The 72089-nt window shown below is 44.2% G+C and overlaps 1 protein-coding gene across 1 annotated transcript; it reads left to right on the forward strand.

Moving 5' to 3' along the window:
- Nucleotides 1–25483: 25483 nt before the first annotated feature.
- Nucleotides 25484–36267, forward strand: LOC115464409 (vomeronasal type-2 receptor 26-like). Its single transcript, XM_030194791.1, has 4 exons — nt 25484–25525; nt 26535–26661; nt 35204–35206; nt 35369–36267. The coding sequence occupies exons 1-4, from the start codon at nt 25484–25486 to the stop codon at nt 36265–36267; spliced, it is 1071 nt and encodes a 356-aa protein (XP_030050651.1).
- Nucleotides 36268–72089: the final 35822 nt, after the last annotated feature.

Below are 72089 nucleotides of genomic sequence, written 5' to 3' on the forward strand. Positions count from 1 at the left end.
AACTGTGATCCTGAAAACCAAATTGCTTCACATTTGTAAGAGTTTAAGGAAAGTTTGTTATTACTAAACCTGTAACATAACTCATTTAAACCAGAGGTAACAGTGCATTGAAAAGATTGGTCACAGGTATTATGAACTATCAAGAGCTGGATGTCATCAGCGTAAACATAAGGTGACAAACCTAGTTTCTGAACTACAGTAGCAAATGGTGATAAAAAGATACTAAAGAGACAGGTGGTAAGTATTGAACCCTGTGAAACTCTACAGGAGGAGGGAAAGAAACTGAAAAAAAATTCTCTTCAAAGAATATGAACAAAAAAATAGGAATGAAAGTAGTTAAGTACTGGTCTTCTCAATCCTGAGTCACGTAAAATGAGTATGAGCAGAACAAGGGTTGGGCTCTCACTTAACAAGTGTAATTTGTAATTTACAGAATACTGTACATTTCAAGCCTATCTCCCACAATTAGGTGTGAACATTTATACTAGTTCTATCGTTGGCTTAAACGCTCACTCTTTAGAGCATATGTGCCTATATATCCATTTGATTATTATTCTATAATGGAAAGTAGGTGCCTACCAGGAACCTTTAAATTGTAGGTGCCCTTTTATAGAACAACCCTTGTGGTGACCAGCAGATCAATTTTTTTAAAGGATTTATGTACTTGTTGGCAGTCAAAGATCACAGAAATCCAATTTCTGAATATTTTCAAAACTTTATACTGGACTGAATATTTCACTGGTTGGACCCCTAATATCAATATAACCTAGGGGTAAAGGGAGGGTGAAATCAAAGCAGGACTATAATTAATGCATATAACCCCCTAATTCTATAAAAGTCATCAAATATTCTGCGTGTGCCCAATTTGCATGAACAATTTAATTGAATAACAACCCCATTAGTGACAATAATTGACATTTTAACCAGCAATTATTGGCAATAACTATACTTTACTGGTATTTGCACACAAATTTAGGTGAAGGATCTGCACAGAAAATTTACAAGCAATCTGAAAAAAGGGGTGCGGAAAAGTAAGGGGAATGGGTATAATGGGGGCATTCATAAAATTAATTTGCACCTAATGAAAGCATGTAGATTTGCACCATGTTTCAGTTGATACAAATGGCCGCACCTAAAGTTAGACGCAACTCAAGGGCATAAGCTTTATTCTATAAACCAAGCCTAATTTTAAGTGTGACTTATAGAATAGCGCTTTTTGTGGCACTGATTTTTTTTAGGCGCCATATATAGAACCTAGCCCATAGTTTTGATATTCAGCCACTACACAGATAACCTAGACATTTAAGTTTAGGCTCAAAGTGATATGGGTAAAAGCTGACGTTCGATACAGCAGTGCTTAATGCATTTATTTTTCAAACGATTCTACTGGCCCGTAAAAGCCCACACTGACCATCGGTTTTGAAAATACAACTGCAGCTTTCTATCCAATCTATACCTTGGAATATCACCACTGAGACTTAGGACTTTGCAGATGGTCCAAAATGCAGCAGCATAATTGATAGCTGAAGTGGGTAAGTTTGTTCATATCTCACCATTTCTTAAGAACTTGCACTGGTTACCTGTTGTCCAGCAGATACAGTATAAGGTTCTGACACTAATTCATCACATTTTGTATGCAGTTGCTCCTGCCTACTTTCTGGAAGTTCTAAAGGTATACCATCCTGCCAGATCTTTGAGATTGGATAAAACAATGCAGTTGTCACTGGAACCAATTATGCAATCATACTGTGCAGAAACAAGGTCCTTATTGTTTACAGTGGCTGGTACATAGCAATGGAATGCACTCAAAGGTTACTTACGTTTAAATAATGAGGTGTTTCGATTTAAAAGCAGATTAAAACATAGCTTTATTGTGGCAGCATTTTATTGAATAGTGATTACTATACTGTTTATCTGATTTAATCTAATGGGTAAATAATCGGATTGTTTTGTATTTTGTTTTTATTATGTATGTAATTTTGGAAACCTCCTATATTTTAAGGTGGTATATAAATTTAAAAATAAATAAATAGCGCTACAGAAATGATAAATAATAATAGTAGTGATACTTTTACTGTACCTATGTTTGTCTTACTAGCAAGGGCCCCTTTTACCAAGCTGCGGCTAAAGGGGGTCGGCGCTTGCTTAGGTGCACGTGCGCCAAGGCCCCCTTTTACCGTAGCTGGTAAAAGGGAAGTCTCACTTTCCTACAGGAAAGCACTTGCCGTGCGGCCATTTCGGGGGGGGGGGGGGGGGAGCCCATACTGCCACCCATTGAGGTGGCGGTAAGGGCTCCCACGTTAACCTGGAGGTAACTGGGCAACGCGTGACACTGCCTGATTACCGCCAGGTATATTCTGGCTCAACAAAAATACATTGCGTTCAAGTGAAAATAATTCTACTTGAGACAGCCGAGCATCTGAAGTCTTTGACTCCAGTGTACAATTTAAGTAAAACACATAAAGTATAATGATGTATGAAAGTCCACTGTTTTGAAACAAGAGAGGAATCTATAGAGTTGAGCTTATTCTCTTGCAAGTACCATTTTAAGTAGAGTTAATCAATTATGAGAGCCTGGCAATATTTAGGTCCCCATAGGTTACATAGTAATGAGATACAAAATATGCAAATGCATATAAAACAAATTAATACTATGTTAATTCTGAAATGTGACTTGAATTATCAGCAGAAAATTATGGACAAATAACCCCAACCAAAAGCTAGGGCTATTTCACCATGCTGGCAGCATCTGGCCTCAATGCTGTAGCCTGATGCTCCCAAGCTGCATCTGACAAGGCCATCAAATGTTCACTCACCCCCTCCTGATCCAAGTCCCCAACTCCCTCATCAAACCGCAACTCTCCTAAATCATACCCCCAACCCCCCCCCAATCCAAGCCCCAACCCTCCCAATCAGATCCCAAATCCCAATCAATCCCACCTTCTCAATTCAAGCCCCCCACGCACAATGCTCCCAGCACAGTAAAATAACCCTATCTTTTGACTAGGGTTATTTACCATGATTCTCTGGTGATCATAATCATCTGTTTTATGCTTATGTTTATCATATACAGCTTGTCTGTGGTACAGCCAAAGATGTTTAACATATTTATAAATGATCTGGAAATTGGAACAACAAGTGAGGTGATTAAATTTGTAGATGACAAAACTATTCAAGGTTGTTAAGAAATATGAGGACTGTGAAACATCGCAGGAAGACCTTAGAAAACTGGAAGACTAAGCAGCCAAATTGCAAATGAAATTTAATGTAATCAAATGCAAAGTGATACACATTAGGAAGAATAATCCCTCTATATTGGTCCATGGTGCAACCTCACCTTGAGTGTTGCATTCAGTTCTGGCAACCGTATCGCAAAAAAAGTTATAGTGGAATTAGAAAAGGTTCAAAGAAAAGCGATCAAAATGATGAAGGGGATGGACTTCCTCTCATATGAGGAAAGGCTAAACAGGTTAGGACTCTTCAGTTTGGAAAAGAGATGGCTGAGAGGGGATATGATTGAGGTCTACAAAATCATGAGTGGTGTAGACTAAAAGTGAATCAATTTTTTACTCTTTCAAAAAGTAAAAATGCTATGGGACACTCAATGACGTTACATGGAAATACTTTTAAAAGTAATAAGAGGAAATATTTTTTCACTCAAAGAATGGCTGAGCTCTGGAACTTGTTGCCGGAGGATGTGGTAACAGTAGTTAGTGTACCTGGGTTTAACAAACGTTTGGACAAGTTAAACGTGGAAAAGTCCATAGTCTGCTATTGAGACAGACATGGGGAAGCCACTGCTTGCCCTAGGATTCATAGCATGGAATCTAGCTACTATTTGAGTTTCTGCCAGATACCTGTGACCAGGATTGGTCACTATGGAAAAAGGATACTGGACTAGATGGACTGCTGGTCTGACCCAGTATATCTACTCATGTTCTTATGGTCCTATGTACATACAGGTACAATAGGTATCTCCTTTTTCCCCTGTACTGGCTGACTCCTTCTCCAAAATTGTGTTCCTAGTGGCATCCTCTGCTAAAATATTGTTCCAGTTGATTGAATGGTTAAAGTCTCTTCAATAAAGATCAGATTGGTTCAGAGTGTTAGGCAGTGCTCACAAATATGATACAATGGCATCTCTTTACATTCATTATTATTGGTTACCGATTCATGTTAGGATATTAAGTTGTTGATGCTAGCCCATAAAACTTTCTTACTTGGCCTGCATTCTTAGAAGGTCCTTGCGATCTGAAAATGATAACCACATAACACTCCCACTAGTGACCCTCCCACTAGTGCCCAAAGCACGTTGGGATACTACCCATAGGGGTGTGTTCTTTTGGTGTGTTCCTAGATTGTGGAACAAAGTCCCAAGTTTAATCTGAATGGAGTATTCCTTTGTTAAATTTAAGAAATTGTTAAAGACTTAGGGGCAGATGTACAGAACCCTGGCGCAGTAGGGAGCATTGCTGGAAAAACACTGGCTCAACAGCAAATCGGAATTTCCAACCAATGCTTAACATTAGTAGCATGCACATTATATGCACACTGTTAGTTTTCAGTGTTGGTCAGTAAAAGAGTCCGAGCATTTCTGGCACATGCCCACAAGAAGTGTGTGGTAGGTACATGTCTTGTGTGTATATCCAGTGATGATCGGACCCCTCCCAATCCCCCCCGCACCATAATTTCCCGATGGACCTGTGGACCCCTCCTGCAAACAAAACATCCCAGAAGGTCCAGTGGACACCCCCATACACACCTAAGAACATCGTTGGTGGTCTGGTAGACACCCCAACCCCCATCAATACTAATGGGCCACAACCTCTAGGGGCCACTAAAAGCCTTGATGGTCAAGTGGAATTCTCCTTCACCCCCAACACCCCTCAAGGTACCCTAACAATGAAGGCTGAAGGACCACCTACTCCCTCCTGCCTCTAGCCCACATGCTTCAAAATGGCGGTGCCCAGCCCCAGCCCAGTACATTCTCTTGGATTTTATTAAGTTTCCTATGTAACCCAACTTACATTTTTTTTCCATCCTCTCATTTCAACCCTAATATTTATAATATGTAAACAATTTAGATACTTTCTGGCCAATATGCAGCGCTATTTAATTGGCCCAAATGACTCCTGACTAGATAAATAGCGTTAACCGGTTATCTCCGCTGAATACTAGTGCTTAGCACAAAGCAGCTAACTGGCAATATTGCACGATATAACTGACTAGCCATGAATATTCAGCAGGTGGCCAGCTATGTTTGGCGGCCAAAGTGGGCCACCATAATCTTAACTGGCCAGTGCTGAATATTGACTTGGCCAGTTAAGTTTAAGATGGCAATAAAAACCCTGAATATTAAATACTTCACCGGAAATAGCCCGGCATTAGTTATCTAGAGCCGATTGTGGCACTTGGATGACCTGTCTTCCATGGGCTGAATATTGGCTATTTTGTTTTTATTTGTTTTATATTAAATAAAAATGAAATATGAATTGCGATAGTCCATTTGCTTGCATGGTATTCCAGAACATGACAGCCCCTGTTATCTCGGACTTTGTCATGTGAATCCTCCCTCTCCCAAATATATCTTTGGAGTCACATTAGTGACTCAGCATCAAAGCATATACCAATTTTAGTACATATTACAACAGTTAACACACCAAAGGACACTGCATGCCTCCCAGATTGGCAACATAAGTAACCCACTTTCTCTAGCAGCATGCAGTATACAACCTTCAGAGGTCCCATAACCAACCATCCATTAGGTGTGCACAGGTTGTGAAGCCTACACAATTGGAAAGGTTGGGAAAGCAGGTAGATGGCCCTATAGATAATGAGGGAAATGACAGGGAATGGCATGTACAGGGAGACCTCCGGTCATATTGCAGTTGTGCCCACATGCATATCTTTGGTTGACACTGTATCTAGAGCTCTCCTCATTCCCAAAAGTGATTACAAGTATCCACCCCTCACTGTGGTAGAATCTCAGCAAATGTCAAGGCAACCTTACCCCTCTCTATGGGCCCTGTTTACTAAGACGCGCTAGAGATGCATTAGCGTTTCTAATGCGTTCTAACCATGTTAATGCCCATAATATTCCTATAGGCATTTAGATAGTAAGCGCACACTAATTTTTAGCATACGATAAAAACACTAGTGCACCTTAGTAAACAGGGCCTTTTATTTCCTAATCATGCACCTACGCACATACCAATGACATCAATGCTGTCAGACCACACACCAATTTAATGCAGGGTAAGGGACGTGAAACTCTAATGATAAGTGATAGATAACCCACTTTATTCAAGAAATGAGCCAAAAAATAGAGATCTCCTGTGAACAGATCTAAACTGCCTTAACACATATCTGGTCAATAGGAAAACCATGCTGGAAAGTTATGATTTCTACCTGTGTCTAAAACTCTCTTTCTACTTGTCAAGTTTATTGTTTTATCCATTACGCTTTCTTTGGTTTAAAAGTATGACCATGACAACCACGTTATATTTTTAAAATATGAAGGAGTATGTAGAGGAAGAAAAATGTAAAAACAGGAAAGTACTATTGATGGTAGACATGTGTACACTATCACTGATTACAATTAGTTTCTTCTCACCAAGACTCCCTATATAATTAATAATTGCTGGTTAATGGATGTGCAGTTTCTATAGGATTATATTAAGAAAGAAAAAAAACAACAACATGTATTTAACGTCAAACACATATCTGGAGAAGACATCCCTTGAGTATGAACCTTTGAGGAGCAGGACTCTATAAAGATTTAACAGTGCCCTCACCAGTTGCAGAATCATAACTAATAATACAGAGATCTGTGCAACATCAGAATGAGAACGTGTACTGTCTTTTCTCAATCTCCTTTGTTTCTTTGACCAGATTTACTGGTCTACAGTTTGAAAATTTTTGGTCATGACTTTTTCTGAACATTATTTTAATATCCAACACCTCTGAAACTTCCTCCCTCAAAACACAATTGCAGAGCAGGGCAAGCAGGAGTTTGTTTCATAGGAAAAGCTGTTTCTCATCCTGAAAGATGGCAGCTACTCTGGTCCAGATACTGATACATTGCTGCATCCAATGGAAGATCATTGAGGGCCAGTGTTCACCAATGAAATATGGAAACGTTAAACCAGGATACCACAAGGAAGGAGACATCATGATTGGAGGAATTATTACTATGAGAAATGTAATAAGCCCAGAACCACTGTCATATACAACATTTCCCATAAGGCATCATAAGTATGTGTAAGTAGCAGAGTGGCTTAGTTCCTATTGGAGACACACTTATGAATCATTTATGGACTTGAGTGTCTTAGAATTTGAAAGTGTAATGAATTAATTGCTCTTTCTTTTTTTCTTTTTTTCTCCTCTGTAAAAATGTTCTTTTGACTGACACTTTTCCTAAGCAAGATGTTTCTTTTAAATTTTGTAAATGAATAAATAAATAAATAAAAATCATTAAAGCAGTTATCTTCCAGTTTAGCCACATTAGTCTTTTTTTTTTTATTTGAGACTAGCAAACTGAAAACTTTAGGTCAGACATCAAGAGTTATGTGCATAAAAATGGTGAGAAAAGAATTGTTCCCAAGGCTTAGCTAAAACTTAACTGGACAGTAATGATATTCATCCCCTTTAGATCAAATTTATCTATTTAAGTAGGATATATAAATAGCTGTCCTAACTAAGGGTTCCTTTTACAAACCTAAGGTAAAAAGTAGCCTGTAGTAGCGTGGGCAACTTTTAGGAGCGTGCTGTACCATATTTTACTGCGGCTGGGAAAAGGCTATTTTGTAATGGGCTGGGAAATGGGCCTACACTAATATTAAAACTATCATGTGCCTACTTATAGCCTGAGCCTCTACCCCACATATTGACCTAGCGGTAAAGGCTCATGCGCTACCCACACTGTAACCATGCAGCATGCACTGACGCCCCTGTGATATATATTTTCTACAGCAGGATTTGGTGTACGCCAAACTCAGAATTACCGCAGGGTGTATACTAGAACATTAGCCCTCATGCAACTTTGCAGAAGGGTCCCTTAAACAGATAACTTATCCATTTAAGTTTAGGACTACATATTCATTGGTCCTACATAAATGGATAGTGTGATTGAAACAAGGGAAAGGGGATGGGCCTTGATATACAGCCTTTCTGTGGTTATAATCAAAGCGGTTTATAGATTATATACAGGTCCTTATTTGTACCTGAGGCATATTATTCCAGCCTATTACATATTTGAATATATTTGTCCTTTCTCCTCTTGCGTTTTTTTTCTTGAGAATACATTATTAGCTTCTCCACACTCACTAAACATGGATTATCATGTCTATATACCATTTTGCTCATCTTCCTTTGAATTTCATCTGTATTCATCTGTATTATAATCTCTTGTTCCACCTGTGGTCTTCCCAGCACTCCAGTCAGGGTCTCACCACTGACCTATGCTGATTACCTTGTATCAAATCCCTGTCAAACAAATACCCAGTGAGTAGAGGAGTCTAATGGTTAGTGCAGTGATCTCAAAACCGGGAGAACTGTGTTCAGTTTCCACTGTGGCTCCTTGTGCCCTGGACACATCAACTAACCCTCCATTGCCCCAGGTACAAAACTTATATTGTGAGCCCACTAGGGACAAAGAAATAACTTTCATATGATAAGAAAAACACTTAAGCAGCATACAACATTCATAACTCATACCCTGCTCCCAAATTCAGCTTATCAATGAAATAGTTTCCTCATAGATTTTGCAATTTCTTATATTTTCTACTCTCCTACATTTACTAGATAGTAAATCTCTCTTATCTGTACCCTTCTCCTCCACTGACTACTCCAGTCTCTGTTCCTTTTATCATGCTGCACCATATGCCTCGAATAGACTTCCTGAGTCAGTACATCAAGCTCCATCTTTGGACTTCTTCAAATCTAGGCTAATATTTATAAGGTTGATTTTAACTTGTTCAGTACCCTTGTCGGTTTTATCTTTCCCACATTTATTTATTTGTGAAATTTATTTCCCACATTATCCCAAACAAGTTAGAGTTAAATGTGGCGTACAATAAACAGTATAGGATACATAACAAAAAATAATGCATAAGAAAATAATTTGTTGTAAGAATTCAATTTTACAATACAGTATCATACATGTACTGGGATAGCTATGGATGTTTAGTATTTAGTCTGAGATAGTTTCTTGCCTCATATTTAGTGTTTCTTTGTGGTAAGTTTATTAATGGTACCATATAGTCTGGAGATGTCATTTAGTATTTGAAAGATAAAGGTACATAATTTGAAGGTGATTCTGACTTTGATGGGAAAACAGTAATTTGATTAATAAAGGGGAGGCACTTTCAAAACGAGACATTTTATAAATGAACCTGGCTGCAGTGTTTTGAGCTAGTTGGAGTTTTTTCAACAGGTACTCCTTATAGACAGCATATATGGCATTACAATAAGCGAATTGGGATAATGTTAATGATTGTACCAATAGTCTGAATGTTTCTGATGAGAAATAGGGTCTGATCCATTTTAGTTTCCAAAGAAACCTGAAAGATTTTGTGATTTCTGAGGCACATTGAGTATCAAATGTTAAATGTTTGTCTATAATTATACCTAGAATTTTCAGATTATTGTCAATGGGGAATAAACTGTTGTCAATTGTGAAACTGTTGTAGTCATCTTGGTCAAACAGGTTGGTAATGACCATGAATTTAGTATTTTTCTTTATTTAGGTTTAAATTTGGATTATGAGACCTCAATTTTCCATCAAATTTAAGCCAAGTTTTGCCTTTTGTAAGATGTCTTGAATGTTCTTTTTGAAGGTTATGTTTATGGTAACATTATCAGCATATATGAATTCTGCTGTTTCTAGCCTGTTACCTAGTGGTGACATCATTACATTAAACAGTATGGGTGATAGTGGAGAGCCCTGAGGGACGCCATAGTCCAGTAAACTTGGAGAGGATAAGGTTCCTTTCATTTTCTTGATTTCAGAAATCCTTGAAACCATTTGTGGACTGTGCCACATATGCCAAAGCTGTCTAGTATGTTTAGTAGGATATTATGATCTACTACATTAAGTAATTCCCTTACCCTTATTTGTCTGTCTTTGTAAGCTCTGTCAAGCAGGGACGGTCTCTTACATGTTTAGCGTTCAGTGCTACATATGTCTAGTAGTGCTATAAAAATGATAAGTGGTAGTAGTAGTATAAGAAATGCAAATGATTTCTAATTGGAGGCAGCTGATCTAATTTAAAGTTTCCATTTTATTTCCAAAATGTAGTCATGTAGTCATGTTTACCTCTTTTCCTCACCCAACGTGTAATTAAACTCTGGAATTCATTGCCGGAAAATGTGGTGAAGGCGGTTAGCTTAGCAGAGTTTAAAAAGGGGTTGGACGGTTTCCTAAAGGATAAGTCCATAAACCGCTACTAAACGGACTTGGAAAAATCCAAATTCCCAGGAATAACATGTATAGAATGTTTGTACGTTTGGGAAGCTTGCCAGGTGCCCTTGGCCTGGATTGGCCGCTGTCGTGGACAAGATGCTGGGCTCGATGGACCCTTGGTCTTTTCCCAGTATGGTATTACTTATGTACTTATATGTACCTGTGCAGTGTTTAGTTACCAAGGCACATGTAAAAATCACCTTATAGAAATACATGGAATTTCCTTTTTATCTAACTAATGGTGTTGCATATTATAAATCTGTATCTGCAGATTTTCATTTCCAGATGTTCAGCTGATCATGAGCATTACATTCCTTCTCTTCCTATAAGATTCTACAGTAGTAGTAGGGATGTACACAAAGACAATGTTCTGTTTGGTTTCCTCTTTCATTTGCTTTTGAATCATGAAAACTCATTTGGTTCCATCTATATCTTGTTTGACTCTCTTTTGAAGAAACCCTCAGTTGACCCTTAAATTTCAGCAAATTTCTAATGTGATTAAGAAAATAGCTTTCTTCCACTTTGGCTTTTGTGTAGACCACTGCAGTTTCTTGAGTGAAATTTACTCTGTCCTTCATAAGGGTCTGATTGTACGCATCTCTATGGATTTATCATCAGCTTTTGATCTAATATAGTGGAGGAGTGGCCTAATGGTTAGTGCAGTGGGATATGAACCTGGGGAGCTGGGTTCAATTCCTGCTGCTGCCTGATGGTTGACAGTGGGTTGAGATCCTGGGGAACCAGAATCAATTCCCTCTGCAGCTCAGTGTGAACTGGGGCAAGCCAATTAACCCTCCATTGCTTCAGGTACAACAGTAGTACAATGTACTTCTTAGATTGTGAGCCCCCTAGGACAGACCCAGTGCCTGAAAGTAAACCTGCAAACTGCTTAAGTCTAAGCTTATATAAATACTCAAATGAATGCTGTCTTATGAATTATGAGCTCTCTCGCACAGTATTAAAGTGGTTTAACTCTTTTATTAGTGATCATTCTTTCTCAGTCTGTGCACATTCTACTCTACTCTGTCCAAACTCTACCTCTCACCTGTGATGTCCCTCAGGGTTCGTATCTTACTTCTATGCTGATGACATTCTTATTTGTTCTGCAAGACTATCTTACCCATGATGTTTCCTAGATTCAATATTATCTCAACTCAATTTCTCTTTGGTTTCAATCTAATCAGTTGATCTTGAATGTTTCTACAATTGTCACCTGTTGAGTGAAAGGTGCAAAGGACTGTCTCTCATTTTCCCTGACTTTTCTAGGATACCCAATCACCTTAGTTGACTAATTTAAATACCTTGGTGTTGACATCAACCAGCACCTCTCTTTTGAACATCAGATCTCTCATCTTGTTCAATTTGCACATGAGTATTTTAGCAGTTCAGATAAAACTGGTCTATATTGACCAAGAATCTCAGATTATGTTCCTGCATGCTCACTTCATATCTCAGCTGGATCAATTTAGCAATGAGTATGTCAACATTCCAGAGCTATTTATTCAATGTCTTTATGAGTACAAAATATCAAAATCAGACTTCTCTTCCATGCCACTCCTCTATTGCCATGACTGGTTTGCAATCATGTTTCCAATTCAGAACATAAGAGTAGCCATACTGGGTTAGACCAATGGTCCATCTAGACCATTAGCCTGTTTTCCAATCAGTGGCCAAGACAGGTCACAAATAACTAGCAGAAACCAAAATTGTGGCAACACTCCATACTACAAATCCTAGGGCAAGCAGTTGCTTCTCATGTCTGTCTCAATAGCAGACTAATCAGGTGGGGGGGCATCCTAGAAGAGAGAGATTTGAACCCACAACCTCGCTAACATAGGGCAGGACAATGATCTCTGAGCCAAGATTCATCCTGTTCAAATTCTGACCCATAGAGCAGTCTCTACCAGCATCCATTCCAAGTTGGCTGAATTAATCATTCCATACTCATCTTCCCATCTTTAGCGTTCAACAAATTCCTTGTGATTTTTCATACCTGCACCTTCATCAATGTATCTTGATACAAATAGACACATGACTTTTTTTTTTACTTCTACTTTTTGGAATTTAGGTGGAAGTTATTATTATGGGCTACCATAAATCTTTCAGGTCTCTTTGGAAACTAAAAACTATTTCTCATCAGAAACAGACTATTGGTAAAATCATTAACATTATCCCAATTCAATTAATGTAATGCCATATATGCTGGCTGTAAGGAGTACCTGTTGAAAAAACTCAAAACACTGTAGCCAGGTTCATTTACAAAAACTCTCGTTCTGAAAGTGCATTCCCTTTATTAATCAAATTACACTGGCTTCCCATCATATAGTAGATGACGGCAGAAAAAGACCTGCACGGTCCATCCAGTCTGCCCAACAAGATAACTCATATGTGCTACTTTTTGTGTATACCCTACTTTGATTTGTACCTGTGCTCTTCAGGGCACAGACCATATAAGTCTGCCCAGCACTATCCCCGCCTCCCACCACCGGCTCTGGCACAGACCGTATAAGTCTGCCCAGCATTATCCCTGCCTCCCACCACCGGCTCTGGCACAGACCGTATAAGTCTGTCCAGCACTATCCCCGCCTCCCAACCACCAGTCTTGTCTCCACTGGCTCTGGCACAGACTGTATAAGTCTGCCTAGCACTATCCCCACTTCCCACCATTCCTTCTGCACAGGATTCCTTTATGCTTATCCCACGCATGTTTGAATTCTGTTACCGTTTTCATTTCCACCACCTCCCGTGGGAGGGCATTCCAAGCATCCACTACTCTCTCCGTGAAAAAATACTTCCTGACATTTTTCTTGAGTCTGCCCCTCTTCAATCTCATTTCATGTCCTCTAGTTCTACCGCTTTTGCATCTCCAGAAAAGGTTCATTTGCGGATTAATACCTTTCAAATATTTGAACGTCTGTATCATATCACCCCTGTTTCTCCTTTCCTCCAGAGTATACATGTTTAGTTCAGCAAGTCTCTCCTCATACGTCTTGTAACGCAAATCCCATACCATTCTCGTAGCTTTTCTTTGCACCGCTTCAATTCTTTTTACATCCTTAGCAAGATACAGCCTCCAAAACTGAACACAATACTCCAGGTGGGGCCTCACCAATGACTTATACAGGGGCATCAACACCCCCTTTCTTCTGCTGGTCACACCTCTCTCTATACAGCCTAACAACCTTCTAGCTACGGTCACCGCCTTGTCACACTGTTTCGTCGCCTGCAAATCTTCAGATACTATCACCCCAAGATCCCTCTCCCCGTCCGTACCTATCAGACTCTCCCCGCTTAACACATACGTCTCCCGTGGATTTCTATTCCCTAAGTGCATCACTTTGCATTTCTTCGCATTGAATTTTAATTGCCAAACCTAAGACCATTCTTCTAGCTTCCTCAGATCATTCTTCATGTTTTCCACTCCCTCCCGGGTGTCCACTCTGTTACAGATCTTAGTATCATCCGCAAATAGGCAAACTTTACCTTCTAAATCTTCGGCAATGTCACATCAAAGTGAGAATCACCATCAAATTATCTACCTTTATCTTCAAATCCTAAATGGCACAGCTCCAGGCTATATGGTACCATTAATAAACGTACCTCAAAGAAACAGTAAATATGAGGCAAATTATCTCAGACAACACTTCCCAATTTTCAAAAAAGTGATCTACAAAACTGCCAACTCTGCAGACTTCACTTACCTAGGAACTAAATGGTGGAACTCCTTACCACCCAAAATAAGAAATATACAGGAATATACTAGATTCTGCAAAATCCTCAAATCGTTCCTATTCAAACAAACCCTCACAAAGAACAACCATATCTCAAAAAACTATTACCTGAATTGGTTATTACTCTATTTGCCATTAATTTTCTCTTTGCTTCATGTACAATTTCTCATTCATAATAAATTTTCTAAATGTTAAACATCGATAGCTATCCCAGTATGTTTATGATACTGTATTGTAAATTGGATTCTTACAACAAGTTACTTTCTTATGCATTAATCTGTTATGTATCCTATACTGTTCATTGGAAAACATATTGAACTGAAACTTGCCTGGGATAATGTGGGATATCAATGTCACAAACAAACAAAAATTCATACAATAATAAAGGCAGGTTATTTTAGTTAATCCAGGTTATTAGCTACTATTGCATAAAGTGGGACCTCTGTTGAAACAATAGAAGTTGGCAGTAAAATTACCCATCCTAACGGTAGCCCAAACTTGTAAAATACTGTGTATATCTGCAGAATTTAGGTGTAAGCATTTTGATGTATGTACTCACATCTATAGTGGTATCACACAAAAATTCTCTCTACTACGAACGTCAAAATTAGTGCTTAAGAAAGACTACAGTTCTGTGAAGTGCATCAAGCTTTAAAATTAGGAAAAGGAAAAAGTCTCTGAAATCAACTCAACATCTATATACACAAACAGGTGAATACCCACTTATGCTACTTTTCTATAAAGGAAGGTAGGCGACTATATACAGGTTCTGTTTTTATTTACTTAATTGAATTGGTCCCAAAGTGGTGATATTCAGCCTGTATTCAGATAGCCTGTGTTTTTAAGTTTAGGTGGATAATGGCTGACAGCTTGAGATTAATATGTATATCCATTAAGCAGTGCTTAATATACTTATTTTTTCAAACTCTGCAGCTGGCTTTCAAAAACACACACTGACTATTGGCTCGGAAAATAGTTTCACAGTTTTCTTTCCATCTTTTAGTGACTGATTAATTGTCTGATATTCATTGTTCTTACAGTTACTATCCAGAAAACTATTTTGACTACCTGGCCTTTGTTTTTGCAGCGGAGGAGATTAACAATAGCTCAGAGCTCTTACCCAACATCACACTAGGGTTTCATCTTTATGACTCTTACTTCCATCCATTCTTTGTATTTGGGGATAGCATAAGCATATTTACTGGTATGGACTCTTGGGTTCCCAATTACCGCTGCAAAACATCTGGTACGTTGGCCGCTATCATTGAAGGTCTTCAACCAGAGGAATCAAGTCAGATGTCCAATATCTTCAGGATGTACCACTATCCACAGGTAAAGGGACTGTTTCTGTTTTCTTTCACTGTATAATCAATTAAGAAAGAGTGAAGGATGGGGAATACTGTGATGCACAATTTTAAATTAAAAAGACTATTGGAAGGGGGCAGTGGAGCCAACTGCATTTAGGTCTTCTTTTCAGTGCCTATGTTTGGCTTACCAAGGGGCCCATTTACTAAGCTGCGTTGATTTTTCCTGCATTTTACCACAGTCATAAAAATGGCCTTTTCCTAATTTTTTGCATTAATGACTTAAATTAATGTTGCCATTAGTGTGCGTCCATTAAAAACAATTAGATGATAAGAGTTCACACGCAATTCCTGTGTTAATCAGTAAGGAAGGTATTCATAATTTGCACTGGAAAATTGAGAAATAAGCTCCATTCTATACAGGGAACACACCCTTTGTAGAATTGCATTTGGTGTGGATTCTGCACCTCACTTTTGGGCACTGACATTTCTTTGTTAACCTGTAGGACCATTTTATAAAAGGAGACCTACATTTTCTGCTGAAAAATCATCTAAATGTAGGAGCATAAAAATTGTAGAGAAATTGTATAAGGTGTAATTTCACAGTGACAAAGATGATGATAGATTATTATTATTATTATTACTGTTGAACAGATCAGTTTCATCTCACAGAGTCTTCTAATGAGTGACACAGCTAAGTTCCCTTTTTTCTACCGGACTGTACCCAGTGAACTGCACCTCTGTGTTGGGATTATCAGGTTACTGAAGCATTTTGGCTGGACCTGGGTTGGTATCATTGCATCCGATGACGAAAGCAGCCTGAGGGCAATTCAGATCCTGAGAGAAGGGATTGAACAGAATGGTGGCTGTATTGCATTCATAGAAACTGTCGGTCACGCTCAGAGCAATTTCATACCAACAGAGAAAATATCTAAACTAGAAAAGCTCATCAAGATGCAATCAATTAAAGTGATCATTCTCTATAGTAATGCAGAGAATGTATTCTATCTTCCCAATCCTGTGCTGTTCCCAAGCAAGGTCTGGATCACCAAAACTGAACTGCATTTGCACTTTAAAGCTGAAGGAAAAATTGATATAAAGAACAACACCTTATCATTTGCAATTGTTAAGAGGAAAATCCCAAGCTTTATAAAATTTATACAGGAGGTGAACTTTAGCCTGCTTCCAAGCGATTATGGCACTGAGCTGTGGTGGAGGGGCATGTGTGACAGCCAGTGTCCGAAAAACATCAAACGATTCTGCAGTTCTGATGAAAAATTATATATTCTACCTTGTAACATTGATAACATTGGGATGAACAACAATGTATATAACGCTGTGTACGCCTTGGCACATGCACTGCATGACATGTTCATGTCTGGCTCTAGAAACACCACCACATGGAGTAGAGAAATGTTGAAATTATCTGATTATTTGCCTTGGAAGGTAACATCATGTGTTATCTTGCGTTATTCAGAAGAAAGTGAAAGTGAGATAAAGCAAAATGTGAAAGGAAAGACTATGAGGGAAAGGAGACCGGGTGTACTGGACACTTTCCAGCTCATTTTCGACAAGAAGGGCACTCATCGTCCGACACAAATCAGGAGATGGGCGTCCTTCTCTCAGGGTTGCCCAAAACGGCATAATCAAAAGCCGATTTTGGGCACGTTCAACTGCTTTCCGTCACAGGGATGACCAAAGTTCACGGGGGCGTGTCGGCAGTATATCGAAGGCGGGACGGGGCGTGGTTAACAGATGGGCATCGTCGGCTGATAATAGAAAAAAGAAGGGCGTCCCTGACGAACACTTGGGCAACTTTATTTGGTCCTTTTTTTTTTACGACCAAGCCTCAAAAAGGTGCCTGATCTGTCCAGATGACCACCGGAGGGAATTGGGGATGACCTCCCCTTACTCCCCCAGTGGTCACTAACCCTCTCTCACCCTAAAAAATAAAAACTTTAAAAATATTTTTTGCCAGCCACTATGCCAACCTCAAATGTCATACCCAGCTCCATGACAGCAGTATGCAGGTCCCTGGAACAGTTTTAGTGGGTACCTAGTGCGCTTTAGGCAGGCAGACCCAGGCCCATCCCCCCTACCTGTTATACTTGTGGTGGTAAATGTGAGCTCTTCAAAACCCACCACAAACCCACTGTACCCACATGTAGGTACCTCCCTTCACCCATAAGGGCTATGGCAGTGGTATACAGTTGAGGGGAGTGGGTTTTGGGGGGGTTTGGGGGGGCTCAGTACCCAAGGTAAGTGAGCTGTGGACGTGGGAGCAATTTGTGAAGTTCACTGCAGTGCCCCCTAGGGTGCCCAGTTGGTGTCCTGGCATGTGAGGGGGACAAGTGCACTACGAATGCTGGCTCCTCCCATGACCAAATGCCTTGGATTTGGTCATTTTTGAGATGGGGGTTCTCGGTTTCCATTATCGCTGAAAACCAAGATTGCCCATCTCTAAGGTCTGCGATCTCAACATTTAGGTTGACTACCTCTAAGGTCGACCTAAATGTTGAGATCTGAGCGTCCCCAACCGTATTATCAAAATGAAAGATGGATGCTCATCTTGTTTCGATTATATGGGTTGCCCCACCCCTTTACAGCGCCGTTCTTAGAGATGGGCGCTCCCGTTCGATTATGCCCCTCCACCTGATCTAAGAGACACTGAACCAAAAATGATCACAGAATGTTTTTCATGATAAGATTCTTCATAAGAAGAATAGCTAAAGAAGTGGGAAAAGCCTACAAAGTATGGCTAATGGAATTCTTTTCACCTTTTCTACACATATATCGCATAAAACTATAAAAGGCCAATTTGATATGCATATACAAATTTGGGCATGCTCTCAAATTGTGTGTGCATCTTAATTGAATAATGAGCCAATCAGTGCCAATAATTGGCTAATAAGTAATGATTGGTACTAATTGGAATCAATTAAGATGTGTGCACATAAATTTAGATGTGATCTGTGCCTAAATTTTACTCACGTTCTGGAAAATGGGGTGCAAAAATGGTAGGTTCAGGGCTGAGCATGGTCATGGATTTGAATTATATTTGAAATTACAGAATATGGGGTTCCGTTCCACTGCTATTTTCACCACATATGGGGAAATGTTTAGCCGACCCAGGCATGGAAGAAGGAGGGCAGGAGAGACCTGCAGTACAATGAGGGGAAGGAAGAGCGAAAAATAGGGACAGATATTGGCCCCAGGGCAGAGGTGGAGGGGAAGGTGAGATCCTGGAAAATGGGAGGATAGGATCGTGAGATGTTGGATCATGGGTTGAAGAGGCGGGAGGAAAGAGAGAGGGAAACATGCTGGATCGTGGGGGTGGGAGATGTTGCATGGTGATATGTTTACCTGACCTGGGCAAGGGGGGGGGGGGGGGAGAGGAAGAAAGCATGATGGGCAATGGGGGAAGAGAGGGAAAAGAACAGGGAGAGATACTGGATCAGAGGCAGAGGTGGAGGGGAATGTGCAACATTGAAAAATGGAAGGGTAAGATGTGAGATGTTGGATCATGGGTTGAAGGCGAGAGACAAAAGAGAGAGGAAAACATGCTAGATAAAGGGGTGAAGAAGACGGATGACACAAACCAGACTAGCAAAATTCAGACGCTGGACCCAAACCAGCTGTCATGTCTGTGGCCGTGACCACCCTCAGCCTTACCTTTTCTCTGGGGGTCAGCGCCTGTGCTGGCTTCTGCCTATCCTTTCTGGAGTAGTTTTCCTTCTGTGTGCTGGCTGCTTCCAGCATGGCTCTAATTACTCCAATCTCCTGCACCTGGGGGTGCTGCCTGAGTTAGCTCTACCTCTGTCTCCAGCCTGGCTTTGTTTGCTCCTCTGTGCTGCACCCAGGTATTCTAGGTCTCTCTATGTTCTGTGTGCGCTCTGCCTGCTCCTTGGTTTGTGTTCCTCTCACCTGCTGGTGGCAGAGCCAGTGGCTGCCATAGTTTGTCTTGCTGTTCCTACCCGTTCCAGACTTTAGCCCAGTCCGGTCCGGTTCTTCCAGGCTGCCGAACTTGTCTCTCTTGTTTGTGCCTGGACAGCCTCCGTAGTTGCTTACTGATGGCTGCAGCTGCTCCTCAGGTGTTGAAGGGCTTTATTAATCACTTAGAGACTGCAGCCTTTGCCTTTGCATCGTCTAAGGTCCCTGGTATGTTAGAGTGCTCCGTGCACTGCTACCTTGGCCAGTTCAGTGTGAGTTTCTAGCTTGTTACTAGTAGCTTGGGCATAGCTTTTCTTGCTGGCTTGTGTACAGCTTTACTTGTTCTCCTGTGTGTTGTGTTGTGTGAGTTCCTAGCGTGTGACTAGTTAGCTTGGGCATAGCTTTGCTTGTTAGCCTGTGTACAGCTTTACTAGTTCTCCTGTGTTTTGCTTAGTGTGAGTTTTTAGCTTGTGACTAGTTAGTTTCGGCATAGTTTTCTTGTTAGCTTGTGTACAGCTTTACTTGTTTTCTTGTGTTTAGCTTTCTGGTTTTCCCATGTGTGTTTTCCTTTGCTTCTGGAGCTTCAGCCCTAGTCCTGTCCTTTGCCAGTACTCCTTGTTACTGGAGCTCCAGCCCTAGTCTTGCTACTTGACCTGACCATTGCCTGAATCTAACTACTCTCTGTCTGCTGCCTGACCTGACTACTGCCTGTACCCAGATATTCTCTGCCTGCTACCTGACCCGACTACTGCCTGAACCCCAATACTTGCTGCCTGACCCAACTACTGCCTGAACCCCAATACTTGCTGCCTGCTGTCTGACCCGACTATTGCCGTAACCTGGACATTCCCTGCCTGTCTGCCTTCCTTTCGCCTAGGTGCCTGGGGGCACTTTGATTCCTATTGTTCCTGCTTGCTAGTTCCAGTTCCGGTTTTCCTGTAAGCCCTACTGGCTGCCCGAACCCGAGGGCTCAACCCTTGGGGAACGGTGGCTAAGCGTAGGTGAAGCCTAGGGCCTGTGTATTCCATTGCAATACTCCAGTCCGGGGTCCCAGTCCACTGCGCACCTGTCCGGTGCGTTCCCGTCCTGTGTATTCCAGTGCAGAACTTCAGTCCGGGGTTCCAGTCCGGCCTTGCCTCATCTCTGCTTTGAAAGTGATTTTGCCTGCCACTGCTGCTCCATGGTAGTGGTCCAAGGGCTCACAACCCAGTGCTTCCAGGGAAGGAGCTTGACAGAATGCAAAGGCCCTCGAGAACGCGACACCAGCTCATGGTATTACTCAGAACTGGAGCTTCTTCTGAAACTTGGTGAAATGTATGTATATTCAAAATTATCTTAACCTTCATTACCCAAACTGCACCAGACTTAAGTAGAAAACCACTTATGCCTCATCCTTCTCCTTCAACAGCCGCAACTATGGAACTCTCTACCAAAAACTATGAAAATCATCAACAACCATCTAAATTTCAGGAAATCACTTAAGACCTTGTTATTTGGAAAAGCTTATCCCAAGAACTCAGCATGTGTCTCCTCTGCTTGATACACATCAACCTAGTGACAATTTTGGATGCACCTATCCTTCCCTCCTATTTCCTGGTTTCTCTGCTCCTTCCATCTCTTTCCCATCCTCCCTATTATTACTTGTTTATGTTTAATGTTGTATTAGCTTAATTTTACTGCATTGGCGTCTGCCTCTGAGGTGCGCTGTAAGCCACATTGAGCCTGACGCTGTTGGGAAAATGTGGGGTATACATAAGATAATAAATAAATAAATAAATAAAAACACAAATAATGCAGTCTTTCCATATTTTAAGTAAATAGGTAAATATTAGGTGCAAAAAAGAAGTTTTATGCCCTACACCACCCCCTGAAGTCATAATCCCCAAATTCTGTAAATGGTGGCTAACGATGTACAAACTAATTTGGGTGCACTATTTAGAGAATCACGCTAAGCGCATCATATTACTTGCAATGATTTTTAGGATCTCCTTATAGAATTTACCCCAATGTGGGGATAGGTATGACAACGGGCACTAAATTATAGTGAAAACAACTTTAAATCCGTCAAGAAACAGAATCAAATGTGGTAGTTCAGTGTCAATATTAGAGATCATAAAAGAGGCCCATGAAAGAAAATGTAGCCATAGATTATTGAATCAAAACCACCAGTTTACTAACGTTCTTATTAAATAATTTAAACCACCTTATAAAGAGTACATACAAAAAGCAGAAAAGGGCCCAAGAACTGAAAACAATGATGTAATCTTTAATGGACTGGATCCATTCCATTAAGGATTACATCATTGTTTCCAGTTCTTGGGCCCCTTTGTGGGGTTTTTTGTGTGTTACTAGAGGAAGAAATGATGATTGAATTAATAGTACAGGAATGATATCCAAAAGAAATCCTCTCGGCACCATGACACACAGTAATGATTTAGAGGAGAGACGCTTGAGCCATTGTGAACCAATAATAGTCAAGGAAAGTTTTCCAAAGTCTTCAATGAATGCTCAAGTACAGCATATTGTGATAATGTACATCTCAGTGTTGCAATAGGTTAACAGTATTTTACGTCAGTTCCAAAGCAAGATAGATAATCCTCGTAAAGTTTCACAGAGACCTCTAGTTTGATTTGCTGGTATATAGGGTCATATATCACTGAAAAATAAAGTCCAGCTATTCAAAACAGATAATCAATAAAACTTTCCAACAGAATGTACATTAACCCATTAGTACTCAATGTTCCCATATTTGGGAACAAATATGGGAAATATGGGAACATTGGGCGCTAATGGGTTAAAAGATGTGGGTCTAAAATATTGTTTGGACAATAAACACGGACCACATGTTGAGTACACATGCTCTTCTTAGACTGCTAGAAATTATTCATCTTTCTCTCCTGAGATAGTTGCCATCATACCGATATCACATGTTGGTGAATCTTAATGGCAGTAAAATGGATGCCAAAAAACCCCGAATATAGTAGTAAAAGTGAAAAACATCAGAATGGCATTGATTATACACGTGCCAGTTCCAAGCGATTACTCAGTGAATCACATGGAGAGAGGGAAGATCCTCAAATACCAAAATATGCAGTCTGAAATTAAGAAAATGTGGCAGAAAAATACATAAATATTTCTCATCGGTTTGGGAGCCACATGCTTGATCAAAAAGAACTTCCAAACACACCTGGAGAAGTTGCCTATACGTGTTGCATCTTATGAACTCCAGAAAGTAGCTTTCTTTGACACAAGGCAAATACTATGGCGAGTGTTAGCAGTAAATTTGAGAGACTGAGATCATACTCCACATGCCCTGGCATAGGAATGAGGTTTATTCTTGTCATAGTATGCACAAAACTGACCCAAATGAAGAAATTGCCACAGAAAAAGTAAAAAAAGCATTGCAATTTAGATGTCTAGCACATATGCAAATCAGTCTCATTCATATTCATTGTGGAGATCTTGAGAACTCAACTGGGTTGTGGACCTTGAGGAATGTGGTTGTCCTCCTTCTTTGTGTTAGGTATTGATAAAATTTCGAGCTGTCAACTTCAAAAATCAGCACTACTTGGTACAAACCATATCCTATGGTGATACCTAAAAACATAAGAATAGCCATACTGGGTCAGACCAATGTTCCATGTAGCCCAGTATCCTGTGGCCAATCCAGGTCACAAGTACTTGGCAGAAACCTAAATAGTAGCAATAGTCCAAGCAACCACTCTTAGAGCAACCAGAGGCTTTCCCACGTCTGTCTCAATAGTAGACTATGAACCTTTCCTCCAGGAACTTTTCAAAACCTTTTTTAAACCAGATACCCTAACCACTGTGACCACATTCTCCGGCAGCGAGTTCCAGAACTATTCTTTGAGTGAAAAAATATTTCCTCCTATTAGTTTTAAATGTATTTCCATGTAGTTCGTTGAGTGTCCTCTAGTCTTTCTTCTTTTAAGAGTAAAAAAAAAATCGATTCACTTCTACTCTTTCTACACCATTCAGGATTTTGTATTACTCAATCATATCTCCCCTAAGCTGTCTCTTTTCTGTCCTATCCTCTGTAGCCTTTCCTGATATGAGAGGAGTTCTCTTCTCTTTATCATGTTGGTTGCTCTTCTTTGAACCGATACCTAGATATCAACATCCAGTCTCTAAAATCTGGTAGACTGTGTATAGAATTACATAATAATAATAATAATAATAATAAAGTTTAGCAGAAATATGTTTGAATTTGGCATTTAACTTGACAGATAAGTTTACTATTGAAATTCTAATTTTTAGCTTCATCATTATCTGAAGAACGTCCACTTTAAGAACAATCTGGATGAAGAGATCTTTTTTAATGAGAACAGAGACCTGAATGCTGGCTACAATATTATCAATCTCGTCTATTTACCCAATGGAGTACTGCATCGTGAAATTGTTGGAAGTTATAATCCTTATGCTTCCCAAGGGCAGAATTTCATCATCAATGAGAAGGCGATTGTATGGGAGAGTACATTCACTCAGGTCAGATTTAAGAAACATTAGAGAAAGAGGGAAGGCACTGGACCATGTTGAATCATGCATGTTTTTTTTTAACCTCCAGCTATGAAACTGGATTATCACAATTTACATGATGCAAAAATAACAGAGTAGTAGACCTTGCAAATATGTTTTAATTGATAAAAGCATGTATGTATATGTTTAGAGAAAGCTGAGAAGAAGAACTATTCTGGAAGAGGATATTAGAAATGGGCAAAAAGAGACTACATAAGAAAGAAGGCGGACAATTTTCAAACTGATTTAGTTGTCTAAGTAAAGGCTGACAGGGTCTTTTACTAAGGGGCACTTGCTTTTGTAGCTCATGCAACAAATCAGCTGCTGCTAAACGCTGAGATGCCCCTTTTAAACACTCACCCTTCACAGCTTGACAATGCCCCAACCTAACCTTACCTAATCTAACCCTCCTTCCACAACCAGAGATTTTTGAGGGGACTTGGAGAAAAGGAAGAGGACTACTAGACTACCAGGAAATGTGTGGGAGGGGTGGAAGGGAGGTAGGGGGCCACTCAACCACCACAGTGATTTTTTTAATATGAAAAGGAGGGGGTTGGATATGTGGGAGAGGGGTGGGTGCTGTTAAACACCAGAAATATGTATGGTGGGGTAATAAGAGGTATCTGATTGGAGGGAAGGAGTGATATTAAGGTTATATTTGTAAATAATGGTCCCCCCCCCCCATTCATAGAGAGGAATATTAGAGGTTAAATGTTAGTATAGTAAATAAGATGGAAAATTACTAAATGCTGTCTTTACCAGATGCAGGGAAATTTTATTAGAAATAAACATGTTTGGAAGTGAACAGGGAAGTGAATGTGATGCATGCAGATGTCTGAGCATACAGATGATGCATGGAATAATGTATGATAGTTCTGCATTCCTATAAATGTTGGATTTTTACTGGAACCACTACAAGCAGTTTCGGAAAGTACCCTGAACTTGCAGATGTAAGCAGAATATAATCTATCTAATGATTTTTCAAAGTTCTGTCCCATGATTTGTGAAGTAACCAGTTAATTTGTGACTTACTGCATTCTTAATAAAAGAGCACAAGGCCTAGGGGTTTTAGAGACAGGTCTGGGTGGCCTCACTGCCATTATGTGAGACTCTCTGTTCTGTCTCCAAAAGGCCTTTGATTTATATATATATTTTTTTTATTGATGGTGTGAGTCTGGATTTCTTTCCTTTGGCCTACTAGAGATTGAAGTAAAGAGCTGGGTATTTTTCCTGCCCTGATGGGATCTTAGGCATTCAGGAGCTGATTAATGCCATAGTATGCTTTAGAAGTCTACTTTCCTGTCAGTGATTGAGCCAATCTGATTCCATAAAAAGTAAGGATACCTGCAAGAGTGTCTGAAACTCAGAAACTCTCCTGTCAAATGCAATGGCTACCAGAAGACTGTTTTTATAGTAAGTTCCTTAAGTGTAAATCTTGTAAGCTGTTCATACAGCACACTCTGCAAGGATTTGAGTGCCAGATTAAGATTCCATTTCATACAAACCATCTGCAAGGGACGATGGAGATAAGTAATTCTTTTCATAAAATAAACATCATCCAGGTGAGCAGCTACGGATGAATTCTGCATCTTACTTGTGAAACAAGCAAGTGCTGCCACCTGGATATTCAAAGAGGCCAGAGCTAATTCCATCTTCAGACCTTCATGAGGAAAAGCCAAAATATGAGCCATGGAAAAATTGGGGAAAAAGCCCTGTCCATGCAGCAGCGCTCTACACTCTCGCACAGGCAACTCATGAGGAATAGGGAAGAAATTATTTGCTTTAAATGGAGCCCTGAGAGAGCAGCCCATTGTGCTGTGCTAGCTGAAGTGTCTAGAGAACCTCTTTCAGAAAGATTGTACATTATTTGACAATAGCGTGTGCATACATGTGCCGTGGTGCATGCGTCAACAACTGCACATGTAACATATTATCAGGAAAGAGTGTACATTCTTTCTGAAATAGTCTGTCCTCTCTGCAAATAGTGCACTTATCTCAAAAGCAAGCACACTATTAATGACATCACCCAAACCAAAACATAATAAACAACGATGCAAACAATATGGGAAATGAATCACAAAACAGACATTTATTGAGCTGTCTATCCCTATTTCTGACTAAACCAAGACATTTGAAGGGGAGGAGGAGGAGAATATCATGTAAATAACCTGTTGCTGTTAGCCTCCGCCTAATTCGTGTTGCTGTTATAATTACTGTCCTTTATTGCTGAAAGAGATAAAAATTAAGTAAGGTTGCTGGTTCAGAACTCTAACTTGGGACTGTACTGAATTACTGAAAGCAACAAAGATAGAGCATGAGTGAATATGAACAGCTTAGTAAGGAGGGGCCTTAATTTTAAAAGTAACCTGTAAAATAAGAACAGTACACATGATATTTCCATTTCAAGCTGAATTTCACATTCCAGAGGCTTGATAGTAGGAGTTGTCCCATAGGTGGTCAGAAATGGAAACCTGCATTTTAACAATCACAGGTGAATAATATTTAAAACAAAATTAAAAAAACAGGGTGATTGTTATATCAAATTACCCAGATTTTTCTTTCAATATTTAGACACCTCCTCAAGCCAAATGCAGTGAGAGCTGCCCTCCTGGCTTCAGAAAATTAACAAGGAAAAGTGAGCCTATCTGCTGCTTCGACTGTATTCCGTGTCCACAGGGAGAGATCTCAAACCAAAGTGGTGAGTGATATCATATGGCATGATGACTATGGGTTATTTGTTCTGGTGCTCATTTTCATAAGAGAAAAATATGTCTCAAAAGCAGCACAAAGTGGCAGATGGATGTTTTTCTCACTAAAACTCACAATTTTCAAAACTCAGAATTGGGACTTTTATTCTGCAGTTCATCTTTTCTATGCTTTGTTTTATTTCTGTTTATTAACTTTTCATTGGAAATTAAATTTGAGGATCATAACATGAAGCTCCAATGGGGTAAAAATGGAAATGTTCTTAATGGAAATAATTTTGAAAGCATGCAGCAGCCATCTAATAGCAAAAATGATAGATGTTCAAGAAGCATAAGATATGCACAGAGATAAGTCAGAACTCAACTGGAGTCTATAACAAGTCAAAGCGGATGAGAATGAGTATCTGCATCAGAGGATAAATGGCAGACAATTGCTAACAGATGTGAAACCCTGTCAACAATAGCAAGAGGCAGTCACTGTCTTTTGAATCGAACACCCCTTCACATTTATCGCAACTATACCTATGTCGCGTCCATCGCTCCTTCCGGCTCCTCCGCCGCGGGGGGCGGGAGCCAGCGTCCTCCGCGGCGAGGAGTGACGGTCCGGAGGCCACGGCGGGGAGCCGGGGGCCGCCGCGGTGATGGCCGTTCCGTTCGGGGCCGAGGCCTGAGGCCGGCGACTATGGCCGCCGGGCTCTCAGTCGCAGGCTGTGGGGGCTATGTTTGCGCCGCTGAGGGAGGCGGCGCCGAGGCACGATGGCCGGCGTCTTCTTCTCTCCCAGGCGGGAGGGCTCGGAGCTCCGCCTCTGAGGTGCTGGATTGGGAGGCCAAGTTGGTGGTCCCGCCTGGGGGATCGGACAGAGCCAATCAGAAGGGCTCTGCCGATAACCAGGTCCGAATTGGTCGACTGCACCTATGGGGGCGGGGCGGCTGATGCTGAACTGTATTTAAGGAAGGGGACTGAGCTAGAACATTGCTTCAGGTTCTGTTCCCGAGGCCAGTCTCTGTGGTTCCTGTGTTCTGTTGATTTCCTGGTGTTGCTGATTTTGGACTTTGGACTGTTTCCTGGTTTACTCTGCTAGCTGCCTGCCTTGACCTCTGGCCTGACTTTGACTTCTCTACTAGCCGCCTGCCTTGACCTCTGGTCTGACTCTGACTACGCTGTTAGCCGCCTGCCCTGTTCTGGACATCTCTATTCCACCTGCCCGCTTCTCTCCCGGTTCCAGTCCAGGTCAGTCCGTCAACCCCGCGGTTCCTGAAGTCCCGTTGACCGCCTGCAGCTGGAGGCTCAACCCTTGGTGAACGGCGGTCGCCGCGGGTGAAGACTTGGGGTTGCACGGCTGTCCTTTGAGGTCCTTCGGGGCCTTATGGGACCTAAGGGCTCACCTTCCTTGTGGACAAGACAGGAACCTGAAGCCATGAGCTCGCCTACGTAACCCGATCTACGGGACCTGGCTAAAGTTCTCCAGCAGCAGCAGGAGCAGTTGAACGCCCTGTCGGGGGCCCTACAGAACGTATGCTCTCAGCTATCTTCGGTCCAGGTACAGAACCAGGCCGCTGCGGTCCACCAGATCGCCGCAGCGGCTCCCCGTCCGGGAGGGTCCTTCCCGGGACCTCGGTTCCCTGAGCCTGCACGATTTGATGGTGTTCCCGGAAGCTGCCGGGGTTTCCTCAACCAGTGCAACTTATACTTCAAGATGCAACCAGAGGCTTTTGCATCAGACCAGATAAAAGTGGCCTATGTTATTTCCTTGCTCACGGGACGGGCCCTGGCCTGGGCGTCCCCGTTATGTGAACAACAGGATCCGCTCTTGGACAACTATGCGGAGTTCCAATGCCGCTTCCGCATGGTGTTTGACCTCCCAGGAAGGCCGTCTTCCGCCGCGTCCAAACTGCTGCGGATTCAACAGGGCGAAGGGACCGTGGCAGACTATGCTATTCATTGTCGGACTTTGGCAACCGAGTTGCACTGGAATCAGGAGTCCTTATCTGCAATCTTCCTGGAGGGACTTCAGGATCGAATCAAGGATGAGCTGGCTGGCCGGGAGGTCCCGGGGCAATTGGATGCCCTGATATCGCTCTGTGTCCGGGTAGATACCCGTTTCCAGGAGAGGGCTAGAGCCCGAGCGGACCGGCGGAAGGGACCCAGGGGTGTGCCTCGGTCTGGTCAGGGACCGCCCCCCCCGCCGTGGCTCCCGAGAACCTAGGGAGACCTCCGAGGAACCTATGGTTATTGGCCGCCAACGACTGACTCCGTCGGAGAGGACTCAACGTTTGCGGGGCGGTCTTTGCCTGTATTGCGGCGAGGCTGGTCATTTCATTCGCACTTGCCCCGCAAGGCCAGGAAACGCCACTCCCAAGGCGCCCTGAGTGGAGGGATCTTGGGGCACTCTACTCCCCTACCTGATCATCTGATAACACTTCCAGTAACTTTGCGGTGGCAGGAGACGATGGTTCACACCCGTGCCCTCTTGGATTCCGGGGCCGGGGGAAATTTCAGCAGATTGCAGCAGATGGAATGGCCCACACTGCCCTACCGACCTGCGCTGCAAGTGACATCCATCCAGGGTACAGCGTTACCCCAGCCTATCACAGAGGTGATTCCATTTTTGGGGCTTCAGGTGGGGGAGGATCACCGTGAGGAGGCTCAATTTCTGATCTTACCCCGCACCATTCATCCTGTGGTTCTGGGCCTGCCCTGGTTACGGCGCCACACCCCTGTTATAGATTAGACTTTAGGGAAGATTCAGGCCTGGGGTGGCGCCTGCACTGAGGCCTGTTTGAAGGGCTGGGAATCCAGCTGTCCCGCGGTAGTAGCTACCCCTAGAACTGTGTCAGCCTGTCAAGCTGCTCTGCCAGAGGAGTACCGGGAGTTCGCGGATGTGTTTAGTCCCGTGGAAGCGGATGTGCTACCGCCACATCGGTCCTTTGATTGTGCTATTAATTTGATGGCTGACAAGATGCCACCACGGGGCCATCTCTATACACTGTCCCGGGAGGAATCTAAGGTAATGCAAGCCTATATCCAGGAGAATCTCCAGAAAGGGTTCATCCGTCCCTCTATGTCCCCTGCCGGGGCAGGATTCTTTTTTGTGACCAAGAAAGATGGCTCCTTGAGGCCCTGTATTGACTACCGGGGCCTAAATGCCATCACCGTGAAGGACCGATACCCTCTGCCCCTTATTCCAGAGTTGTTTGATCGGCTGCAGGGGGCCCAGATCTTCACCAAGTTGGATCTCCATGGGGCCTACAACTTGGTCCGTATCCGGCAGGGGGACGAATAGAAAACTGCATTTAATACACATAAGGGGCATTTCGAGTATCGGGTGATGCCCTTCAGCTTGTGCAACGCTCCCGCAGTGTTCCAAAGGTTCATAAATTTCGCTCTCGAGGACCTGCTGTATGCTACGGTAATTGTTTACTTGGATGACATCCTGATCTTTTCCAAAGATCCCATGGAGCATGTGACCCACGTTCGAACTGTTCTTCAGCGCCTACGAAAATTCCGCTTGTTTGCCAAGCTCAGCAAATGCTCTTTTCATCAGCAGTCTCTGCCTTTTCTGGGACATATTCTGTTACCAGGGAGTCTGCAAATGGATCCAGATAAACTTCGCGCTATCCGGGAGTGGCCTCAACCCCAGGGCCTGAAGGCGCTGCAACAGTTCCTGGGGTTTGCGAATTACTACCGTCAATTTATTCTTCACTATTCGCAACTGACAGCTCCTTTGACAGCGCTCACTAAGAAGCATGCGGATGTCCGAAACTGGCCAGCTGAGGCGCAAGCAGCATTTAGTTAATTGAAGAAAGCCTTTGAATCTGCTTCCATCCTTCAGGCTCCGGATCCTGACAAGCCTTTTGTGGTAGAGGTGGACACTTCTGCTTTGGGCGCCGGGGCAGTCCTCTCTCAAATTAACGCCAAGGGCCGGCGTCAACCTTGCTTCTTCTTCTCCCGTAAGTTCTCCCCAGCGGAACGCAACTATACTGTAGGAGACAGAGAACTGCTAGCCTTGACGTTAGCTCTGCAAGAGTGGAGACATTTGCTGGAGGGGGCAGAGCACCGGTTTACGGTGATTACGGACCATAAGAATCTCTTGTATCTGCAGGAGGCCCAAAGGCTGAATCCGCGGCAAGCCCGCTGGTCACTGTTCTTCGCCAGGTTCCGGTTTCAACTTGTATTCCGATCAGCTGCCCAGAATACCCCTGCGGACTCCCTCTCCCGAGCCTTTGAAGCTTCAGAGGACATTGAAGAGCCTCATCCTATGTTGGATCCAGTCTGCCTCAGTGCGGCCCCAGGAGGGGTCACCCCGTTGCGGAAGCTTGTGCCTCCACAGGACCAGGGAAAAGTAATGCGTTGGGGACATTCTTCCGTATGGGCTGGACATTTTGGGTTCCAAAAGACCCTTCGTTTGATTTCTCGACAGTACCAGTGGCCTCACATGAGGCAAGATATCCTTCAGTTTGTCACGACCTGCCCTACCTGTGCCCGGACTAAGTCTGTGGTAGGGCGCCCCTGGGGAGACCTGCAGCCTTTGCCCATTCCTGCAGCTCCCTGGGAGGAATTGTCTATGGATTTCATTATGGACCTTCCCCGCTCCCAGGGGCACACCGTGATTTGGGTTGTGGTAGACCGGTTCTCCCGTATGGCACATTTCGTTCCCCTGCCAGGGCTTCCGTCGGCAGCACTGTTAGCCCAGCAGTTCATCCAGCATATTTTCCGGCTCCATGGGCTACCTGTCAGGATCATCAGTGACCATGGAGCCCAGTTCACTTCACGATTCTGGAGAGCCCTGTGTTCTGCTCTGGGGGTTGTTACCCATTTCTCCTCGGCCTACCATCCACAGACCAACGATATGGTTGAACGGATTAACCAAACGTTGAAAGGGTTCTTGCGGGCCTTTGTCAACAAGCGGCAAGACAACTGGGCATCCCTTCTTCCGTGGGCCGAGTTCGCCTATAACCACAGTGAACATTCCGCCTCTGGGCAATCTCCGTTTTTCATGGTATATGGACAACACCCGCGGCTTCCATCACCCATTCCCTCTGACTCCTCTACGCCCATGGTTACTCGAACCCTGGTGGACCTGCAAGAAGTCTGGAATATGGCCCGAGAACAACTACAAAGAGTGGCCGCCAAGTACAAGTCGTTTGCTGACCGACACCGGCGTCCCACCCCGGTGTTGCAGCAGGGGCAAAAGGTATGGCTAAGCACTAAATACCTAAGGCTCCGGGTACCCTCTCGGAGGTTGGGGCCACGGTACATCGGGCCGTTTGCTATCCAGTCTTGGATCGGAGCGGTGACATACCACCTGCGGCTACCTAGTACTCTGCGGGTTCATAATGCCTTCCATATTTCTCTGCTGAAGAGCTTCCGGGGGTCCAAATGGCATCCACAGAATAAAGAATCTGTCGTTCCGGAGGCTGACCCCGATCCCGAGTATGAGGTTGAAGAAATCATTGACTCCAAGAGGTGTCGGGGAAAGCTGCTCTACCTGCTATCATGGAAGCATTTCGGTCCCGAAGACAATTCCTGGGAACCGGCTACCAATGTACATGCTCCGGAGTTGATAAGGGCCTTCCATGATCGATATCCTCATAAACCTGGCCCCAGGAGGAGGGGGGCATCCGGGGGGGATACTGTCGCGTCCATCGCTCCTTCCGGCTCCTCCGCCACGGGGGGCGGGAGCCAGCGTCCTCCGCAGCGAGGGGTGACGGTCTGGAAGCCACGGTGGGGAGCCGGGGGCCGCCGCGGTGATGGCCGTTCCATCCGGGGCCAAGGCCTGAGGCCGGCGACTGCGGCCGCCGGGCTCTCAGTCGCTGGCTGTGGGGGCTATGTTTGCACCGCTGAGGGAGGCAGCGCCAAGGCGCGATGGTCGGCGTCTTCTTCTCTCCCGGGTGGGAGGGCCCGGAGCTCCGCCTCTGAGGTGCTGGATTGGGAGGCCAAGTTGGTGGTCCCGCCTGGGGGATCGGACAGAGCCAATCAGAAGGGCTCTGCCGATAACCAGGTCCGGATTGGTCGACTGTACCTACGGGGGCGGGGCGGCTGATGCTGAACTGTATTTAAGGAAGGGGACTGAGCTAGAACATTGCTTCAGGTTCTGTTCCCGAGGCCAGACTCCGTGGTTCCTGTGTTCCGTTGATTTCCTGGTGTTGCTGATTTTGGACTTTGGACTGTTTCCTGGTTTACTCTGCTAGCTGCCTGCCTTGACCTCTGGCCTGACTTTGACTTCTCTACTAGCCACCTGCCTTGACCTCTGGCCTGACTCTGACTACGCTGTTAGCTGCCTGCCCTGTTCTGCTGCCAGTTTGTGGACATCTCTATTCCACCTGCCCGCTTCTCTCCCGGTTCCAGTCCAGGTCAGTCCGTCAACCCCGCGGTTCCTGAGTCCCGTTGACTGCCTGCAGCTGGGGGCTCAACCCTTGGTGAACGGCGGTCGCCATGGGTGAAGACTTGGGGTTGCACGGCTGTCCTTTAAGGTCCTTCGGGGCCTTACGGGACCTAAGGGCTCACCTTCCTTGTGGACAAGACAACCTAATAAACTCCAAAACGACCAGAATTCAGGAAAAAAAAGCCTCATCTTCTAAAAGCTTCAATAACTCTCATCTCGGCTGAATTCATGACAGGATCACAACGTCTTCTGGAAAAACAAAGCTCCAGGGGAATGGTTTATAATAGCACAACCACCACACAACTGAAGGCCCTTTATATTCCAGCCGAATCACCAGGAAGGATCGTTAAGCTAGAATAACCTGCTGTGAGGACTGGAGATACCATCCCATTGACTGCTACCAACCAAAACTGAAAGTTTAAACTGTTTCCTTCATTTTATTTGAAGCCGATTCAAATCCTTCTAAGTAGGAAGCACATGATCCCTAGCCTTCTTGCCCACCAACATTTTTGAGTTGAATTCTGCAACAGCTGCAATTGACATAGGGTGTTCAATGGTAATACTTGGTATAAAGAATTACAGTAATCCAGCCTCCTGGTAATTGACACGTGAAAACTGTAGATGATTCTTTCTAAATAGAAAAAGACAGGGGTGCTAAATCAATCCTAGGCTTCCAAAGTCATCTGAAATACAAAGAAGGTCAGAGTTGTACCTCCACATCATGCAGCATCTCTTTGAGGAACAAAGTTAGATTATCAAAATGAGAGGCCACTAAATTGTTTAATGATCCATTTAGTCATGTTCAGTGACCAATAATGACCACTTATAAGTAATTGGAATACAGTTAGTTTCAACACTTTGATTCCCCAAATCCAAGCAATATTCAAGAGCTGCTTCTACTATTTGTGACAGCTACGTTCCCTCTCTCCTTACATCGAGAAGGTATATCTTATAACCCAGTAGTGCATACCATGATAACATCAAGACTGGATTACTGTAATGCACTCTACAAAGGTTTGACAACAAAGGGCCTGCACCAGCTGAAATTGATTCAGTATGCTGCAGCAAGACTAAAAGAAGGTTGGAAGTGGCATGACCACATCACACCATTTTTATAAAAACTTCATTGGCTACGTAACTAACTTGTTAGTCTCACTCACACACACAAGGGGCTTCACATACTACAAAGGACATGTTTATCCACTCTTACTGTAGCTGTGACCATATTTAACCATCTCTTTGACCTCATGTGCACCTTTCTTTAAATTAGTCACCTTACTTTCTAAGTCCTGTCACTCTCTTACCTATCTATGTATATGTTGCAACTTTGCTTATACCCTACACTGTCAAAATGTTCTATTACATATTTTAATGACATTGTAAGTAGTATATTATGCCATACTTTGTATTGTTATTTGAATACTGCTGTAATCGTCTATTGCTCATGTCTGATTTATTCTTACTGCACAATGCCTTGAGTGAATTCATTCAAAATGACAGTAAATACCCGTGCTTCTTTCTATGCATATTCTATAAAAAGGCAAATGTAAATTCCAACTTGCACACCCAAAATGGAGTTGCAGTCATGGGAGGAGCGTGGGTGTGGCTTATAGAATACATTTAGGTGCGTCCATCAGACGAGCCTAGGTATAACACACCATATATAGAATCAGGTCCACCGCTTAAAGTTTTGAATAATAGGCTCCGTACCGGGAACTGCAGCTAGATTTAGGCATGACCATTTACACCAATGAAACTTTGTTATAAATCTCAGTGTCCAAAACTAAGCATGGATCCCCTTTATTGAATAACAATGCACATATATAAAAGGAATGCTCCCATGACCCTCACATGACCGTGCCCCCCTTTTTGGGCCCACTAACCAGTCAATAACACTGAATTTCAGAAGAAAGCCCTGCAAAAATGAATTAAGCTAGAAGCTATTTGCGGTTGGTAAATCATTTTGAACATTGATTACAGTGTTAATGTTGATCACTTTCTAGCAAATAGATGAAAAACAAAAGAAAGAAAAGGGATGAGGTATATAGGAAACAATAGCAGTCATGCGCTTTTTTTCATTTAGTGAGATGAGTTGAAATTATTCTTCGCAAAGTGTCTGTATACTGTACATACTGATTCTGATTTGTAGCTGGTTGATGTGCATCAAAACTACTTCACCATTCTAAACTTCAGGATACTATAGAGCAACATTATCTGCTGCAGTCTGAGGTATAGAGAATTAATGAAAGGATCATGCACTAACCCAAAATCAATGCTGTTTATGAGATATTGAGACAATGCTCATCTTCCTCAGATATGGACAACTGTGTGAAATGTCGAGAGGACCACTGGCCCAGTCATAAGAGAGATACTTGTATACCAAAACTGATAATTTTCCTGTCCTATGAAGAGGCTCTTGGGATAGCTTTGACTACCAGCTGCATTTTCTTCTCTCTTATCAATGCAATCATTCTGGGAATCTTCATTCATTACAGAGACACACCTATTGTGAAAGCCAATAACCGAGACATCAGCTATATCCTCCTCATCTCCCTTATGGTCTGCTTTCTATGCTCTTTGATTTTCATTGGCCGTCCTGAACCCGTGACCTGCATTCTCCGTCAGACTACCTTTGGGATGATTTTCTCTATCTCACTCTCTTCCATACTGGCAAAAACCATCACTGTGGTTATAGCCTTTCATGCAACCAAGCCTGGAAGTAAGCTCCGGAAATGGATGGGTTCCAGGATCTCATATACTATAATACTTTCCTGCTCTCTTTTTCAATTTACTCTCTGTCTCATCTGGTTGTTTTCTGCTCCCCCATTCCCATATCACAATATGCAATCAGAGATTGGGGCAATACTAATTGAATGTAATGAAGGGTCTATGATTGCATTTTACTGTGTTCTGGGTTTCCTAGGATTTCTGGCTTCTATCAGCTTCATTACTGCATTCTTATCAAGAAATCTACCTGATAGTTTCAATGAGGCCAAGTACATTACTTTCAGCATGCTGGTGTTCTGCAGTGTTTGGATTACTTTTATCCCAACATATCTGAGCACAAGAGGAAAATACATGGTAGCAGTGGAGATATTTGCCATACAAGCTTCCAGTGCTGGACTCCTGGGATGTATCTTTATGTCCAAATGTCGCATTATGCTATTAAGGCCCGATATGAATAGCAGGAAATCTATAACAAAAAACAACTGACATGAATGTTGTTCTTTTTTTTTTTTTTAATTCTGTGCAAGTTCAAGCTATGCTAATTCAAATTTGTGGAATTATCTTTGATTTGGATCTTTAATTTAATTTGTGGGTGGGGGATTAAGAGTTGGGGTCTGGTGTCTTTCCAGGTGGTTTGGCTTATACATTTCTTGGGTTGGAGGAAGGGAGGGTGGGGAGGAAGATGGGCACCAGGAGGGGGATGGTGGCATTAAAAGCACATTAAAAGTTATGTGGGTCCTGGTCAATATTCAGCCAGAGTCTGCACAACTGTTTTATGCAGGATCTGGATTAATATTGGTCAGAACCCGCATAAGCCCCAGCAGCCATCCCCATTATGGTTAGCACTTAAAAAATGCTGTCAGCGGCAAACTAACTATCAAGGGGAAAATGTCTTCAAACAAAGAAAGGAAATTCTTTTTCACAGTTCCCATTTTCCATTTAGGGAGTAAATCTCTTATGAAGGTACCAATGTTAGTAGTAGGTGAAAAGGAAAGAAAAAAGAGATTAGCCATCATAAACTACAAGCAGTGGTGTGCTGGAGTCAGCTTGCACCGGCTAGGAAGAGCCGGTTGTTAAATTTTTTGGCATCTTGCTAGCCGGTTGTTCTGGAAGTGCGAGCCAGCTTGCTTCTCCTTCCCCCCCCCCCCCCCCCCGAGCTGAAGGGTCACAGACTCCCAGCTTTTGTTTATATGGTGACTCTATAGGATGTGGAGTCCAGTAGTCCTGAGCATTTTTATTTCTGGTGACCATAGGCAGCCCTTGCCCCAGAGTCTACTTTCACCTAGAGCCGGAAAACTTACCACACTATAGCAGTCCTAATCCACCTATGAAAAGCTAGTACTATAAATATTACACTGGGCCCAAGTGCACCAGCTACTGCGAAACTGGAACAAGCTGAACTGTTACAGATTCTTACACAGACACCACACACTAGCAGAATCCTTCACCTTAGCTGCACACGTAGAATATGGACAGACCCTCACTTGATACAAAATAGAGGACAATAAGAAACATGCAGACAAAAACTGAAATGGGGACCCCCCCCCCTCAAGAAATCCAGACTATAACCAGCAATATTGGTAAAAGAGAAATAGAAATGTATTGTCCCCTCTACTTTTCAAAATAAAAATAGAAAAAATGTACATTTTACAAAGCAGGCACAGCTCAGTCCTTAAAGCTAAAAAGCTCCAATAAATAAATTCAAAATAAAACACTTTTTTCTACCTTTGGGCCCTGTTTATTAAGCAGCGTTATAGGCACGTTAATGTTTTTAATGTTCGTTAACCATGTACGTGCCTACAATATCCTTATAGGTGCCTACATGGTTAGCGCACGCGCTAAGTGTAGGCATGCTAAAAACACTAACGCACCTTAGTAAACAGGGCACTTTGTTGCCTGGGTATTTTATTTTTTCAAGCATGTTGGTCCCAGTTTCTTCTTTTGTTTTCCTGTCTGTCTTCTGCTCTCTTTCCAGTGGGTGTGGTCCATTTGTCTTTTCTCCACTTTCCCTTTCTCTTCTATTCCCTCACTATATCTGTCTCTGATACATTTCCTCTTTCTCTGTTTTCTCTCTCCTCCTCAGATTTCATCTTCTCACTCTTCAGTCCTCCACCTATATTTCACTTACCAGTACCTATCAACTTTCCATCTTCTCCTCTCACCCCTACCTCTCCTGTCTCACTCCTTCTCTGGCATCGTATTCCCTTTTCTTTCATCCACTCCCCTTTATACAATTCTACCCTCTGAACTTACCATCCTCCATTCACTCATCTCTCCTTGAGAATGCCATGGTCTCTCCCCACATTGTTCCACCATGCCAATATCTCCTTTCCCTCTTTCTTCTTACATCCTTATATAAGTACTTAAGTATTGCCACACTGGGACAGACCAAAGGTCCATCAAGCTCAGTATCCTGTTTCCAACAGTGGCCAATCCAGGTCACAAATACCTAGCAAGATCCCGAAAAAGTTCAATACATTTTATGTTGCTTATTCCAGAAATAAGCAGTAGATTTTCCCCAAGTCAATTTAATAATGGCCTATGGATTTTTCCTTTAGAAAAACATCCATGCATTAATGATTTAAATCCCTTTATCGCAGCATGAGTATTCCGCCAGTGTCACTATGCTTATGTTTTAATGATCTGAATGCTTCTATTGCAGTCCTATAACAAGTTAAAAAGCTCCTCTGTATGCTTTAATGATCCAAATGCCTTTACTGCAGCATGAGCACCGCCAAATCTAATTAATCTAAGTGTTATTCTCTGAACTCTGCCCTATAACAAGCTAAAAATGCCATTGCCTCGCTTTGCTTTAAACACAAGGCAACCTAGCAGCTCTCTTCTAAATGCAAAGTAAAAAGAAATCATCTCATACAATGATAAATTACAAGAACAAACGCTTATTGTTGTAACATTGTAGTAAAGAATTCTATGATAGTTGCAAGTATAAATGCCTAACTGTATTGCTACCCTGTCTGCAGAAACAGTGTAACAAGAAACTCCTAAAACTCTGATTAGCACAATTACCTTAACTACACTGCTACTCCAGGTGATAGTTCGCATGCCCCGGTGATAATTGCATGCCTGCGCAGTTCAGCGCTCTCCACCTGTTTGTTTACTGCAATACCGTAGAAAAACTACTAAGATAATTGCATGCATAGACACTCTGATTGTATGACTCATATGGCTACTATGCTTGCCACAATCACTGTAGTAAGCAACCCAGAATCTGGCCAACCTATATGTCCCAACTGCATTGCTTTTAACGCCTGCTCATAACTGTCTCTAAGTGTATTACTCTTAATGCCTCACTATAACTGTTTCTAAGTACATCACACTACAAACATGAACACTAACAAACTACTGATAATAACATATCTCATTCCCATAATTTACCATGCATGGGCCACCCACAACATCAAAAACAACCCAACTGCAATTCATCAACTCTATATACAACCTATGAACAACTCACCAGACCAAAAATACAACAACCAACCAATAGGAAAAATCCTCACATATGAACACCAACAGAAAGAGAAAAAAAAGAGCAACAATGACAAATTCAACCACCGAAGAAACAGACAATTAATAAAAATAACTACATCTAACCTCCCTACAGAACCATACCGCTCAATCCGAATAGGATACATCAACGCTAGATCAGCAGTAAGCAACTCAATAGACATAATAGACTGGATCACCACAGAGAATCTAGACCTTCTATTCATCACGGAAACTTGGTTCCACGGCCCAACAGACCCCGCCATCATAGAAATATGCCCACCAGAATACAAAATCACCCACTGGGCAAGAAATGGAAAAAGAGGGGGCGGAATAGCATTAATTTACAAATCCGAGTTCACCACCACAACCACTGGTGAATCTACTTCACCACAACTCGAAATTGCCTCGACAAGAATCACTCATCCAAAACTACAAGGACACCTTAACACAATCCTATTCTACAGACCATCAGGAAAATGGAAAGACTCCCAAACGCTACTCATGGACTTCATCTCAAACACATGTGTCTCTGCCTCAAACATCCTCATAATAGGAGATATCAACCTACACCTTGAAGACGACACCTCAACAGGCACACAAGAATGCAAAGAATTCTTAAAACTCTGGGACTTACACACACCTAACACTCAACCAACACACGAAAAAGGACACACACTAGACATTATTACACACAAATTCGACCCAGACTCTACTCTCCTACTCACAGACACAAAATGGACACCCATACCATGGACAGACCATCATAAAGCATATATCTCCCTCCACTGGTGAAAAATACGTACAAACGTAGCCAATAAATAGAAACGAACAACATATACCACGAGAGGAAAAATAGACCCCACAGCATTCTGGCGACAAGTCTACCAAAATGAATGGTCAACAAACACTGATACCATTCAATTCCTCCAAGAATGGGACGACATATGTAAGACAACATTAGACACAATTGCCCCAATCCAAACCAGGACATCACATAGGAAAAAATCAAACCCATGGTTCACCGAGAAGCTGAAAGAACTCAAAACACAAGTCAGAAAGCTAGAACGCGCATGGAACAAAAAGAAAGATGAACACACACTGAACGCCTGGAAATCACTCCGGAGGACATACAAATATACCATAAAACAGACTAAAAGACTACACTACAAAACAATGATTGGCCCAAACTACAGGGACACACATAAACTCTTCTACCTTGTAAATAAACTGCTGGACACCACACCAGTTACAAACAACAACAAAGATACACCAGGGGTCGACGACCTCGCGAAATACTTCAAGGAGAAAATTATACAATTACGACTCAAAATACCCACCAGCCCTATCGAATACGCCACACTCCTAAACTGCCTAGACCCTGAAGACGGAATATGTCCAGCAGATAGGATCTGGACCAAATTCGAATTAATATCAGAAGACTCCATCTCTAAAACACTCAAAAAATTCGCCAAATCCCAATGCAAACTAGACATCTGTCCAAACAACCTCATGAAATCAGCTCCTCAACAATTTATAACAGACTTAACAAACCATGTGAACTTCATGCTACAAAATGGACTTTTCCCAAAGGAAAAAGGAAAAATTTTACTCACCCCAATACCCAAAGACACAAAGAAAAACGCAAGCGAAATAACTAACTATAGACCAGTAGCATCTATACCACTAATAACCAAAATAACCGAAGGGATGGTAACCAAACAACTCACAAACTATCTCAACAAGTTCTCAATACTACATGATGCTCAATCAGGATTCCGGTCAAACCACAGTACAGAAACAGTACTAATTACCCTAATGACCAAATTTAAACAAATGATTGCAACCGGCACCAATATACTCCTCTTACAATTTGACATGTCAAGTGCCTTTGATATGGTCGATCACGAAATCCTACTACACATACTAGAATATTTTGGCATAGGAGGCAACATCCTAAACTGGTTCAAAGGATTCCTAACCTTACGCTCATATCAGATTACATCAAATTCAACTACATCTGCTACATGGACACCTGAATGCGGAGTACCGCAGGGATCTCCCCTATCGCCAATTATCTTCAACCTAATGATGATTCCCTTGGCAAAACTTCTATCAAACCACAACCTTAACCCTTACATATATGCAGATGATGTAACGATATATATCCCTTTCAAACAAGACATTAATGAAATCTCCAATGAAATCAACCAGAGTCTACACATCATGAATACGTGGGCAGATGCATTCCGATTGAAACTGAATGCAGAAAAAACTCAATGCCTCATACTTACCTCCCAATACAACACGAAGAAATTTACCGCTATTACCACACCTAAAATAAATCTGCCAATCTCAGAAACTTTAAAACTCCTTGGAGTCACTATCGACCGCCACCTAACACTCGAAACTCACGCGAACAGCACAACCAAAAAGATGTTCTACTCCATGTGGAAACTGAAAAGAATAAAACCATTCTTTCCAAGATCTGTCTTCCGCAGCCTAGTGCAATCACTCGTACTCAGTCATCTGGACTACTGCAACTCACTATACGCAGGCTGCAAAGAACAAATACTGAGGAAACTTCAAACAGCCCAGAATACAGCAGCCAGACTCATCTTCGGAAAACCAAAATACGAAAGTGCAAAACCCTTACGTGAGAAACTGCACTGGCTCCCACTCATGGAACGTATCACCTTTAAAGTATGTACCCTGGTACACAAGATCATTCATGGTGAGGCCCCTGCATACATGTCTGACTTAATAGACCTGCCACCCAGAAATGCCAAAAGATCATCCCGAACTTTCCTCAATCTCCACTTCCCTAAGTGCAAAGGCATAAAATACAAAGCACTGCATGCCTCAACCTTCTCTTACACAAGCACGAAATTCTGGAATACACTACCACGCAACCTGAAAATGATCTATGAATTAACCCACTTCCGCAAACTATTGAAAACTCATCTCTTCGAGAAAAGCTATGGCAAGAATCAAAACACATGAAGTCCTTACGCACTAACAGAGATGGGGCAATGCACTCTCTTCTGATCTCTCTTCCCCTTATTCTCACCACACTTAAAACTCTACCCACAGATGGAACTGTTATACCCTAATGTTCTCTCGCCATTGTTCTATCGCCGATCACTTCCCCTTTGTTACATTCTACTGTTCCATTCCCAAACTATGTTTGACTTTGACTTGTTTTCCCAAAATATGTTTGACTTCGACTGTCTTCCCATAACTCTTCTCAATATAACCCATAACCATATTGTAACCAATGTAATTCCATGACTCACAATGTATTGTAAGCCACACTGCGCCCGCAAATAGGTGGGAAAATGTGGGATACAAATGCAATAAATAAATAAATAAATAAATAAATCCAAACGTTTTTTTAAATCCCGCTAAGCTAACTGCCTTTAACACATTCTCTGGCAACGAATTCCAGAATTTATTTACACGTTGAGTGAAGGAAATTTTTCTCAGATTCGAATTAAATTTACTACTTTGTAGCTTCATCGCATGCCCCTTAGTCTTAGTATTTTTGGAAAGAGTAAACAAACAATTTACGTCTACCCATTCCACTCCACTCATTATTTTATAGACCTCTATCATATCTCCCCCTCAGCCATTTTTTCTCCAAGCTAAAGAACCCTAGAAATTTCAGCCGGTCAATTCAGTCGCCCTTCTCTATACCTTTTCTAATTCCACTATCAAACTTATTTTCGAACGAGGACGCTCATCTTTCGACACAAATCGGAAGATGGACGTCCTTCTCACAAGGTCGTCCAAATCGGTATAATCGAAAGCCGATTTTGGATGACCCAACTGCTTTCCGTCGTAGGGATGGTCAAAGTTCAAGGGGCCGTATCGGAGGTGTAGAGAAGGCCGGACTTGAGCGTGCCTAACACTAGGACGTCCTCGACCCATAATTGAAAGAAACAAGGACGTCCCTGACGAACACTTGGACGACTTTACCTGGTCATGATTTTCTCATGACCAAGGCACAAAAAGGTGCCCAAACTGACCAAAATTTATCACCACAAGTGTAACAGGTGGGGGGGGGGGGGGGGGGCCGGCTCCACCTGCCTGAAGTGCCCTGCACCCACTAAATACTGCTCCAGGGACCTGCATACTGGTGTCAGGGAGCTGGGTATGACATTTCACACTTGCATACAGGCTGGAAAAAAAATATATTTTTTGGGTGGGTGAAGAATATCCAGTCAACATATCACTTATCTATTGACAAAGAGCAAGGTTCACACTCACCTGCCAAGAGCTCTCATTGCATAGCAGCAGTGTGTCTCAGGATGGTCCACTTACTTTTATGATGTTCTAGAATGTGGCAACCACTGTTCTCTTAGACCTTGTCTTTTGAATCCTCCCTGTCTCAAATGTGTCTGAGTTGTGTCCCATAGCCAACTTTCTATAGGGTATGTGGAGCATGTGAAGCCTACACATTTAGGAAGGTTGGGGGAGGAGATGGGTGGCCATGTAGATAATGAGAGTAGTAACAGGGAATGGTATGAATAGGGAGACCTCAGGTATTATCACAGTTGATCCCACATGCATATCCTTGGTAGGTACTCTCTAGAGCTTTCTTCATCCTCAAAATTGATTACAAGTATCTACTCTGATAGAACACATTTTAGCAAGGATCAAGGCAAGCACCATTTCAGATATGAATGACATCAAAGATTATAATGATAAGGCAGCCTGTGTCCATATAAAGACTGAAGAGGAGTCTACCCTGTCCAACCACACACCAATTCAAAGAACTAAAAGCTTCTATGACTAGATCTAAACCGAACTTAACACGTCTGGCCAATAGGAAAACCATATTGACAGCCTTCATAGTCTTGTCACAGGACAGACAAACACATGCCATAAGAATATCTCCACCCTCCTCAACCATCTGAATTTTTTTTTCTGGAAAGTTGCAATTTCAACCTGTCTCTAAAGCTCTCTCTGGCCGATATTCAGCTCGAAGCAGATAGCGGGGTTTTTTTTGTCTGTTGCTGCAAACAAAATCAGAGTAGGCTTTGCCGTTGAATTTCTGGGTTTTGTAAAGCCGGCTTGCTCATGACTGGTAAAGTCAATATTCAGACTTAACCGGTCAGGAGTTAGTGGATAAAGGTAGGACTGATGGTTAACTTCTGAATATTCTAACTTAACTAGTCATACCCATAAAACGCCTCCAGAATATCCCTGACATACTACTACTACTACTACTTAGCATTTCTATAGCGCTGCCAGGGTTACGCAGCGCTGTACAAGTTTAGCATGGGGAAGGACAGTCCCTGCTCAAGAGAGCTTACAATCTAAAGATTACAAACTATGTAGTCAGTGTAGGTAACTTACAACTTATGTAGTCAATGTAGGTAGCTTACAATCTAAAGGTTATAAACTATGTAGGGAAGGTGGTTAGGCGCCAAAAGCAAGGCAGAAGAGATGGGCTTTGAGTAAGGACTTGAAGATGGGCAGGGAGGGCGCATGGTGTATGGGCTCGGGAAGTCTGTTCCAGGCATAAGGTGATGCAAGGCAGAAGGGGCGGAGTCTGGAGTTAGCGGTGGTAGAGAAGGGTACAGATAGTAGTGATTTGTCCTGAGAGGGAGGTTACGGGTGGGAACATACGGGGAGAAGAGGGTAGAGAGGTAAAGGGGGGCTGCAGATTGAGTGCACCTGAAGGTCAATAGGAGAAGCTTGAACTGTATATGGTAGCGGATCGGGAGCCAGTGAAGCGACTTGAGGAGAGGGGTGATATGAGAGTATTGATTCACGCGGTAGATAAGACGTGCAGCGGAATTTTGGACAGATTGAAGGGGGGATAGATGGCTAAGCGGGAGGCCATCGAGAAGAAGGTTGCAATAGTCAAGATGAGAGGTAACGAGCGAGTGGACGAGGGTTCGGGTGGTCTGTTCAGAGAGGAATGGGTGAATTTTGCTAATATTAAAGAGGAAGAAGCGACAGGTCTTAGCTGTCTGCTGGATATGGGCAGAGAAGGAGAGGGAGGAGTCGAAGATGACTCCGAGATTGCGGGCTGAAGAGACAGGGAGGATGAGGGCGTTGTCAACAGAGACGGAAAGTGGGGGAAGAGGAGAAGAGGGTTTGGGTGGAAAGACAAGGAGCTCGGTCTTTGCCATGTTCAGTTTCAGATGCCGGTTGGACATCCAGGCAGTGATGTCTGAGAGGCAGGCCGAAACTTTGGCCTGGGTTTCGACTGTGATGTCGGGAGTGGAGAGATAAAGCTGGGTGTCATCAGCATAGAGATGGTACTGGAAACCATGTGATGAGATCAGCGAGCCCAGGGAAGAGGTGTAGATCGAGAAAAGAAGCGGTCCAAGGACAGATCCTTGAGGAACCCCAACAGGATGACATAGCCGGTTAAAGATTGTTACCAGTCATTTTCAGCAGTGATAACCAGTTAAGTGCTGCCGAGAATGACCAGTTAACCACCGACAAGCGATTTCACCGGACGGCGGTCGTTCGTGGCCGGTTAACTTGTTTTGAATATCAGCCGGTCTAGGTTCAGTGGTCTCCAATCTTTAAGGCTGAAATACATATCCTTTTGTTTAAAACCGTAGGAATAGGTATTTCACCGATTACCATTATTTTCTTCCTCACTAACTCCCCTCCCCCCGTATACTAAGCCGCATGGGAATGATGACACAGCCCATTCAAAGTGAATGAGATGTGTTGGAATTGCTGCACAGCTTAGTAAATAGGGGGTAAGACATCCTATATCATTATTTTTCCTTGTTAATTTTTCATTTTAATATTTTAACACTACAAAACATCCTAGCTGGGTCCGATGAGCTTGCAGATAAGTGATATTGCACTTTTTCTGCCAACTTCCAGTCATTCTGCTCGGCTGTTTTGTAGTGTTTAAATATTAAAATTTAAAAGTCACAAGAACAAAGATATTAATGCACAGCTTTTGGTAGTGGGGAGGGAGATGTGTGACAACGATTATACTAGTCACAAGTGGGATGCACCTTTATCTTGGGTGTGGATTATCATTATCAAGTCCCCCAGACAATATGAGACTTTTTTCCCCCTTATAATTAGTTCATTTGAATGTTGTGTCTATTTTTCTGTTGTAAGAACGGGCAGTCTTCCCGCAATTATGGCACGAGATCATCCGATGAAGCCGGTCAGGCGAAACGGGTGTCTGTCAGAATCTTCACAAGATAAAGATAAGTGTACTTGATGCATGATTATACTTAATGCCAGTAATGAAGAAATGATAACGTTTAAAGGATCTTTGCAAGATCACAGCGAATGCTAACAATGAAGAAAAGATTGTGGGGGTCGTTTACTAAGGCCCACTGGCGTTTCTAGTGCGCACTAAAAATAAGCATGAGCTAAACACTAGAGACGCTCATAGGAATGCACTGGCATCTCAAGCATTTAGCACACGCTAAAAACCAGCGAACCTTACTAAAAGCCCCCTTAAGTCTTTGTATAATAAAAATACAAGACACAAAAAGTTACTTAAAAGGTTGAGGCTCATGATATACATAAAGTAACCATATGGTGGATGTGGCAGTTTTATCATTTAGCGTTGTCTGAGGTCCTTTTTTTTGCCTATAATTAAAACATTTCTTTCAGTAATGTTGAAACAGGATCAAATTGTAAATTTTATAATATTAGAGTCACCATGAGGGGCAAGTTTTCATGAGGGCATCCTCGCAGGATAGGCATCCATCTTTCGTTTCGATAATACGGTCGGGGACGCCCAAATCTCAACATTTAGATTGACCTTAGAGATGGTTGCCCCCCCCCCCCCCAGGTTTTCAGCCATAATGGAAACCGAGGACGCCCATCTCAAAAACGACCAAGTCCAAGCCCTTTTGTCATTGGAGGAGCCAGAATTCGTAATGCACTGTTTCCCCTGACATGCCAGGATACCAACCGGGCACCCTAGGGGGCACTGCACTGGACTTCACAAATTGTTCCCAGGTGGATCGCTCCCTTACCTTGGGTGCTGAGCCCCCCAACCCCCCCCCAACCCACTCCCCACAACTGTAAACTACTACCAAAGCCCTAAGGGGTGAAGGGGGCACCTACATGTGGGTAGAGTGAGATTTGGAGTGCTCACATTTACCACCACAAGTGTAACAGGAAGGGGAGGGGATGGGCCTGGGTCCTCTTGGCTGAAGTGCACTGCACCCACGAAAACTGCTCCACAGACCTGCATACTGCTGTCATGGAGCTGGGTATGATATTTTAGGCTGGCAAAAAAAAATTTTTACAGTTTTTTTTAGGGTGGGAGGGGGTTGGTGACCACTTGGGGGAGTAAGAGGAGGTTGTCTGGTCAGTTCGGGCACCTTTTCACGGCTTAGTCACAAGAAAAAAAGGACCAAGTGCTCATCAGGGATGCCCTTCTTTTTTCCATTATCGGCCAAGGACGCCCATCTCTTAATCATACCCCAGCCCCGCCTTCGCTACATGCCGACACGCCCCCGTGAACTTTGGTCGTTCCCACGCCGGGAAGCAGTTGAGGACGCCCAAAATCAGCTTTCAATAATGCCAATTTGGGCGACCCTGACAGAAGGACGCCCATCTCTCGATTTGTGTCGGAAGATGTGCGCCATTCTCTTTCAAAAATAAGCCTGCACGGGTTACATAGTAATGAGAAACAAAATATGCAAATGTATATAAAGCAGCATATTACTATGTAAATTCTGAAATGTGACTTGAGTTATCACCGGAAAATCATGGAAAAATAACCCTAACCAAAAGCTAGGGCTATTTTACCATGCTGGGAACATCTTGCCTCAATGCTGTGGCCTGATGCTCCCGGGCTGCATCTGACAAGGCTATTAAATGTTCCTTCACACCCTCCTGATCCAAACCCCCAATTCCCCGATCAAACCCCTAATTCCCTGATCAAACCGCAACTCTCCTAATTCAAGCCCCCAACCCCCCTGATCCAAGCCCTAACCCTCCCAATCAGATCCCAAATCCCAATTAATCCCCCCTTCCCAATTCAAGTCCACCCTCCCCCATGCCCAATGCTCCCAGCACCATGATTTTCTGGTGATCATAATCATTTATTTTATGCTTATGTTTAAGCTATACCATTTGTCTGAGGTACAGCCAAAGATGTTTAACATATTTATAAAGGATCTGGAAATTGGAACAAAAGAGGTGATTAAATTTATAGATGACACTAAACAATTCAAGGTTGTTAAGAAAACATGAGGACTGTGGAACACTGCAGGAAGACCTTAGAAAATTGGAAGACTGAGCAGCCAAATGGCAGATGAAATTTAATGTAATCAAATGCAAATGATGCACATTAGGAAGAATAATCCAAATCATAGTTACCTGATGCTAGGGTCCACTTTGGGGGCTAGCACCCAAGAAAAACATTTAGGTGTTGTTATAGACTATACACTGAAATTTTCTGCCTAGTGTGTGGTGGCAGCCAAAAAAACAAACAAACAGAATGCTAGGAATTATTAGGAAAGGGATGGTAAATAAGACTAAGAATAATATAATGTCTCTATATCACTTCATGGTGTGACCTCACCTTGAGTACTGCATTCAATTCTGGTCGCCGTATCTCAAAAAAGATATAATGGAATTAGAAAAGTTTCAAAGAAAAGCAACCAAAATGATAGAGGATGGACTTCCTCTCATATGAGGAAAGGATAAACAGGTTAGGACTCTTCAGTTTGGAAAAAAGGAAGGGAAAGGGAAATAGGTCTTGATATACCGCCTTTCTGAGATTTTTGCAACTACATTCAAAGCAGTTTACATATATTCAGGTACTTATTTTGTACCAGGGGCAATGGAGAATTAAGTGACTTGCCCAGAGTCACAAGGAGCTGCAGTGGGAATCAAACTCAGTTCACCAGGATCACTGCACTATCCACTAGGCTACTCCTGCTAAGAGGAGATATGATTGAGGTCTACAAAATCATGAGTGGTGTAGATTAAAAGTGAATCAATTTTTTACTTTTTCAAAAAGTAAAAATGCTATGGGACACTCAATGAAGTTATGTGAAAATGCTTTTAAAAGGGATAGGAGGAAATATTTTTTTTTCACTCAAAGAATAGTTAAGCTCTGGAACATGTTGCCGGATGATGTGGTACCAGCAGTGAGTGTTATCTGGGTTTAACAAAGGTTTGGACAAGTTAAGGGTGGAAAAGTCCATAGTCTGCTATTCAGACAGACAATGGGAAGCCACTGCTTGCCCTAGGATTGGTAGCATGGAATCTACCTACTATTTGGGTTTCTGCCAGATACCTGTGACCAGGATTGGTCACTATGGAAACAGGATACTTGGCTAGATGGACTGCTGGTCTGACCCAATATATCTAATCTTATGTTTTTGTGGTCCTATATACATTCAGGTACAATAGGTATCCCCAGTTTCTCCTGTACTGGCTGACTCCTTCTCAAAAATGGTGTCCTTAGTGGTATCCTCTGTTGAAATATTGTTCCAGTTGATTGAATGGTTAAAGTCTCTTCAATAAAGATCAGATTGGTTCAGAGTGTTAGTCAGTGCTCACAAATATGATACAATGGCATCTCTGTACATTCATTATTATTGGTTACCAATTCATTTTAGGAAATTAAGTTGTTGATGCTAGCCCATAAAGCTTTCTTACTTGGCCTCAAGTGTCTCCTGCATTCTTAGGAAGTCTTTGCAATCTGAAAATAATCACCACTTGACCCTCCCACTAGTAACCAAGACACGTTGGGATATTACCCATAGGGGTGCGTTCTTTTGGTGTGTTCCTAGTTTGTGGAACAAAGTCCCAAGTTTAATCTAAATGGAGCATTCCTGTGTTAAATTTAAGAAATTGTTAAAGACTTAGGGGCAGGATCCAAGATGGCCGCATCTTACTAAGACGCTGTGAGTCTGGGAACTTCCCGATCTTACAATGCCTAAGCGCCGAGGAAAGCTAGTGACCAGAGCCTCGCCACTAACTCCCTCATTACCTGGATCTATTGAGCGATTTCTGAGACCACAGAGAGACATGCAGGATAGCGGTATGCTGCCAGTAGGGAGAGTTGGCGTTCCGGGAGAATCGACCTCCCCTGGCCTTGAGACCACGCTGAGCCCCGCTATGCGCACCCCACCTCCCCAGCCGGTTGGAGCTAGTTCCTTTCTCGATGACTCGACAGGGTCTCCCCGCGAGGGTAATGTAGACCCCGAAGAGCGTCGAGTTGAAGGTTCGATTGCATCAGAGAGAGGAATGGAGGGCTTTGAGCCTGGGATACCGCCACTGATTGAGGGGAGAGGGACTGAGCGTCAGGATGAGGTACCGGTGAAGATTTCTGAAAAGTTTGCAATTCCAATGGTATTAGCAGTCAGACCAAAGGAGGTAACACTTGAAGCTTTATGGGACTTGGTATCTAACCTGGGACAGACTTTTTTGAAATAAGATCATGAGACTATAACTAAAGTAAATGCCTTAGAAAGTACCTTACAAGGGACAGAGGAAAAGATTAAAACAATTGAAGATAAATGGGAAAAAATGGATCAAAGAGTTATGAAATTGGACTCACAACAAATTTTGATGACAAATGACTTGACAAATCTTAGGAGAAAAATGGAAGTGTTTGACAATTATACCAAAAACTACAATCTAAGATTTATCAATTTTCCTAGGATTAAGACTGTTGCTCCTCTGGATATGTTAAAACGATATATGCGGGAAATTTTGAATGTACCAGAGCAAAATTTGCCTCCATTTACCTTAGCATATTATATCCCAGGAAAGGAACCAAGTCAAATGTTGGAAAGTTCATTAGATGTGTCTCGTTTGCTCGAGACTTCTGACACCGAATTAGCAACAGCCGCGACCCTGGTTGCGACTGTTGCACTATTACCCGATAAGAATTGGATCTTTTGTCTCTTTTTCCGTAATAAAGATAAACCCTTTTTGGGTCTTAAAGTATTATTATTTCCAGATGTCTCTAAGGAGACACGGAGACGAAGGAAACAATTCTTGCTCCTTAAGTCTGAAGTGTTGCACTTGGGGGGTACCTTTTTCTTAAGATACCCCTGCAAGTGCATAATAAGACTTGCGGAGAAGAAATATGTCTTTACCGAACCAACACATGTATCCACTCTGATATCATCGGTGACTAGGGATAAGCATTGAAGTACAATTGACTCAGCTTAGTAAGAATGTGATATCCTCGTGTTACTATTTTTGGTAATTTACCTTATTTACTCCCGTAATTCTTAAATTTTGGATCCCAATTTATGGACTTGAGTATCAATAATTACCTGAATGAAATTTTTTTCTTTAATGATTTTGTAATATTCTTATTTTGGTGATACTATCTTAATCAAGATGTTTCTAGTAAAATTGATTAAAGTGAATAAAGAAATTTAAAAAAAAAAGACTTAGGGGCAGATGTACAGAAATCCGGCACAGTAGGCAGTATTGCTGGAAAAACACTGGCTCAATAGCGAATTAGATTTCCAGTCAATGCTTAACATTAGTAACATGCACATTATTCCCACGCTGTTAGTTTTCAGCATTGGTCAGAAAATGAGTTCGAGCATTTCTGGCACATGCCCACAAGAAGTGTCTGGTAGGCACATCTCTTGTGTGTATATCCATTGATGATCATACCCCTCCTAATCTGCCCCCTCAACATAATTCCCGGTGAATCAGTGGACCCCTCCTGCAACAAAAACATCCCAGGCGGTCCAGTGGACACCCCCCACCCCCCCCCACACACACACCTAAGAACATTATTGGTGGTCTAGTGGACTCCCCAACCCCCACCAATACTAATGGGCCAGACCCTCTAGGGGCCACTAAAAGCCTTGATGGTCTAGTGAAATTCTCATTCACCCCCCAGACCCCTCAAGGTACCCTAACATTGAAGGCAGGAGGACAGCCTACACCCTCCTGCCTCTGAACCACCTGTTTCAAAATGGCGGTGCCCAATCTCTGCCCAGTGCATCCTCTTGGATTTTATTACCTTTACCATGTAACCCAACTTACATTTTCTTTTCATCTTCTCATTTCAACCCTAGTATTTATAATATGTAAACCATTTAGATACTTTCCAGATGATATGAAACGCTATTTAAGTGGACCGAATAACTCCTGACTAGTTAAATAGTGTTAAGCACTAATATTCACTGCAAGATAAATGGTTATCTCCGCTGAATACTAGCACTTAGCACAAAGCAGCTAACTGGCTATATTGCACGATATAACTGACTAGCCATGAATATTCAGCACTTGGCCGGCTATGTTTGGCAGCCAAATTGGGCCACTATAATCTTAACTGCTCAGTGCTGAACATTGACTTGGCCGGTTATGTTTAATCCGGCAATCAAAACCCTGGATATTCAATGCCAGACATCAGAAATGTATCGGCATCTATTATCCAAACTGAGAGTCGATTGCGGCACTTAGAAGGCCTGCCCTCAGCGGGCTGAATAACAACTGTTTTATTTTTTTTTCTGGTATATTAAATAAAAAAGAAATGCAAATTATGATAGTCCATTTGATTGCATGGTATTCAGGAACATGACATCTCCTGTCATCTTGGACTTTGTCATGTGAATCCTCCCTTTCCCAAATACGTCTTTGGGTTAACATCAGTGGCTCAGCATCACAGCATATCGCAATCTAGTACACATCACAACAGTTAAAAGACCAACAGACAGTGCATGCCTCCTTGATTGGCTACACAGGACAACATCAGTGAAATGACAATCCTAAATAGTCCCAGTGGTGTAGCAAGGGCGGCTGCCTCCCGGGGCAGTTCGCTGCTGCGCACCCCCCTCAGCGCATCGATAATCCTCCCCCTCGGTGCAACCCCCTACTGCTGGGAGCTGCGTTGGCTCCGCTGGTTCCCTGCTCTCCCTGCCCCGGAACAGGAAGTAATCTGCTCCGGGGCAGAGGGAGCAGGGAACCAGCAGAGCCGACACCCCCCAGCGGCGTGCACCCGGGATGGACCGCCCCTCCCGCCCCCCCCCCCCCCTTCCTACGCCACTGAATAGTCCACACCATCCCAACACAGCTTCCTTATGATCAAGGTGCAAATACAATCATTGTGAGGTAACCCACTTTCTGTAGCAGAATGCAGTATACAAAGTCCAGAGGGTTCCACAGCCAACCTTCCATTCAGTATGCGCAGATTGTGAAGCCTACACAATTGGAAAGGTTAGGGGAGCAGGTAGGTGGCCATATAGATAATGAGGGAAACAACAGGGAATGTCATGCACAGGGAGACCTCAGGCCTTACTGCAGTTGTGCCCACATGCATATCTTTGGTTGACACTGTATCTAGAGCTCGCCTCATTCCCAAAAGTGATTACCAGTATCCACCCTTCACTGTGGTAGAATCTCAGCAAATGTCAAGGCAACCTTACCCCTCACTATGGGCCCTGTTTACTAAGCTACGCTAGGGGCACATTAGCGTTTATAATGTGTGCTAACCGTGTTGATGCCCATAATATTCCTATGGGAATCTATAAGGTTAGTGTGCTAATTTTTAGTATACGCTAGAAATGCTAGCGCACCTTTATAAACAAGGCCCTATATTTGCTAAACATGCACCTACGTACATACCAATGACATCAAAGATTATAATGCTATCAGACCACACAGCAATTTAATGCAGGCTAAGGGACATGACACTCTAATGATAACCACACTTTAGTCAAGAAATGAGCCATTCAAAGAATAGAGATCTCCTGTGAACACATCTAACCTGCTTTAACACATATCTGGTCAATAGCAAACCCATGCTGGAAAGTTGTGATTTTACCTGTGTCTAAAACTCTCTTTCTACTTGACAAGTTTATGGTTTTATTCATCACATTTTCTTTTGTTTAAAAGTATGACCATGACAACCACATTACATTATAAAAATATGAAGTAATATGTAGAGGAAGAAAAATATAAAAACAGGAAAGTACTATTGATGGTAGAAATGTGTACACTCAGTGCCGTAGCGAGGGCTAATGACACCCGGGGCGGGTCACCGCTGCGCACCCCCCCCCCCGGGTGCAGCACGGTGCGACCCCCACCCCCTCTGCAGTGCACCCCCCCTCTGTGGCGCACCCCCCCTCCAGAGCGCAACCCCCCCAGACCGCATTCTTACCTGTGGAAGGGCCGATCCGCCCCGAGTGCACGTCACTCGGAGCTGCGTCGGCCCCGCTGGTTCCCTGCTCTCTCTGCCCCGGAACAGGAAGTAACCTGTTCCGGGGCAGAGGGAGCAGGGAACCAGCGGGGCCGGCACCCCCCGAGCGCGTGCACCCGGGGCAGACCGCCCCTCCCCCCCTTCCTACACCACTGTGTACACTATCACTGATTGCAATTATTTTCATCTCACCAAGACTCTCTATATAATTAATAATTGCTGATTAATGGATGTGCAGTTTCTATAGGATTATATTAAGAAAAAAAAGAAAACAACTTGTATTCAATTTCAAACACATATCAGGAGAAGACATCCCTTGAGTGTGAATCTTTGAGGAGCAGGACTCTATAAAGATTTAGCAGTGCCCTCACCAGCTGCTGAATCACTGCTAATAATACAGAGATCTGGGTGACATCAGTATGAGACGTGTGCTGTCTTTCCTCAACCTCCTGTGTGTCTCTGCACAGATTTACTGGTGTGCAGTTTGAAAATTCTTGGACATAACATTCCTTTTTCTGACATTATTTTAATATCCAACACCTCTGAAACTTCCTCCCTCATACCACAATTGCAGAGGAGGGCAAGCAGGAGTTTGTTTCATAGGAAAAGCTGTTTCTCATCCTGAAAGATGGCAGCTCCTCTGATCCTGATTTTCATACTTTGCTACATCGAATGGAAGGCCAGTGAGGGCCAGCTTCCACCAATGAAATATAAAAGCGTAAAACCAGGATACCACAAGGATGGAGACATCATGATTGGGGGATTTGTTACAATGAGAAATTTAATAATTCCAGAACCACTGTCCTATACAACTTTTCCCACATGGAGATATAATCAATAGTAAGTAGAACAGTTGCTTAGTTCCTATTGGAGACACACTTATGATTCATAGATGGTCTCTGTCTTGAACTGCCAATTTGATTTGTACCTTAATGAAGGATCTTTAGATAAGGGAGACCTTCTTGGAATTTTACATTTGCCTATCACTATTCAGTGGGATGCTCGGAATTTACTCATGATCTAAGGGTGTACAGTTAGAAATCAAGATCTCTAAATAAACTGTTATCAAAATACACAAAGGTACATATTCAAAATAATTTAAGCAGTTAACTTCCAGTTTAACCAAATTAGTCTTTTCTTTTTTTAATGTGGGATTAGCAAACTGATAACTTTAGGTCAGATATCAAGAGTTATGTGCATAAAGAGAGGTGAGGAAATAGCTGTTCCCATGGCTTAGCTAAAACTCAACTGGTCAGTAGTGATATTCATCCCCTTTAGAACAAATTTATCTATTTAAGTAGGATATATATAAATAGTTGTCATAACTTAGGGGTCATTTTACAAAGTCACGGTACAAAGTGGCCTGTGTTAGTGTGGGCATCTTTTAGGCATGTGCTGTGCCATATTTTACCGCGGCAGGGAAAAGGTTATTTTGTAATGGGCTGGGAAATGGGTGTATGCTAATATTAAAACTATCATGTTCCTATTTATAGCCTGAACCTTTATCCCCATGCACTGACCTAGCGTTAAAGGCTCATGCGCTACCCACACTGAAACCATGCAGTGTGTGCCAATGCCCCAGCAATATATATTTTTTACTATAGCATTTGGCGTACGCCAAACTTGGAATTACATCCAAGTGCATGCGCTACCCCAGCGGTCATGCCAATTGGGTACATTCTACTAGCATGTTAGCTCTCACATGCCTTTGCAAAAGGGCCCCTTAAACAGATAACTTATCCATTTAAGTTTAGGACTATGTAAACATTGGTCCTACTCAAATGGTTACTGTGATTGAAACAAGGGGGAAGGGGGATGGGCCTTGATATATAGCTTTTCTGTGGTTACAATCAAATCGGTAAACAGGTCCTTATTTTGTACCTGGGGCATATTATTCCAGCCTATTACATATTTGAATATATTTGTCCTTTCTCCTCTTGCTTTCTTTTTCTTGAGAATACATTATTAGCTTCTCCAGACTCACTAAACATGGATTATCATGTCTATATACCATTTTGCTCATTTTCTTTTGAATTTCATCTATATTATAATCTCTTGTTCCACCTGTGGTCTTCCCAGCACTCCAGTCAGGGTCTCACCACTGACCTATGCTGATTACCTTGTGTCAAATCTCTGTCAAACAAATACTCAGTGAGTAGAGGAGTCTAATGGTTAGTGCAGTGGTCTGAAAACCAGGAGAACTGTGTTCAGTTTCCACTGTGGCTCTCCCTGGCCATATCAACTAACCCTCCATTGCCCCATGTACAAAACTTATATTTTGAGCCCACTAGGGACAGAGAAATTACTTGCATATGTTAAGTAAAACACTTTGGTTGTCCCACTGAAAGGCAGAATACCACATTCATGACCCATACCCTGCTCCCAAATTCAGCTTATCAATGAAATACTTTCCTCATAGATTTTGCCATTCAGTATTTTTTATGCTTTCTGCTCTCCTACATTTTCTAGATGGTAAATCTCTCTTATCTGTACCCTTCTCCTCCACTGACTAGTCCAGTCTATGTTTCTTTTATCTTGCTGCAGCATATGCCTGGAATAGACTTCCTGAATCAGTACATCAAGCTCCATCTCTGGCTGTGTTCAAATCTAGGCTAAAAGTCCATCTTTTTGAGGTTGTTTTTAACTTGTTCAGTACCCATGTCTGTTTTATCTTTCCCACATTTATATATTTATTTCTGACAATTATATCCCACATTATTCCAGACAAGTTTGAGATCAGTGTGGTTTACAATAAACAGTATAGGATACATAAACAATAATGCATAAGAACATAATTTGTTGTAAGAATCCAATTTTATAATAGTTTCATAAATGTACTGGAAAAGCTATGGATGTTTAACATTTAGAAAACCTATTACAAATGAGAAATTGTACATGAAGCAAACAGAAGGTTAATTGTAAATAGAGTAATAACCAGTTCCGGTAATAATTAGTTTTTTGAGATATGGTTGTTCTTTATGAGGGTTTATTTGAATAGGAATGATTTGAGGATTTTGTAGAATCTAGTATATTCCTGTATATTTCTTATTTTGGGTGGTAAGGAGTTCCACCATTTGGTTACTAGGTAAGTGAAGTCTGCAAAGTAGACAGTTTTGTAGATCACTTTTTTGAAATTTGGAAAGTGTAGTCTGAGATAGTTTCTTGCCTCATATTTACTGTTTCTTTGAGGTAAGTTTATTAATGGTACCATGTAGTCTGGAGCTGTGCCATTCAGGATTTGAAAGATAAAAGTAGATAATTTGATGGTGATTCTCACTTTGATGGGAAGCCAGTGTAATTTGATTAATAAAGGGGAGGCACTTTCTGAATGAGAGCTTTTGTATATGAACCTGGCTGCCACATATGCCAAAGCTGTCTATTATGTTTAGTAGGATATTATGATCTAATACATTAAGTAATTCCCTTACGCCTTATTTGTCCTATTTATCTGTCTTTGCTTAGATTGTAAGCTCTGTCAAGCAGGGACTGTCTCTTACATGTTCAGCGTACAGTGCTGTGTATGTCTAGTAGTGCTATAAAAATGATAAGTGGTAGTAGTAGTATAAGAAATGCAAGTGATTTCTAATTGGAGGCAGCTGATCTAAGTTAAAGTTTGCATGTTATTTCCAAAATGTAGTCATATTTACCTGTGCAGTGTTTAACATGATTCCATTAGAGCAAGTAACCTTAGAGCAGGGGTAGGCAACTCCAGTCCTCGAGAGCCGCAGGCAGGTCAGGTTTTCAGGATATCCACAATGAATATGCAGGAGATAGATTTGCAAGCACTGCCTCCTTGGTATGCAAATCTATCTCCTGCCCCGACTGAGCACGGTGTGTAGAGTTGCGCCACGCTCGGTCAGGCAGCTGGATAACCCCTGGCTTCACCTGGGAAGCGACCACCGTTCCCCAGGGGTTGAGCCCCCAGGTGCAGGTGGCCACCAGGACTTCGGGAACTGGACAGGGTTGGGCCACCCAGACCAGGCTAGAAGCAAGGCGGGCGAAAGCTCAAAGGGTGAGCCGATACAGTCCAGGGGTCAGGGCAGGCAGCAAGCAACAAGTACCGGATTCAGTTCAAGGGTCAGGGCAGGCAGCAAGCGAGAAGTACCAGATTCAGTCCAAGGGTCAGGTAATGATAAGCCAGTCAAGCAATGAAGCGCACGAGATGAGCACCAAACCTCTATAAGCATAGAAGCCGAAGCAAGGTGTGCAGGGAACTACCGGCCTTAAGTAGTCCCCGCATCAGCAGTAACCACGAGCAGCTGCAGGGAACACTCCAGATTGGTGCCTGTAAGGGAAAAGGTGGAACCTCGGGAAAGGCGGCCAATCCCGTGCGACCAAGCCGTGCGAGCTACCCGCATCGGAAACCGGCATGGCTTCCGGAACACCGCCAGACCGCGTGGCCGGCCAAATCAATCAGCTGGACCCATGCCTCGGCCTCCTCCTCTTCCTCCCTTAACCCACTCCCTCGATCACCCAACCCATGCCTCCTTCTCTTCCTTTCCTGATATCATTGAAGAGGAAACCGCCCACCTTCTTTCCTCCTTGAAATATGCTACCTGTCCCTCTGATCCCATTCCCACCAACTTACTTAACTCCATTTCTCCCACTATCACCCCCTCTATCTGTCACATCCTCAACCTCTCTCTTTCCACCGCAACTGTCCCTGACACCTTCAAACATGTAGTCACACCGCTCCTCAAAAAACCGTCATTAGACCCTTCCTGTCCTTCCAACTACCGTCCCATCTCCCTCTTACCCTTTCTCTCCAAGTTACTTGAGCGTGCCGTTGACAGCCGCTGCATTGATTTTTCTCTCCTCTCATGCCATCCTTGATCCGCTTCAATCCGGCTTTCGCCCTCTATATTCGACTGAAACAGCGCTCACTAAAGTCTGTAACGATCTATTCCTCGCCAAATCCAAAGGCCATTACTCCATCCTTATCCTTGATCTATCCGCTGCTTTTGACACAGTCAATCATAGTCTTCTTTTTGCCACACTGTCCTCATTTGGATTTCATGGCTCTGTTCTTTCCTGGTTCTCCTCTTATTTCTCCCACCGTACCTTCAGAGTATATTCCGGTGGATCATCCTTCACCCCTATCCCACTCTCAGTTGGAGTACCTCAGGGATCTGTCCTTGGACCCCTTCTTTTTTCCATTTATACTTCTTCCCTGGGCTCTCTGATCTTATCTTACGGTTTCAAATACCATTTTATGCTGACGACACCCAGCTCTACCTCTCCACACCTGACATTACTGCTGAAACCCAAGCCAAAGTTTCAGCCTGCTTGACTGACATAGCTGCCTGAATGTCACACCGCCACCTGAAACTGAATATGGCCAAAACTGAGCTTATTGTCTTTCCCCCCAAACCCACCTCGCTTCTCCCCCCATTCTCTATTTCAGTAGATGGCACCCTCATTCTCCCTGTCTCATCTGCCCACAACCTAGGAGTCATCTTTGACTCCTCCCTCTCCTTCTCCACTCATATCCAGCAGACGGCCAAAACCTGTCGCTTCCTCTTTAACATCAACAAAATTCGCCCTTTCCTCTCAGAGCACACCACATGCACCCTTATGCACACTCTTATTACCTCTCGCCTAGATTACTGCAACCTGCTCCTCACTGGCCTCCCACTTAGCCATCTATCCCCCCTTCAATCTGTTCAGAATTCCGCGACATGTCTTATTTTCTGCCAGAGCCGATATGCTCACATCAGCCCTCTCCTGAAGTCACTTCACTGGCTTCCGATCCGTTACCGCATACAATTCAAGCTTCTCCTACTAACCTACAAATGCTCTCACTCTGCTGTCCCTCCTTACCTATCCACCTTCATCTCCCCTTACATTCCTACCCGGAACCTCCGCTCACTGGACAAATCCCTCCTTTCTGCTCCCTTCTCCACCTCCGCTAACTCCAGACTCTGCCCTTTCTGCCTCGCTTCACCCTCTGCCTGGAATAGACTTCCTGAATTGATACGTCAGGCCCCATCCCTACCCATCTTCAAATCCTTGCTCAAAGCCCATCTTTTCGACTCTGCTTTTGGCACTTAACCTAACCATTACTCCTCTATTCAATACCACTACCAATACCGATATCAGACCCAAGGATACCTGAATGCAGAGTCCCCCAAGGATCCCCCCTCTCACCAACCCTCTTTAACCTAATGATGACACCACTAGCCAAGCTATTAGACAATCAAAACCTTAACCCATACATATATGCAGATGATGTCATGATCTACATCCCATTCAAACAAGACCTAAAGGAAATCACCAACGAAATCAACAAAGGCTTCCAAATCATGCACTCCTGGGCGGATGCATTCCAGCTAAAACTCAATGCAGAAAAAACACAATGTCTTATACTCACATTACAACACAATACAAATAAATTCACCACCATAACCACTCCTAACTTCTCCCTTCCCATCTCAGACAATCTGAAAATTCTGGGAGTCACCATTGACCGAAATCTCACACTCAAAAACCACGTGAAGAACACTACAAAGAAGATGTTCCACTCCATGTGGAAACTCAAAAGAGTAAAACCTTTCTTCCCACGAGCCATCTTCCAAACCTGATACAGTCCCTGGTACTGAGCCACCTGGACTACTGCAACTCACTCTACGCTGGCTGTAAAGAACAGACCATCAAGAAACTCCAGACGGCCCAGAATACTGCAGCCAGACTCATATTCGGAAAAACAAAATATGAAAGTGCAAAACCCCTAAGAAACAGATCTTTGTAAGCCACATTGAGCCTGCAAATAGGTGGGAAAATGTGGGATACAAGTGCAATAAATATACAAGTGCAATAAATATTATGCATTTGCATACCTTGTCTTTAGATGTTTAGATCTATTAGTCTGTCCCTATGAACTATTGTGTAATCAGATGTACTATGCTGTCCTAATTTGACTGTCTCTGTTGTTATGTCCTTTAGATTGTAAGCTCTTTTGAGCAGGGACTGTCTCTCTCTTCATGTTTGACTGTACAGCACTGCGTAAGTCTGGTAGCACTTTAGAAATGTTGAGTAGTAGTAGTTTAGTTACCAAGGCACATATAAAAATCACCTTATAGAAATACATGGAATTTCCTTTTTATCTAACTAATGGTGTTGCATATTATAAATCTGTATCTGCAGATTTTCATTTCCAGATGTTCAACTGATCATGAGCATCACATTCCTTCTCTTCATATAAGATTCTACTGTGTGTCCACTTCAAGTTATCTCCAGGACCTTGTAAGGATGTGCACAAAGACAATGTTCTGTTTGGTTTCAGCTTTCATTTGCTTTTGAATCATGAAAACTCATTTGGTTCCATCCATGTCTTGTTTAACTCTCTTTGAATGAAACCCTCAGTTGACCCTTAAATTTAAGCAAACTATAGGCCTGTCCTTCCTTTCTAATGTGATTTAAAAAATAGTTTTCTTCCAGATTGGCTTTTGTGTAAACCACTGCAGTTTCTTGAGTGAAATTTACTCTGTCCTTGATAAGGGTCTGATTGTACGCATCTCTTTGGATTTATCATCAGCTTTTGATCTAATACAGTGGAGGAGTGGCCTAAATTCTTAGTGCAGTGGGATATGAACCCGTGGAACTGGGTTCAATTCCTGCTGCTGCCTGATGGTTGACAGTGGGTTGAGATCCTGTGGAACCAGAATCAATTCCCTCTGCAGCTCAGTGTGACCCGGTGAAAGTAACATAACTTTCCACTGCCCCAGGTACAACAGTAGAGGGTATGATACATACCTGTAGCAGTTGTTCTCCGAGGACAGCAGGCTGATTGTTCTCACGACTGGGTTGACGTCCGCGGCAGCCCCCACCAACCGGAAGAAGCTTCGCGGGACGGTCGGCACGCAGGCCACGCCCACCGCGCATGCGCGGCCGCCTTCCCGCCCGTGCGCGACCGCTCCCGCCAGTTGAATGACAAGCAATAAAATATGAAACACACAACTCCAAAGGGGAGGAGGGAGGGTAGGTGAGAACAATCAGCCTGCTGTCCTCGGAGAACAACTGCTACAGGTATGTATCATACCCTTTCTCCGAGGACAAGCAGGCTGCTTGTTCTCACGACTGGGGTATCCCTAGCTCTCAGGCTCACTCAAAACAATAACCCAGGTCAATTGAACCTCGCAACGGCGAGGGTACAACCGAAATTGACCTACGAAGAACAACTAACTGAGAGTGCAGCCTGACCAGAATAAATTCGGGTCCTGGAGGGTGGAGTTGGATTTACACCCCAAACAGATTCTGCAACACCGACTGCCCGAACCGACTGTCGCGTCGGGTATCCTGCTGGAGGCAGTAATGAGATGTGAATGTGTGGACAGATGACCACGTCGCAGCCTTGCAGATCTCTTCAATAGTGGCTGACTTCAAGTGGGCCACCGACGCTGCCATGGCTCTGACACTATGAGCCGTGACATGACCCTCAAGAGTCAGCCCAGCCTGGGCGTAAGTGAAGGAAATGCAATCTGCTAGCCAATTGGAGATGGTGCGTTTCCCGACAGCGACCCCTAGCCTGTTAGGGTCGAAAGAAATAAACAATTGGGCGGACTGTCTGTTGGGCTGCGTCCGCTCCAAGTAGAAGGCCAATGCTCTCTTGCAGTCCAATGTGTGCAACTGACGTTCAGCAGGGCGGGTATGCGGCCTGGGGAAGAATGTTGGCAAGACAATTGACTGGTTAAGATGGAACTCCGACACCACCTTCGGCAGGAACTTTGGGTGAGTGCGGAGCACTACTCTGTTGTGATGAAATTTAGTATATGGAGCATGAGCTACTAGGGCTTGAAGCTCACTGACCCTACGAGCTGAAGTAACTGCCACCAAGAAAATGACCTTCCAGGTCAAGTACTTCAGATGGCAGGTATTCAGTGGCTCAAAAGGAGGTTTCATCAGCTGGGTGAGGACGACGTTGAGATCCCATGACACAGTAGGAGGCTTGATAGGGGGCTTTGACAAAAGCAAGCCTCTCATGAATCGAACGACTAAAGGCTCTCCAGAGATGGCTTTACCTTCCACACGATAATGGTAAGCACTAATCGCACTAAGGTGATTCCTTACTGAGTTGGTCTTGAGGCCAGACTCTGATAAGTGCAGAAGGTATTCAAGCAGGTTCTGTGCAGGGCAAGAACGAGGTTCTAGGGCCTTGCTCTCACACCAAACGACAAACCTCCTCCACTTGAAAAAGTAACTCTTTTTAGTGGAATCCTTCCTAGAGGCAAGCAAGACCCGGGAGACACCCTCAGACAGACCCAACGCAGCGAAGTCTACGCCCTCAACATCCAGGCCGTGAGAGCCAGGGATTGAAGGTTGGGGTGCAGCAACGCTCCGTCGTTCTGCGAAATGAGAGTCGGAAAACACTCCAATCTCCACGGTTCTTCGGAGGACAACTCCAGAAGAAGAGGGAACCAGATCTGACGAGGCCAAAAGGGCGCTATCAGAATCATGGTGCCGCGGTCTTGCTTGAGCTTCAGTAAGGTCTTCCCCACCAAAGGTATGGGAGGATAAGCATACAGGAGGCCGGTCCCCCAATGAAGGAGAAAGGCATCTGACGCTAGCCTGCCGTGTGTCTGAAGTCTGGAACAGAACAGAGGCAGCTTGTGGTTGGTCTGAGAGGCAAAAAGATCCACCGAGGGGGTGCCCCACTCTCGGAAGATCTTGCGTACCACTCTGGAATGGAGCGACCACTCGTGCGGTTGCATGACTCTGCTCAGTCTGTCGGCCAGACTGTTGTTTACGCCTGCCAGGTACGTGGCTTGGAGAAGCATGCCGAACCGACACGCCCAACGCCACATACCGACACAGGGGGCGAGATCCGGTGCCCCCCTGCTTGTTGACGTAATACATTGCAACCTGATTGTCTGTCCGAATTTGGATAATTTGGCAGGACAGCCGATCTCTGAAAGCCTTCAGTGCGTTCCAGATCGCTCGGAGCTCCAGGAGGTTGATCTGCAGATCCTTTTCCTGGAGGGACCACAGACCCTGGGTGTGAAGCCCATCGACATGGGCTCCCCACCCCAGGCGAGATGCATCCGTCGTCAGCACTTTCGTGGGCTGCGGAATTTGGAATGGACGTCCCAGGGTCAAATTGGTCCGTATGGTCCACCAGAGCAGTGAAGTGCGGCAACTGGTGGAGAGGCGGATGACATCCTCTAGATTCCCGGTGGCTTGGAACCACTGGGAAGCTAGGGTCCATTGAGCAGATCTCATGTGAAGACGAGCCATGGGAGTCACATGAACTGTGGAGGCCATATGACCCAGAAGTCTCAACATCTGCCGAGCTGTGATCTGCTGAGACGCTCTGGTCTGCGAAGCCAGGGCCAGGAGATTGGTGGCCCTCGCTTCGGGAAGGTAGGCCTGAGCCGTCTGGGTATTCAGCAGAGCTCCTATGAATTCCAGAGACTGGGTTGGCTGGAGATGGGACTTTGGGTAATTTATCACAAACCCCAGCAGCTCCAGAAGCTGAATAGTGCACTGCATGGACCGGAGGGCTCCTGCCTCCGAGGTGTTCTTGACCAGCCAATCGTCGAGATATGGGAACACGTGCACTCCCAGCTTGCGTAGGTAGGCCGCTACCACCACGAGGCACTTTGTAAACACTCGTGGGGCAGAGGCGAGCCCAAAGGGCAGCACACAATACTGAAAGTGCCGTGCGCCCAGGCGGAATCTGAGATACTGTCTGTGAGCTGGCAGTATCGGGATGTGAGTGTATGCGTCCTTTAAATCCAGGGAACATAGCCAATCGTTTTTCTGAATCATTGGCAGAAGGGTGCCCAAGGAAAGCATCCTGAACTTTTCTTTGACCAGGAATCTGTTCAGGCCTCTCAGGTCTAGGATGGGACGCATCCCCCCTGTTTTCTTTTCCACAAGGAAGTACCTGGAATAGAATCCCTGCCCTTCCTGCCCGGGTGGTACGGGCTCGACCGCATTGGCGCTGAGAAGGGCGGAGAGTTCCTCTGCAAGTACCTGCTTGTGATGGGAGCTGAAAGACTGAGCTCCCGGAGGACAATTTGGAGGCAGGGAGGTCAAATTCAGGGCGTATCCGCACCGCACTATTTGGAGAACCCACTGGTCGGAGGTTATGAGAGGCCACCTTTGGTGAAAGAATTTAACCTCCCTCCGACCGGCAGGTCGTCCGGTACGGACACTTGTAGGGCGGCTATGTTCCCGTGGATCCAGTCAAAAGCCCGTCCCCGGCTTTTGCTGTGGAGGCGCAGGGGGCTGCTTAGGCGCACGCTGTTGACGGGAACGAGCGCGCTGGGGCTGTCCCTGTGCCTGACGAGGCCTTCGGGCCGGCTGGTTGTACCTACGCTTCGCAAAAGAATAGGGTGCAGCCTGCCGAGCCCGGGAAAAACGCCCGCCCGCGGGGGCGGGTGCTGAAGGCGCCCGGTGGGAGAGCTTGTCGAGAGCGGTTTCCCGCTGATGCAGTTGGTCAACCATCTGCTCGACCTTCTCGCCAAAAATATTATCCCCCCGGCAAGGGACGTCAGCCAGTCTCTGCTGGGTGCGGTTGTCCAGGTCAGAGGCACGCAGCCATGAGAGCCTGCGCATCACTATACCTTGGGCCGCAGCACGAGATGCCACGTCACAGGTGTCAAAAATCCCCCTGGACAGGAACTTTCTGCACGCCTTCAGCTGCCTGACCACCTCCTGATATGGCCTGGACTGCTCCGGCGGGAGCTTATCGACCAGGTCCGCCAGCTGTTGCACATTGGTCCGCATGTGGATGCTCATATAGAGCAGGTAAGATTGGATGCGGGTCACGAGCATGGAGGATTGGTAGGCCTTCCTCCCAAATGAGTCCAGAGTGCGAGACTCCCGCCCCGGGGGCGCCGAGGCGGTATCCCTCGAACTCCGTGCCCTCTTGAGAGCAGAATCCACGACCGCTGAGTCATGGGGCAACTGGGGCCGCATGAGCTCTGGGTCAGAGTGGATCCTGTACTGGGACTCTGCTTTCTTGGGAATGGTGGGGTTAGTTAGTGGTCGCACCCAGTTCCGAAGCAGCGTCTCCTTCAGGACATTGTGCAGCGGTACCGTGGAGGACTCTCTAGGTGGTGATGGATAGTCGAGGACCTCGAGCATCTCGGCCCTCGGCTCTTCCACAGAGACCACGGGAAAGGGAATGCTTATAGACATATCCCGCACAAAGGAGGCAAAGGAGAGACTCTCAGGAGGTGAGAGCTTCCTCTCCGGTGACGGCGTGGGGTCCGAGGGAAGGCCCGTAGACTCCTCTGAGGAGAAATATCTCGGGTCTTCCTCTTCCCCCCACGAGTCCTCATCCTCGGTATCGGACATGAGCTCATGTAGCTGAGTCCGGTACCGGGCCCGGCTCGACGTCGAGGCACCGAGGCCTCGGTGTCGTCGAGCGGTGGACTCCCGCGCCGGCGGGGACGGAGCTCCCTCCATCGACGTCGACGGGGACTCCACCTGCGTGGCGGTCGAGACCGGCACCGCAAGCGGCGGCGGTGTCGACAGCCCCGGCGCCGGGCTAGAGCTCGCCGGCGCCACAGTCATCGGCGCCGGGACAGCCTGGCGCATCAGCCCTTCCAGGATCCCCGGAAGGATGGCTCTGAGGCACTCGTCCAGGCCCGCTGCCGGGAAAGGCGGTGGGGCCGGTAAGGGTGTCGGTGCCAGAAGCTGCTGGGGGCCAGGAGACGGCACCGAGGTGCCGGAACCCCGACGCGTCGGTACCTCCACCACCGACGGAGATCTCTCCTCTCTGCGATGACGCTTCGGCGTCGACTCCCCTTCAGGGTGCACCGAGGGCTCCCGGTGACGGCGCTTCTTGTCTTTTTTCCGGTGCACGTCACCGGCGCCGGAGGGCATGGAGGAGGAGGAGGTCGATCCCCCTCGGTCTCGAGGTACCGGGTCCGACAGGGTTCGGTCCCGTGGCTCACGAGCTGAGGGAGTGACCGGGGCCGACAGCCCACGCGGCCTCTCAACCCCACTCTCACCGGCGGACCGGCGGGCCGACGGGACCTGTTCTCCTGGGGGTCGCTGCCATCGGTGCCGATGTCTCGGGCATCGATACCGGTACCGAAGATCCGGCCTTCGATACCGATGCCGTCGAGGTCAACGTCGAGGGGCCGGCGCAAGTTCCAAAAAGACGGTCCCGCAGAACTTGCCTCGCAACCTGAGTCCGTTTCCGGAGACCGAGACACAGCGCGCACGACTTGAGATTGTGCTCCGGCCCGAGGCACTGGAGGCACCAAGTGTGGGTGTCGGTCTGCGAGATCGGCCGGCCGCAGCGACCACACTTTTTAAATCCACTCGGGACCTTCGAGGACATCGACGGAAAAATCGCGTCGGCGAAGTCAAAGTCGGCAATGGTGGCTAAAATCACACCACGAAAAAACTAGCCGACCGAGCGGCCACTAGGCCGCAACGAGGCGTCCCCGCTGGAAGCGAGGGAAAAGGGGAGCGCGTGCTCCACACGCGCAGTTTTTTTTTTTTTTTTTTTTTTGTAAAAGAAACGATAATAAAAGGAAATTAAATTAAATTAACGAAGCGCGATCCGCGTATACGCGATCGCAAGAATCCGGCGGCTGAAGTAGAGAGAGCGGCAAAGCACGACTCTCTCCAGGCGCGGAAAAAAAGGAACTGGCGGGAGCGGTCGCGCACGGGCGGGAAGGCGGCCGCGCATGCGCGGTGGGCGTGGCCTGCGTGCCGACCGTCCCGCGAAGCTTCTTCCGGTTGGTGGGGGCTGCCGCGGACGTCAACCCAGTCGTGAGAACAAGCAGCCTGCTTGTCCTCGGAGAATACAATGTATTACTTAGAATGTGAGCCTATTAGGACAGACCCAGTACCTGAAAATAAACCTGTAAACTGCTTAGGTCTAAGCGGTATATAAATACTTGAATGAATGCGGTCTTGTGAATTTTAAGCTCTCTCGCACAGTATTAAAGTGGTTGTTCTTTCTCAGTCTGTACCCATCCTACTCTACTCTGTCCAAACCCTCCCTCTCACCTGTGATGTCCCTCAGGATTCGGTGCTGTCATGCCTTCTTTTCAGCATATTTCTTAGTCCTCTTGTCACTGTTCTTCAGAATGAAGGTGTCTTATTTTACTTCTATGCTGATAACATTCTTATTTGTTCTGCAAGACTATCTTACCCATGATCTTTCCTAGATTCAATATTATCTCAACTCAATTTCTCTTTGGTTTCAATCTAATCACTTGATCTTGAATGTTTCTACAATTGTCACCTGTTGAGTGAAAGGTGCAAAAAGGACTGTCTCTCATTTTCCCTGACTTTGCTGGGATACCCAATCACCTTAGAGTTGACTAATTTAAATACCTTGGTGTTGACATCAACCAGCACCTCTATTTTGAATATCAGATCTCTCATCTTCTTCATATTTGCACATGAGCATTGTAGCAGTTCAGATAAATCTGGTCTATATTGACCAAGAATCTCAGATTATGTTCCTGCATGCTCACTTCATATCTCAGCTGGATCAATGTAGCAATGAGTATGTCAGCTTTCCAAAGCTATTTATTCAATGTCTTAATGAGTACACAATATCACAATCTGACTTCTCTTCCATGCCACTCCTCTGTTGCCATGACTGGTTTCCAATCATGTTTCAAATTCAGAACATAAGAGTAGCCATACTGGGTCAGACCAATGGTCCATCTAGCCTGTTATCCAGTTTTCCAAACAGTGGCCAAGTCAGGTCACAAATAACTAGCAGAAACCAAAATTGTGGCAACACTCTATACAGTGGCGTACCAAGGGGGGGGGGGGGGGTCCACCCCGGGTGCACGTCGCGGGGGGGGGTGCCGCACGCCTGTTTGCCGAATCCGCTCGTTCCCTCCCTGCTGTTCTCTCTGCGCGGAACAGGTTACTTCCTGTTCCGTGGCAGAGGGAGCTGCAGGGAGGGAACGAGCGGATTCGGCCAACAGGAGCGCGGCACCCCCCCCCCCCCCAGCAGGTAAAAATGCACCTGGGGGGAGGGTCGCGCTGCACCTGGGGGGGTGTAAATTTGCTGCAGGGGCCACGCTGCACCCGGGGGGGTGGGGTGTAATTTCACCGGGGGGCTGCAATGCACCCAGGGGGCGCATCGGTGATCCGCCCCGGGTGTCAGCAGCCTAGGAACGCCACTGACTCTATACTACAAATCCCAGGTCAAGCAGTTGCTTCTCATGTCTGTCTCAATAGCAGACTAATCAGGTGGGGGAGGGGATCCTGGAAGAGAGAGATTTTTTTTTATTTATTTATGTTAATTTATATACCGTATCTTATTGCAACTGCAAAAACAGAACGGTTTACATATGTGAACCCATAGCCTCTCTAACATAGGCAGGACAATGTCCTTTGAGACACCACTCACCCTTTTCAAACTCTAGCCCATAGAGCAGTCTCTACCAGCATCCATTCCAAGTTGGCTGAATTAATCATTCCATACTCATCTTTCCATCTTTAACGTTCAACAAATTCCTTGTGATTTTTTCATACCTGTACCTTCATCAATGTATCTTGATACAAATAGACACATGACTTTTTTTTGGCTTCTACTTTGTGGAATTTAGGTGGAAGTTATTAATATGGGCTACCATAAATCTTTTAGGTTTCTTTGGAAACTAAAAACTATTTCTCATCAGAAACATTCAGACAATTGGTAAAATCATTAACATTATCCCAATTCAATTAATGTAATGCCATATATGCTGGTTGTAAGGAGTACCTGTTGAAAAAACTCCAAACAGCTCAAAACACTGTAGTCAGGTTCATATACAAAAAGTCTAGTTCTGAAAGTGCCTCCCCTTTATTAATCAAATTACACTGGCTTCCCATCAAAGCAAGAATCACCATCAATTATCTACTTTATCTTTCAAATCCTAAATGGCCCGCTCCAGACTACATGGTATCATTAATAAACTTACCTCAAAGAAATAGTAAATATGAGGCAAGAAACTATCTCAGACTACACTTCCAAATTTCAAAAGTGATCTACAAAACTGTCCACTCTGCAGACTTCACTTACCTAGGAACTAAATGGTGGAACTCCTTACCACCCAAAATAAGAAATATACAGGAATATACTAGATTCTGCAAAATCCTCAAATCATTCCTATTCAAACAAACCCTCACAAAGAACAACCATATCTCAAAAAACTATTACCTACTACTACTAATTAACATTTCTAAAGTGCTACTAGGGTTACGCAGCGCTGTACAATTTAACATAAAGGACAGTCCCTGCTCAAAGAGCTTACAATCTAAAGGACAAGTGAACAGTCAGTCTGATAGGGGTAGTCAAATTGGGGCAGTCTGGATTTCCTGAGAGGTAAGGGTTAGGTGCCGAAGGCAACATTGAAAAGGTGGGCTTTGAGCAAAGACTTGAAGATGGGCAGGGAGGGGGTTTGGCGTAAGGGCTCAGGAAGGTTGTTCCAGGCATAGGGTGAGGCGAGGCAGAATGAGCGGAGCCTGGAGTTGGCGGTGGTGGAGAAGGGTACCGAGAGGAGGGATTTGTCCAGTGAACGGAGGTTTCGGGCTGGAACGTAAGGGGAGATGAGGGTAGAGAGGTAGTGAGGGGCAGCAGACTGAGTGCATTTGTATGTAAGAAGGAGAAGCTTGAACTGAATGCGGTATCTGATTGGAAGCCAGTGAAGTGACCTGAGGAGAGGGGTGATATGAGTAGATTGGTTCTGGCGGAATATAAGACGTGCAGCAAAGTTCTGGACAGACTGAAGGGGGGATAGATGGCTAAGTGGGAGGCCGGTGAGGAGTAGGTTGCAGTAGTCAAGGCGCGAGGTAATGAGAGCGTGGACGAGGGTTCGGGTGGTGTGTTCAGAGAGGAAAGGGCGAATTTTGCTGATGTTGAAGAGGAAGAAGCGACAGGTCTTGGCTATCTGCTGGATATGCATGAAGAAGGAGAGGGAGGAGTCAAGATGACTCCGAGGTTGCGGGCAGATGAGACGGGGAGGATGAGGGTGTTATCAACTGAGATGGAAAGTGGAGGAAGAGGAGAAGTGGGTTTTGGTGGAAAGACGATGAGCTCGGTCTTGGACATGTTCAGTTTCCGGCGGCGGTTGGACATCCAGGCAGCAATGTCGGATAAGCAGGCCGATATCTTTGCCTGGGTCTCTGCAGTGATGTTAGGTGTGGAGAGATACAGCTGGGTGTCATCAGCATAGAGATGATACTGGAAGCCATGAGATGAGATCAGGGAGCCCAGGGAAGAGGTGTGGATTGAGAAGAGAAGGGTCCAAGGACAGATCCCTGGGGAACACCAACAGATAGCGGGATGGGAGTGGAGGAAGATCCATGAGAGTGAATTCTGAAGGTGCGGTGGGAGAGATAGGAGGAGAACCAGGAGAGGACAGAGCCCCGGAACCCAAATGAGGACAGTGTGGCAAGGAGTAAATCATGATTGACAGTGTCAAAAGCGGCGGATAGATCGAGGAGTGCTGTTTCTTTCGAGTGAAGGGGGCGAAAACCGGATTGAAGTGGATCGAGGATGGCATGAGAGGAGAGAAAATCAAGGCATCGGCTGTGAACGGCACACTCAGGTATTTTGGAGAGGAAGGGTAGGAGGGAGATGGGGTGATAGTTGGAGGGACAGGTAGGGTCAAGTGATGGTTTTTTGAAGAGAGGTGTGACTATGGCGTGCTTGAAGGTGTCAGGGACAGTTGCAGTGGAGAGAGAGAGGTTGAGG

This window comes from Microcaecilia unicolor, chromosome 3 (assembly GCF_901765095.1).
Source record: "Microcaecilia unicolor chromosome 3, aMicUni1.1, whole genome shotgun sequence".
Taxonomy (NCBI): domain Eukaryota; kingdom Metazoa; phylum Chordata; class Amphibia; order Gymnophiona; family Siphonopidae; genus Microcaecilia; species Microcaecilia unicolor.

What these genes read in the sequence shown, in the direction of transcription:
- LOC115464409 (XM_030194791.1), top strand. Translation starts at nt 25,484, where the DNA reads ATGGAGATAAGTAATTCTTTTCATAAAATAAACATCATCCAG. An exon ending in ATAAAATAAACATCATCCAG is followed by an intron (nt 25,526 to 26,534) that starts GTGAGCAGCTAC and finishes TTCAATATTTAG; the next exon opens with ACACCTCCTCAAGCCAAATG.